Below are 71,241 nucleotides of genomic sequence, written 5' to 3' on the forward strand. Positions count from 1 at the left end.
GCTAGGTAGGTGTTATGCACTGATATCCCCAGTCCTATAAGATCTTAAACAAGGGGATGGAGAGATGGCTCAGCAGTTAAGAGCACTGACTGCTCTACCAGAGGACTCGGGTTCAATTCCCAGCACCCACATGGCAGCTCACAATTGTCTATAACTCCAGTTCCAGGGGACACAACACCCATGGTGAAAATCCAATGCACATAAAAAAGTAAGTTTGTTTGAACAGACTAGCTCAAGTGACCACTCATCAGTAAACACAGAAAGCAGTCTGCCCACAGGAGGCACAGTGGCCCATGCTCTGGCAGCCTCTGAATCAGATGGCTCCCTAAGCTGCAAAGGCTCGTGAGTAGTATCCTGTCACCCAGGGTCCCTGGATAGAATGATCACACAGAGAACAGTTTCTGTCACCAGCCATGAGAGACTTCATTACCGGAGGGTCCAGCATCTGCCACTTCCTACCTTGTGGCTCCACCACGACACAGAGGTGACCACGTAGCGGCCCGTTGGGTCCCACTCAACGTCGGAGGCCATGTAGTGTTCTGCAATGTTCATGACGGTGCAGTCTGAAGTGTCGACAAACGCCAAGGCACCATTCATGCTGTGGGGTAACAGGGCAGCTGCATCCCACAATCACCCTGCATCCCTACTCCGAGATGCCTCTAACTTCCATTGGGTCACAAGGGTGGGAAAGGATCAAGGTGCCTACTCTCTGCTGGGCTGTAGCTCCCTGGACTTCAGCCCTGTTGTCCTCAGTGACAAATTTCCTAAGGACTCCATGAGACTGGGATCAGGACATGGTGTGTGCACAAGAGCTCTGTGCCATCTAGAGAAGGTGGTACCTGAGGGAGCCTCCAGAACTAGAGTACCATACACACCACAGTGGGAGCAAGCTGCGGCATCCCTTCGCACCAGAGGTCGAGGCTGGATTTGCTCACTACTCCTGTGCTCAGTCGGAATGCAGGAGAGCAAAAGAAAGGCACCCCAACCAGAGGGCAAGGCTGGTCCAGCTAAGCATCTCATCTGTCCCACTGAAGACATGGGATTCCCAGGAGGGATTGTAAGGCTATGATCACTCAAGAGGTGTCATCTGCAAGTCACTACAGAGACCGGCCTGCTTTGGCTGGAGGCTCAGCTGTGACAATTATCAAGTGAGGTGATGTTCCTCCATCTCAACACAAACCCTCAGGAGGCAGGGCCCCAACTCACCTCCTCAGCCCAGCCAGCACCACGAACTGCCCCTGGGGACTCCAGAAGATGGTGTTTGCTTGTTGCTTGTCAAACATCTCTGCAAGAAAAGCAAGCACCTGTGAGGGGACTGCTGCCAGTGCCTCCAGCTAAGACAGCGCCACCCCTGAGGAGGGCTGTGCCACCCGTGAGAAAAGCTGGCAAAAACAAAGTCCACGGACAACTCGGACACAAATGCACTGGTCACCTTAGGAGAACTACCTGAAAACAAGTCCCCACTCAGTTAAACATGAAGTCATACTGCATGCTTAAGGGTGGTGGGTGCTGGCTGCTGCCAAGTATGGTGGGTACTACTTTCAACTTCACATGCAGCCCGACTAAGAGTGCACTTACAGTAACTACAGCAGTGACTCGTCTCTGAAGTCCTTGGTGTCCAGTAGACTGTCAGGGAAGGGACTGACTTCAACAACACCAAGGACCAACCTACTCAAGCCATCATTTTAGTGTGCTCACAGAACTTCAAGCATATCATCTTCCCAGTTACCCGACACTGGGGGAAGCTGGCAAAGCAAATGGGGTGACTCCTTGTCTAGACCTTCAGGCCTCTCTCAGCCAGCCATCTGCCTGCACAATAGGCCATTAACATCTGGGTGTCTCCTTGGTCACAGCAGTAGCGTGGAAGGGGGTGAAGTCCTGGCACTACAGCCATATTGCCCTGATGGGGTGAGAGTCTCACATTCAGAGTTATAGGACAATTGTCCCATCTGGCTCCAATGCACAGTGGAGCACTGACTGTGACCCTGGTACTGACAACCGAAAGAACACTTATTACACACAGTCAGGAGACAAATGACCCCTTTCCTGGTGTTGTTATAATGGGACAAAAGTCTTCTGATTGTCTGCAATTGTCCACATTTTATATATCCAAGAGAATCAACAATATAACCAACTTTGCAACACAGCCCACTGATCCTAAAATGGTTTGACTCAGGTAAAGGAAAGCACACTGTTCACAGGTCTCAGAAGCTACTAAGATACACAAAGTCCAACTCCAAGAAAGCCATGATATGACTGCTAGGGTACAGGGAACAGGGGGATGGCTTCCTATAAAAAACGTATGGAGTCTGGTCTACAGAGCGAGTTCCAGGATAGACTCCAAAGCTACACAGAAAAACCCTGCCTCTTTGGCTGGAGAGATGGCTCAGCGGTTAAGAGTACTGGCTGTTCTTCCAAAGGTCCTGAGTTTAATTCCCAGCAACCATATGGTGGCTCACAACCATCTATAATGAGATCTGATGCCCTCTTCTGGCCTGCAGGCAAAACATGCAGGCAGAATACTGTATACATAATAAATAAATAAATCTTAAATAAATTATTAAAAAAAAAGAAAGAAAAACCCTGTCTCAAATAAAGCAACCATATGGAACACAGCCTAGGGTAGCCCTGCAGACCCACCCCAGTGAGGGCAACATAACCTGCTGGCTTGTGCGGGGCTGTCAGGACACAAGGCCAAGAGTGAGTGGCAGGAGCCCCCGGGGAGCCCAAGCCAGGCTACATGCTGACTCCATGTCAACAGGGGGTGTGTCTTTTAGGTATGCACTGCCACCCGAATGGGACTCTTTCTGCTGAAGCAGATAGAGGACTTGAGGACTAAGCCGGGCTGAGGGGCAATAGTCCAAGAGAGGAAATGACAGCGGCCCCCAAAATAATGGCAGAGTTAAAACCGAGAAACCTTAGAGGAGGGTGTATGTGCTCCCTCTGTCCCGAGTCACCCAACCTCAGCATCCTGCCTATCATCTGACCCAGAGCTTCAATCCAGGCCCAAGAAGATCTCTAGAGGGAGCCTGAGGGCAGACTGCTTACTGATGAGTTCGATCTTCCCGTTGCTCTTTACGTGGTAGAAAGAGACAGATATCCGAGGGGCTTCACCATGCAGCACAGCAAACTTACTGCCGTTGGGTTCCCAGGCAAAGGCTATGATGGTTTCTACAATCAACAAGAAGTCGTCAGTGGCCGCCATCTTTCACAGCAACATCTTCATTTACAACAGGAGAAAAGCACCCCAAACCCCAGATTCACTATCAGGACCACAGACCGACTGACGGCAACAGCAAACAGAAGTCAGCAGAGTTCAAAGGCAGCTGGTTTAATCTGCTTGTGACACTGGGTTGGTAACAAGCCCAGACCAGGCTAGAACTTGTAATTTCCGGCCTGGCCTCCTGAGGGCTAAGATCATAGGCCTGTGCCACCACATTGTCATTCCTTACATGGGAGATATGATTTTTTTCTATAGCAAAACAAAATAAAAGCCAAATGAAAGGCACAGGCACTTTGTCAGACAAGGCAGAAACTATCTGGCTATTTCAGCAAAGGAGGGAAGTTAGAGGGAAAGGAAAAGTACATCAACCTTTTATTAAAGAAAATTGAGGGTGGGCATGGCAGGGCACGGCTTTAATGCCAACACTTGTGAAGTAGAGGCAGGTGGATCTCACCGAGTTCCAGGCAGTCAAGGATGCAGAGTGAGACCGACCCTGTCTCCCTCCACCAAACAGGGAAAAACAAAAACTGAAAGCCAAGCCTGGTGGTGCAGGGTGAAGCACGAGGCCTGGGAGTCAGACTATAGAATGAGACTCTCACAGAATCAAAAACAGCTGAAACTACAATCAGCAAGTCACTCACTCACAGCCATTCCTAGGCATGGTGTCACCTCAGTGCGGGACAGACGGGAGGATGCCTGTGGCTAGCCAACCTAACCCGTGTGCTCAGGGTCAGTGTGATCTGGGCTGGCTGCTCCTGCTGACACCCACCTCAGTACACTGCTTGAGCACCTTGCTCATGTAGAAGCTGTCCAAGACAAGGGCCCAGAAGGCCCTTCCTTGCTGTGGGATGTTCTGTATGGCAAATATGTTAATAAATAAAACACTGATTGGCCAGTGGCCAGGCAGGAAGTATAGGCGGGACAAGGAGAGAGGAGAATTCTGGGAAGTGGAAGGCTGAGGCGGGGGAGACACTGCCAGCCGCCGCCATGACAAGCAGCATGTGAAGATGCCGGTAAGCCACAAGCCACGTGGCAAGGTATAGATTTATAGAAATGAATTAATTTAAGCTATAAGAACAGTTAGCAAGAAGCCTGCCACAGCCATACAGTTTGTAAGCAATATAAGTCTCTGTGTTTACTTGGTTGGGTCTGAGCGGCTGTGGGACTGGCAGGTGAGAGAGATTTGTCCTGACTGTGGGCCAGGCAGGAAAACTCAAGCTACACTGCCTGCTACACAGAAGCTTACCTTTCATCTCAACAACGTCAACAGGGACCTGCTTCTCCCTCATTCGGAAGATCTCAAAATTTGTGACAACGCCCTGTTGATAAAAATCAAAAAGGGGTAATATTCTGGAAGGGAGTTCATGTGAACAAGCTAGCGCTCAGCCCCCCCGCACATCCACATCCCTAATGCTGGTGATACAGCTGCCACAATGACAGAACAGTCCAAGTAAACTCGGCAGCACATCTGCCAGAGGTCTCAAGGTCCTCCAGTCAGTCCATCCAGGGGACCACAGGACCTGCACACTGTGGAGTAACCTGCACCATGACCTTCAAGCAGCACCATACTACAGAGACCCACTACTACTCGCCCCACCAGCTAATGTGTGTCCATTAACATGTGGATGGATGTGTGTGTTGGAATACTAATCAGCCATGATAAGGAATGGGATGATATACTGACACATGCTGCAATATAGATAGGGTTGTTAAAAAAAAAAAAAACAAAAAAACCCAGATACTATGAGAACCCTCTCCATGACCAGACAGCTGACGGCGGCGTCACACCAGGCAACCCTGAAAGTACCCTATGAGTCTACGCAATACACCACCCATTAACACCTCTCAACAAAACAACTACAGGGGCTGGAGGGATGCTGCAGGAGAAGATCTGAATTAGGTTGCAAGTGCCCGGCCAAGTGGCTCACAACCACTTTAACTCCAACTCTAGGAATGTGAAGCTCTCTTCTGGCCTCCTCAGGCACCTGCACAACTGTACTCTGCACACACACAAACAAAACTAAGCAACAAATCTTCAGAAGCAGCAGCTCACTTAGAAGTGGCTCCCGTGGCAACTCCTCACCTGTGTGCCTTTTGGAGTCCTGTCCACTTTCACACACAGGTAATCTCCGTTTTTCTGCCAGTGCAGCTTGCAGTCGACCACATTGAACAAATTCCTTACTCGGATCTCCTGTCTGGTGGGGAGCTGCATCAGGGTCACCCTGGCTGGAATATCTTTGTCTTCTGGCACCCAAAAGGCAATGATGTTACCTCCCGGAGACCAAGAGAAGTCTCTGCAGGACAAAGGGATGAAAGATTATGCGAAGAACAGGTGGTCATAGAACTGAGAGCAGGAGAGAACACACTTACTCTTAAAAGCTCTATGCCGGTACCCTGAGCCTGCTGCACACCAGGCCTGTGCTAGACACTGCACAGTACAGCCTGCAGTTCTCCCAACCGTGGGGCATCAAGGGAATAGACGGAAGGAGGATGCTCATTGGACCCACAGCCCATGCAGACCAGCTCCGCATTCAGCCACCACATAGCACTGCTCTTTACAAATATACTTCAGGCTGATGACTCTAGCTGCACGATATCAACCAAGGTGCCAAAGGGAGGACTGCAAGTCGGAAGGTGGGACAGGTGAACAAACCCTTCTCCTCTATTAATTGTTCCTTAGGGCAGACACTGTGACTGGCTGCCTGTGAAGTTAGTCACGTGAAAACCTTCTATACATGCCATACTCTTGTACACTTTTTTTTTGTTAAGATGGTCTGTTACCTAGATTGGTCTCAAGCTTGTAGGCTCAAGCATCCCCTCCTCTCCTTATCCTCCTGACCAGCTGTACTGCAGAAGCCCACAATTTGTTGTAGATCAGTGTATGCCTGTTTTCCAAATGATACCCAGGAACATAAAAACAAAAGGAAGACACGCTAGTGTCCTCTGGGCTGCTAAGCATTCACCACCCCAGGACTAATCAGCTTCCAAGGACTTCAGATAAATAAGTCAGAACAAGCTGCAGGTCCTTGCGTACCCAACCAAGCCTTACCCCACAGTACACAGGAGCAGCAGGGAAGACCTTCCATCAGGGAGCTTTCCTAAGAGGATAAAGCCGCTGTGCTCAAGTCTCCACACAGTCCCTACTCCGGCTGGACAAGACTATTTGATCTTAGTATTTATTTCTGTGCCAGTGTGCAAGATCCACTACAGCATCCCAGTGTTTGCAGAAACAAACAAGAAAATGCTTTTCCTAAGTGTTTAATCACTGAGTGCTAGCTGGACACGGCAGCACACACCTGTAATACCACCATGCAGGAGAACAGAGAGTTCAAGATGTCCTCAGCTACAGTAGGAATTCCAGGCTAGTTTGAGTTACATGAGACTGCCTTAAAAACTAAAAACCCAGCTGCAATGGCCTGAAGGTCTGTGGAACTGTAAGGTAGTGGCCATAGGTGAGGGAAGGTAGGGGACCCAGTAAACGCCTTTTTAAGGTCCCTAGAGAGCTGTTCCTTTCAACTACTTGGGAGAGAGACATTATCCACTCAAGAGAAAGCCCCTAGACAGAAGCCAGCAGCTCATCTTGGACTTCCAGTTTCAAGAGGGAAAGACAGACATTTCTGCTGTTTGAAGGTGAGCATCCTGTGTTGCCACAGCAGCCAGAGCACATTGACACTGACTTTACAGAAACATTCACTTACTTTATTCCAGAGATCTTCAAGCTCTTCTTGTCCAAAAGGCCCATAGACTGCCCACAAAGGAAAAAAAAGAAAACCAATCACAGCTCAGAAAGGTCAGGGCAATGTCAACTCTGTATTCCTCTCTTTACACTTATTTTTGAAGACTGGAGCACATGTCACATTGCACGTATGCACGTCATAAGACAATGTCCAGGAGCCGAGTTCTTGCCTTCCACAGTGCAGTGTACTCAGGCTGTCAGGTTTGTTCCTCTACCCACTGAGTCATCTCACCACCCTTTCCCTTCTCTTAACAGTGCAAGATTCTGCTGTGTCTAGGGAGCATTACAAGCACGAAGGGTAGGTGAACAGCAACACACACACTTCCAATACAACTTCAGTAGGAGTCAGGACAGGAGAACCCAAACTTCCACCCAGCACAGGAAGGGTTGCAGGAGCACTGAAGTTGGCCTTTACTGATTTACTTGGCCAGTCTACCAAAGCCCTGCTTCTCTTACTATAGCACAGATTAAGCAAGCACTAATTATATCCATGCTACACAGTACAGCCACACATGCACCCAACCATGCATGTCTTGCTTTCTAGAACACAAAAATCACCATGAGAGCTAGGGCCATAGCTTAGTGCTAGAGCAGTTGCCTAGCATGCAGGAGTCTAGTTTAATGCCCAGAACTTCCACAAACATGAAAACAAACCAACTCACGGGTGTTTCATAGATGCTAAGAGTATCCAGAGTCATTCTCGCAAAGAATTTGCCATCATGGCTCCACCTGAGGAGAAAAGAAGTGCCAGGCTGCACCAATGAACAGGAAAAGGCCACAGGCGGAACACGGCTGCGTCTACTCACTTGAAGATGGGCCAGTGGGCTGAGCTCTCACAGTGGAAGCCTCTCTTCTTATGCCCTGTGAGGATGTCCCAGATAATGATGGCCTGAGGGTCATCCTGAGTGTCCATCAGTGGGCTGAAAGTGACCAGGTATCTGCAAGAGAGGGGGTCACTTAGTACAGCACCTCCTTTGGTGTGAGAGTCATAGTTCCAGCACACATTACCGTGGGTCACAGATACAAGTACAGAGAACATTGCCAAGATGTAAGAAACCAGCCTTTCCCCATATACCATGATCCCCAAGAATGGTGCCTGATCTTTCTAAGCTGGGGGTGGGGTGAGCATAACCAGGTACCACTACAAGTCACCCAGAATGGTGTTCCACTAGGAGTGGCACCAGGAAATCAAACACTCCCACAAAAGTCTGCTTGAGTAGGCTGGTCTAGAGGGAGGAGTGATGTGGGCTTCTCCTATCTTCAATCCTGTAATTAAGACTAATGAGATAAAGACACCAGGTGGTCACGTACAGTTCTAAAGTAAGTGTCCTTCTGGGAAATGGTAATTAGTGACCTGACAGCGAGCATCTCTATACTGTAGAACAAATCTTTATTTGTTCCCACAAAGCACACGTTTCCTGAGCACACACCACTCCTTGAAGCAAGGGGCAGTGGGAGAGGCCACAGCAAGCCAGACAACACCAGCAAAAAGCCCTATTACTGCAGTGCCAGGGCTGCCAAGACTGAAATCCTGATCAGTAGCATTACATTACACAAACTGCTCAAGCCTGTAACCAGTGAGTCCCAAAGCTGCAGAGAACCAACTACAGAGGACCTCACAAGGCCAGGACAGATGTGTGGACAGACAGACACATCATACCAGGTGTAGTGCACAGCCCCGATTCCAGCACTTGGGAAGCGAAGGCAGGAGGATCAGGAGTTTAATGCCAGCCTCAGCTACAGTGATTTGGGGCCAGGCCCTGTATCAAGAGAGAAAGCCACATCCTAACTTAATGTGCCAACTGTGCTCTCAGAACACAGGTGAGCTAACTGCTGAGGAAACTGAGCAGGCTTCCCAAGAGGTGAAGGGATGACACTCAAGTGTCTGTCACCCTGGCCCAGGCATCAGGCCAGTTGTCTCTCACACCCCCCCCTGCTTTGTTTCCGATTTCTTTCCTATGAGTGTTTTGCTTGCATGCATGCCTAGTGCCCTTGGAGGTCAGAAGAGGGAGTTGGATTCCTTGCAACTGGAGTTACAGATGGTTGTGAGCAACTATGGGGTGCTGGGAACTGAAGCGGGTCCTCGGCAAGAACAAGTGTTCTTAACCACCACCTCCAGCACCTCACATATCCACTTTTTTTGTTTGTTTGGTTTTTTGTTTTTCGAGACAGGGTTTCTCTGTGTAGCTTTGCGCCTTTCCTGGAACTCACTTGGTAGCCCAGGCTGGCCTCGAACTCACAGAGATCCACCTGGCTCTGCCTCCCAAGTGCTGGGATTAAAGGTGTGCGCCACCACCGCCCGGCTCATATCCACATAACACTGCTGCTGGAATGGACTCTCCTGTACCAGATATGCCAAGTGGTTAAGAATTACAGGGTACTCCATGAAAGCAGCACAGAGGGAGGGAAGGGTGTTCCCAGTGAAAGGAATGAGGGCTAAGGGACACAGGACTAGGGCCAAGCATGTATCAGTGGAAGTAACAACCTCTCTCTATGCAGTAAAGCACTTCTATGTTACAGCATTATATACCTTTTGTTTTGAAGTAAATTTGATAAAAAGAGGAATAATAAATTTTATCAGGTATAAATTTTTGTTGTTTTTTGGAAACAGGGTCTCTTACAGACCAAGTTGATCCTCTTGCCTCTACTTCCCAAGTGCTGGGGTTCTAGGTGTTTGTGGCATATGGGCTCCTCCAGCTTTCTGCCAGCTCCACTTTTCACAAGTGTCTCTGTGTTCCATGACCAATTCAGACATGGGAAAGAATCCCTTCTAGAAAATGTCTCGTCGCTGAACTAGAACAAGAACTCATCTGTGACATTATGGCACCAAGTATCAATGCTGGCATGGTGCCTTACCTAGAACCAACACATCATAAAACACGCACAGCGGTTCTGTGGCAAATGTGCCCTTGGAGATGAGCACATGTGGTTCACCTTGCAGGGCTCACTTTACCTGAGGGATACATTCACAACCTCAATGTGTATTCTTTTTATTTTTTTTAAATTTTATTTTATAATTTAATTTTACATATCAGCCAAAGATTCCCTTGTTCTCCCCCCACCCACCTCACCCACCCCCGCCTCCCCCCAATTTCCATCTCCTCCAGGGCAAAGACTCCCCTGGGGATTGAGTTCAACCTGGTAGATTCAGTCTAGGCAGGTCCAGTCCCCTCCTCCCAGGCTGAGCCAAGTGTTCCTGTGTAAGCCCCAGGCACTGAGGACAGGTCCTAGTCCCACAGCCTGGGGGCCTCCCAAAGAAATCAAGCTAATCAACTGTCTCACTTATCCAGAGGGCATGATCCAGTTGGGGGCTCCTGAGCTATTGGTTCATAGTTCATGCGTTTCCATTAGTTTGGCTATTTGTCCCTGTGCTTTTTCCAATCTTGGTCTCAACAATTCTCGCTCAGTATTCTTCCCTATATATCCATATACACATACCCATGAGAAACATATGTTAAGCAGAGTTAAGAGACCAAAGACAACACAATGCAACAATTATGAACACATGCTGTAGTGACTTCTGCCAGTGTGGGCTCGCTCTCTTAAGAGTCACAACGCACACAATCTTCCTGCTGTGGGACTCTGTCACTGAAGCCCAGGAAGGTGACATCACAGTAAGGAAGCTACTCCCCCCCCCCCCCCACAGCTGCTCAGATGTGGGGCTGGGGAGGACACAGCTCCATGGCAGAGACCTTGGGCCATATCTTGGCAAGACAAAAAATAATAATAATAAAAAAAAACCTTGAATGCTCACCATCCTACCTCATCCGCTGCAGGGCTTCAGCAGTTTACATACTATGTGAGGAGTGGGTAAAGGAGCAGGGCCAAGTGCTAGTGGGAGACATCCATGAGCTCTCTTGATTATTTCTTCCCTTTTCTCTCTCTCCTTTGTTTGTTTCGAGGCTTTTTGAGACAGGGTCTCATGTACTTAACCTGGCCTCAAACTCTCTATGAAGTCCGGGCTGACTCTGACATCTCTCTCTTGCTGCCAAGTGGCATTCTCTCCATTCTTCCTGGGATTTTTCTGGGAAGTCTGAGGCTATGATAAGTCAGCTGAGGAGTCCACCAAGAGGAGAGCTGAGTCACTCACCTTTCACACGGAGAGAAGTCGATGAGCTGCACGCCTTGGTGGCTGAACCTCTGAATCTGCTTGAACTTCTCCCCTCCCCAGAGGGCAATGCCCCGCTGATGAAAAGTTGCCAGGTAGGTGCCCTTCGGGGACCAGCGCACGTAAGTCTCCGTCCATCTCTGTAAGAAGATCAGGGTTAAAATGATAGAAACCAAGCACAGCAACCCTTCCTGCTACAGCGCATCTTCTCTTTGCTCAGAACCTGTTTCTAAGCTGGGAAAGGAGTGTCAGTTGTTCTCAGAGTGCCTCAGAAAACAAGAGCCTTCGGGCAGAAACCAGCCCTGCTGTAGGGAGACAGGAAGTCATGGCCATGGCCACAGCTGCTAGTACACACCGCTCTTTCTTCAATTGAGACTGGGTCCTTGACGTCATTCCAGAAGATGGATGTCCGGTCTCCGCTCTCAAAAATCACACTGTACTGATCTCTACACTCTGCCTCTTCCAGCCAGTAACGCAAATTTCCCTAAAAATGATCAAAATCGAGGGATTTAGTGCACTGCATTAATTTTCATCAAAGAAAGCTTGCTGACAACTACCACATTTTATGACAGATGACAAGTTCAATAGACCCTTTAACCTCAAGTTATACGATCTCTCCTGACTACAAAAGCAGAGGTTTCAGAGAACACATACCAGGTCTTTGAAAGGCTGTTTCTCTGGAATGTCCCACTCATCACTGATGGTCATGTACCTGGAACAGAATAGGCACTGCTGAGTGGCACAGGCTGGATGGCATGAGGGGGTGCGTGGCTAGGCAGCACTGTACTCTTCCCACTTACCCCATGCCTAAAGCAGAAACATGAACTGTTCTTGTCTGGCCAACAGAAGTCAATCACCTCAAAGGCCACCAGCACCCACTGAAGAACTCCCTATCACACAGAGGCATCAACCACACATCTCAGGCTCCAACTTACTTATCAAAATCAGTGAAGAGGTTGACCCGGAACGTGTGCTGCTTGTCCAGCTTGTATCCATCGGCGTTTTTCACAGCATCCACAGCATGGGCGGGAGAAGCATACTCCAGAAAGATGTACCTGAGCGAGAAGGTGAGCCGTTTGCACATGGGCACCTTTAAGACTACTGTACACTGCAACCTTTCTGTATGAACTGAGGTCCTAACTGCCTGCAGCCTCCCCAAGGTGGTCACCCTGAGGACCAGGGTACAACACGCAGGCCAAGCAGTTTCCTAAAGAATGAAATCCTAACAGAAAGATCTCAAGATTGATTTTATAAATGACAGAAAAGTTGAACAGAAATAACCATTATCCCGTGACAGCCCTGTGATGCATGTTGTCAAAACTTAGCTAAGTGTCCACTTTACATATGCATGGTGTCACAACTGCCTGTAATTCTGAGAGGACTAAGCACACATGTGGTGCACATATATACAAACAAGCAAAACATTCACACACATAAACCAGAATTAGAAAAAAAAAAGGGGGGGTCTAGAGGGATGGCTGAGTGGTTAAGAGCACTGGCTGCTCTTCCAGAGAACCCAGGTTCAAATCCCAGCACCCATATGACAGCTCACAACTATCTCTACCTCCAGTTCCAGGGGATTTGGAACCTTCACACAGACATACATGCAGGCAACACCAATGCACATAAAATAAAAATAAATATAATCTTTAAAAATAAATAAAATAAAAACATAAAACACAGTGGCACTGCCTAGAATCAATGATTCTTCCAAAAATTACTTTGTAGGGTTTTTTAAACCCTAAGACTTTAATTCTAAAAGGCTCAGACACAGCAGCATTTAGAGGAGGTCTGTCGACGGTGGTAAGAGGGAAATGACCCTACAAACTCGGCGGCAGCCTCCACTGTGGACCACTCTGCCCTGTCCAGTTCACCGAGGGCAGGCAGCCCACTGCTCAGGAACCTCAGGCCTCACAGCGGGAGCTAAGCAGACTGCCCAGTCAGAATGCTGTCGGGAAAGCACGTCTGACACCCGGCACCACACTCAGAGCTGAGCCCGGGGCTCCACACGCAGCACCACAGACACAACGAAGGACTAGAATCAACAGGAAAGATCTAATTTTGAGGAGAAAAGGCAAACTGCAGGTCACGAACGAAACCTCAGGCTACACCCATGACTTCAGGTACAGTATGAAGGAAGTCACCAACTAAGCAATGACACAGACTTTCCCCACAAACTACTTCCGAGGGAAATCCCACAGGCAGGCTTGCCCTTGGGCTGTGCCCGCTCTCAGGACAGTGTATCTTCATCCAGAACCTATACCAGGTCACCTGCTGCTCCTATGGGCATCAGCTCGGTGACCTCAGTCTGCAGTCACTCAGGACACCATGATTCCAGAGCCCCGCCGAGGACCTGAGCCCCAAAAGTCCACTATGAGAGCCTCCCTCTGCGGTGGCCCGAACACACAGCTCCCCAGGCCCACACCTGCTGCTTCAGCAACTAGCGCTCTTACCCTTTTGTCTTTCCATCCTCTTCAGGATAGTAGTCATTTATGATTTTCCCAAACTTGGAGAAGATCTTGTGGATGACATTTTTGAGCTTCTCAAGACGATCCGGTCCCACCTGAGGAACGTTGTCTACAACAATCACTGAGTCAATCCCATCCGCTTCCTGAGGCCGATCTTTGAGTACATCACCAAGTAGTTCTAAAGAAGTAAAAGAAATGTCAAGTGGTTTCTATTTAAGCCAAGAAGTGCTCATCCATTAGCTAGCAGGCTGATTATTTCTAAGAGGCAACTATTCTAAGTGCTTTCATCATGAACAAAAAAATCATGACCTAGCTTAAACGACAAAGAATCAGGAAGGCTAACCCTCACACTCCTTCTGATGGGAAGTACTGTCAAATGCATCCGTTTGTGACTGCCGGGTGGTGCATATATTTAATACCATCACTCTGGAGGTGGAGGCACAAGCAGATGAATCTCTGAGTTCAAGGCCAGCCTGATCTACATAGGGAGCCCCTGCCTTAATAAGGTGGCAAGAATCCATTCCTGAAAGTTAGCCTCTGACCTCCAGTCTTGTCCACACTCACACACAAGAACAATGATTACTTTAAAAAATAATAAAATACAAAAGCCCTGCAGATATAACACAATGATAGCATGCTGACCTAATGCAAAAGTGGCCCTAGGTTCAATCTCCAATACTGCTCCTAAAAAAAAAACAAACCCTTGAAGAATGGCTTATTGCAGCTTGGCGATGGTGGCGCACACCTTTAATCCCAGCACTCAGGAGGCAGAGCTAAGCAGATCTCTGTGAGTTAGAGGCCAGCCTGGTCTACAGCGTGAGATCCAGGACAGGCAGGACTACACAGAGAAACCTTGTCTTGAAAAATGAAGGAGAAGGAGGAAGGAGGAGGAGGAACAAGAACAAGAAGAAAACACAAGGACAGCCTCCTACTGGGCTACACGAGACCTTGTCTCAGGAAACTGAAAAAAGCTGGAGAAACGGCTCAGCATTAACAGCACGTACTGCTCTTGCAAAGAACCTGAGTTCTGTTCCCAGTACCCAATTTGGGCAGCTCATCCAACAGCCTGTAACTCCAGTTCAAGGAGATTGGACACCTCTGACCTCCAAAGGCATGTGTGCAAACATATACACTTAAAAAGAAAAACCCATCTTTTTAAAAAGAAAAGCAACTTCAACATGCTAAATATCCCAAATATCAACAACCATCCTTTGTCCCATTTCATTCTCTGAAGTGAAAGTAGGGGTGGGACGGAGGCTCAGTGGGGAAAGTGTTCACTGCCCACACGTATGAGGAACTGGTTTCAGATCTCCAGCACCCACAAAAAGCCAAGTGTAAGGTGGGAACGGTGGTGCATGCCTTCAGTTCCAGGACTCAGAGGTAGAGAGATCTCTGTGAATTCAAGGCCAGCCTGATCTACACAGTGAGAGTCTGTCTCAAAAGAGCCAGGTGTAGAAGCATGCTTCTATAACCCCAAGGCTGTGAGGCAGAGGTAAAAGGATCTCAGGGGCTTGTTGACCAACCAGTCTAGATGAAACGATGAGCTCCGGATTCAATTAGAGACCCTATCATTAAAAAAGGGTGGTGGTGGTGAAGAACTCACCTCCTGTAAACCTGGGGTCTCCACATGCACTTGCACACATACAGCACATGTACACAAAGAGAAAGGTGAGCTAGATCTAAGACTGCTCCCAGCATCTGAGAAACTGGGGCAGAAAGACAGTTGTTTTGAAGCCATCCAGGTCTATACCAGAAGATTCTGCTTAAAATATGTTTGACCTGGTATGGTAATTCAGGCCTTTAATCCAGAACTCAGGAGGCAGAGTTTGAGGCCAGCATGGTTACATAGTGAGTTCCAGGACAACCATAGTGAGATTTCATAGTCTTCACAGTGAGACCCTGTCTCAAAAAGACCAAAAAGAAAATATATATGTGGGGCTAGGGAGATGGCTCAGCAGTTAAGAGTACTTGTTACTTTTCCAGAGGACCAGAGTTCAGTTCCTAGCATCCACACAGTGGCTCACAATCATCTGCAACCCCAGTCAGGGAACCCACTGCCCTATGCATGTACAGACAAACATGCAGACAAGACACCTACACACAAAAAGAAAGAATAGGAAAAAAAAAAAAAAGAGCTGGAGAGATGGCCCTGCCATTTTAGAGCACTTGTTGCTCTTGCAGAGGCCATCCATAACTCCAGTTCCAGGGAATCTGATGCCCTATGGCCTCCACAAACACCAGTCACACATGTGGTGCATATACACGAATGCAGGCAAACACATACATACAGAAGAAGCTAAAAAAATTAAAAATAATATATATGATTAAAAATAAAAGGAAATTCTGGGCCAGCAGGAAGGCTCAGTGTGTAGAGCACTTGTATAAGCCTGACAACCCAAGTTCAAACCCTGGAACCCACTGTATAAGCAGAAACCAACTCCAGAACGCGCTTCTGACACAGATGCGCAGCACCAACTCATCAAATGATTCTTTTTTTGTTTGGTTTGCTTTGGTTTTTCGAGACAGGGTTTTTCCGTGTATTTCTGGCCATCCTGGAATGTGCTTGGTAGACCAGGTTGGCCTCAAACTCAGAGACCCGCCTACCTCTGTCTCCCAAGTGCTGGGATTAAAGGTGCACACCACTCCCACCACACAACCAAATGACTTTTGTTGGTGGGCCCTTACTTCCTGGACAATGGACTCAGGGTTGCTTTTGGCCACCATGTTCTGTCACATCAATAAAACCCAATTAAGACACATTTCAAAGATGGCAGAATCAAGAGCAGGCAAAGAGCAAAGAGGCAGATTTTCAACAGCAATGCCACACACCTTTACTACAGAAGCTACAGTGAACTCCGGGTTCCTTTAAAAGCCTACTCACCATACTATTAAATGGCCTGTTAAGCTGGATCTGAACTTAACAAGATGTAATAAAAAAGCTCAGCTTCTACACAAACTACAGACTCCTTCCCAGGAGCTCAAAGCGTCTACCTAGCCTGTAACAATCTGCTGCTACCTGGGCAGGGCAGAGCAAAGTATCCCCACAATGCAACACATATTTGTTTTAGTTTGTTTGGGTTCTTTAAAAATTTATCTATTTATTTACTTTTAAAATTGTATTTATTTTATGTGCACTGATGTTTTGCCTACATGTATGTCTGTGTGAGAGTGCAATTGGAGAGTTGTGAGCCATGTGGGTGCTGGGAATTGAACCCAGGTTCTCTGGAAGAGCAGCCAGTGCTCAGGAGCTAAACAATCTTTCCAGCCCTAAAAATTTTTTTTTGTGTACAAATGTTTTGCACCACATGCATGCCTGGTACCTGAGCATCAGGTCCTCGAACTGGAGTTACAGAGAGTTGTGAGCCACCATGTGGGAGCTGGGAATCAAACCCAGGTTCTCTGGAAGAATACTAAGTGCTCTTAACTGCTGAGCCATTTCTTCAGCCCTTTCCATTTGTTTTTTTAATACAAGGTCCCATGTACCTCAGGCTGGCTTTGCATTCCCTATGCAGCAGGGGCTAACTTCAGACTCTTCCCTTTACCTCCCAAGTACTGGAATGACAGGTATGCACACTACACTTGGGGAAACAACTTGTTCATTCTCAGAAACAGAATAGGAGATACATACTAACACACAACTGTGAGACAGAATAAGGAGGGAGACAAGACAGACTCCATGCTGCTCCTCTGGTTAAGAACCAAAAGGCTGCCTTCCCTTCCCAGGCTTGTGACATCTCTATGTGATCACCCAAAGCCAGATGGCCTTAAGAGTGCCAGTTCTTCAGAACCAAACCCTCCTCGTTACTCTGTACTTCCCTCATACAGTGGACCCACTGGGCTCCCAGCAGAACAGAGGGAGGCAGGCTGGCCTTGTAGTCACATCAGGATCCCCTCATTTCCACACCCCCCAATTCTGGAGGTAATTTGCACACTGGAATCTGGGAATTAAGTGGGCTCAAATAATTCTTTAAATACTCATATCGTGCAGCAGACAGGCCCATTTGCTTCCCAGTACCTACATAGGGTAGCTCACAACCACCTATACTCCTGCTCTAGGGAATTAAACACTCTCATCTGGTCCTAGTGGGCACCTGCACTCACATACATACAAACCTACACAGACAAATGGACATACCCAAAATTAAAAATGAAACAAACATGGGCTGGAAAGACTGCTCAGCAATTAGCACTGGCGGCTGCTCTTCTAAAGGACTCATGTTTGATTCCCAGCACCCATCTGGTGGCTTGCAACCAACTCTAATTCCAGTTAGAAGATTCAACCGCCGCCACAGGCACTAGGCATGAATACATACAGACAGACATACAGACAGACAAAATGCTCTTTTGCATAAAACAATTTTTTTTAATTTAAAAAATAAAAATAAACTTTTGAAAAAGAGAAAAGATGGTGGTGGGGGGCATATGGAGAAATGGTTAGTCCAAAAGTTACTTCTGGGCAAGCAGCAGGACTTGAGTTAGGACCCCCAGTACCCAGGTAAAAAGCTGGCACAGCAGCACACACCTATATTCCCAGGGCTAGAAAGGCACAAGCAAGGATCTCAGTGGCCAGCCAGTCTGGCCAACTGGTGAGCCCCGAATTCAGGGTGACACCCTCTCCCCTAAAAAAGCAGCTAATTTGGTGGTGGTTCACACCTGTCATCTCAGCACTTGAGTGGGCAAGATAGGAGGATGACTGAGTTCTGGGCCAGCATGGGATACAGTGTGAGGTCTGTCTGAAACCATGAAGCAACAGGGAGACACTCCAACCAAAAATAAATAACCAAGGGTTCAAAAGGAGCTTCAAAGCCAAAACTTAGGCTTTAGCATGGGGGAACAGGTACATCAGAGATCACTGGAGCTGGGCAAGAGGTGGGAACCCAGAAACCTGCTTCATCCACAGAGAAATTTCCTCAGGGCCTGTACAGCAAAGACTGGTAGAATCTTCACAGTAGTTTACCTGCTTCTCAGGCTAAAACATCTTTACCTTAAGAAATACAGTAAAACAAGCCAGGCATGGTGACTTACACCTTAAATGCTGGCCATCTTAAAGTGGAGGCCGGAAGATCAGTTCAAAGCCAGCTTCAGCTACATAAGAGTTCTAGGCCAGCCTGGGCTATGCCAGACTTACAACAAAAAACAAACCCCATAAACCTACAAAAGTTAAGTATGTCACCATTTAAATGGCAGCCCCTTTAATATTTTAAGTTCTAGGTTGACAACTATATTGAGGCTCTAGATTTTCCTGGCATATCACTGGCAGTTCAAAAATCAGTAATTTGGGGGATTCATGCCCGTAGTGCCAGCAATACAGAAACAAACGCAGGAGAATGAAGAGTTCAAGTTCAGCTTGAGCTACTGCCCCTCGGTAGTAAGCAAATCAACACATAAAGGAACTGACTCATGTGCTCTCAGCCTGAAGTTGAAATGGCAGAAAACACAGGCTATCAGCTGTCATAAAGGATTTTGGGAATCAGGCTCCTGGGCAAAACACAGAACCAGTCTCCGTAGAAGGGAATATGAGGTAAGCTGCAAAACGAACAGCGTGAAAAAGCAATGCCCAACACAAGAATGGTGAGGGGCACCGACCAAGGAAAAAAGAAGATGAGCAGGCGGGAATGTGGCTGGGTCAGACGGCAATGCCTTACTACGGAAACCGTGGGAAGACACACTTCTGCAAGGGGGAAGGCACCAGAATCTACACGGCCTGTCCCTCCCATTCGGCCCTGAGGGGGTCTAGCTGACCAACGCTGGAAACCGTGGCCAGGAAACTGGAATGCCCCGGATACTGCAACTTGTCCTGCCTTCTACCAACCCTAGATGCTCGGCCTTCCCGCAGAGGTGGCTCCCCAAGTGGTCCCCTACTTTAGAGAAAATAGGGGCGGATCGTTGTAGACGAAAGACCTCGCGCCCACTCGACGACATCCGAGGATACCCTCACCATAGACACACTCACGATCACAGCCCTTACCTTCCTCGCTCACGTCGTCCACGAAATCCTCGGGGTCGCTGAAGGAGGGCTCATCTGCCTCTCCGTTCTCCAGAGCCCGCGGCTCTGCCTCAGCCGCGCTGCCATCGGACCCACCCTCCTCCTCCTCCGCTCCTCCGGCAGAGTGCTCCCGGGCCTGCTCGCCCGCGGCCTCCGCCTTCCCGGGAGCAGAGGGCTCCTGCGCCGAGGACCGTTCCGCCGGCTGCGGCGACACGGCCGGACTCGTCGCCGTTTCCTCCTCGGGTTGGGCCGCCGGCTTGGCCCTCACCTCGGGCTCCGGTCCGGCCTCAGAGTCTTCTTCGGCGTCTTCCGTCCGCCCCACTTCGGACCCTCCCGACCCTCCCGCCTCATCCGCCGGCGGAGACTCGGAGGCTGGCTGCTGCCTCGCGGGCTCAGCCCGCTCCTCCGCCGCCTCGGGCGCCGCCACGTTCTCAGCGTCCTGCATGGGCCCCGCGCTGCTCCTCACCCGGCTCGGCCGCCCTGCTTCCGACTCCCAGGAATCACCGCGCGCCGCTAGAGCGGAGCCACGTGCGTGCAGCGAATAGATCGTACCAATATGCACCTCAGGGGGGAGACACCCACGCCCTCGTTCCTTACGACCACCCCAAGGAAACTCAGATACGCATAAAAAGCATCTAGAAACAACCATAGATTATATTTCAAGACAAAACAGATTATTTATAGCCAAAAGGGACTTTGGGTAGCAAGTAAACTCACTGGTTTTTGTGGCTCCCCCATTTTTGGTTAAGAAATAGTTGCGTCCAAGATGGCGGACGTTCCTATGCCTCTCCCGGCGGGCGCTAGCGGCAAGGACTGAACTATCTGGGGAGCCCCAAGTAGATTCTCCAATGCTCTGAACACGTGGAACTGTATGGAGACAAAATATGTGACTAGAGAACCATGCCAAGAAAACTGAAACTTCCACACAGGAGGCTTTTTAAGCTTTGCTTTTAATCAGACAGACTGCTTGACAGACAAGACTGGATCCTCTCCCCCTTTAAGGGCTGCGTTTTAGACCCGTCCACTGACGGGGCAAAAGAACGAAGGGTTCCAAAACTGCACGAGGAGTTCGCCGCCAACCAGAAGCAGCCGACACACAGGGAAATGACGGCCCCTCACAATGCACAATCGTGTCGCGAGTGGCTTTAGTTTCAATGGCCCTCTGCATCGCAGCTCGTCACCTAGTGCGGACCCCCGAGCAGACGCTCACTGTGGATCACTCCGCCGGAGACAGCCTCCTTCGCACGCGGGAGAACGCGATCACGTGGGTCAGCGTGGGGTGGACGGGGCGGAGCCGGCTCCGAGTGACCGGGGAGGCGATAGGGATGGATACCGGGAAAGATAGTCAGCTCCTGTCTGTCCTGCTTGACAGAAGTTTTGATAACTCCCACCGAGAGCTATTCCTTATGGGATGTTTCGACATTCTTTAAAAGGACCAGTGAGGGAACTAAGAGCTTAAGAGCACTTTTTCAGAGGACCAGGTTTGGCTCCCAGCACCCACATGGTGGCTTACAACCCATCTCTAACACGAAAATTTTTATGTGTATGAGTGTTCTGCCTGCATGTCTATCTGTGCATCACGTGTGTGCGTGATGCCCTCGGAGGTCAGAAGAGAACATATTATCACCCGGAACTGGAGTTACAGACAGCTGTGAGCTGCCATAGGGTGGGAATTGAATCCAGGTCCTCAGTAAGAGCAGGAAGTGCTCTTAACAGTTGAGCCATCGCTCCAGCCCCACCCAGGTCACTCCCCAGGGGAAAAAAAGTTAATACGAAAGCTTTTTTTTTTAAGGACCAGTTAGTTGACCATGAAATCACAGACTTGGAATCCGAGCACTGGAGTGGCTGAGCCAGGAAGATGACAGGAAGATGAGTTCATGCTAGCCTGTGCTATATAAAGTTTCCACGAATGAGACTGGTGACCAGGGGATGGTGGATGAGTTAGCGATCTGCTGGAGTATTTTTGATCTACTCGGAAATGAGGAGCTACAGCCCAGTCAGATGGCTCAACCGACTCTTGCTGTCAAACCTGAGAAGTTGAGTTCCATCCTGGAAACCCACATTGTGGAGGGAGAGAAGTGGCCCTGAGAGTTAGCCTCTGATCTGTACGAGCATGCACACAGCTAAGTGAATGTATTTAATTAAAACAAAACAAAACAAAACAAAAACAAAAAACCAGCACGTCTTCCAGCACTGGCAGGCCCAGAATTTTGAAAGCCCAAAGCTTTAGTGTCTGGACTCAGAAACCAAATCCTGAGAAGGGCTTATGGCTCCGGGTTCTAGAGGCCGGACACTTATGACTGTAGGTACTTGGGATACAGGCTTTCTTCGGGGGGGGGGGGTGTTAATTGCCAGGAGCCCCACACAAGCATCTACTATAACCTTCCACTGAGTACTTTTATAGTTCTCAGGCCTTGACTGTTGAGACCCATGGATCCTGAGAGGTAGTAGCACCTCCCAACCCCCTCCCTTCTTGTTTTTTTTTTTTTCCCAAGACATGGTTGTGTAGCCCTGTCTGTCCTGGAACTTGATCTGTAGATCAGGCTGGCCTCCAACTCACAGAGATTCACCGGCCTCTGCCTCCTGGTGCCGGGATTAAAGGCGTTCGCCACCACCTCCTAGTATCACTCCTCCCTCTCTAGCCTCAGGTAGGCCTCTGCTTGAGAGGGTCAGCTCTCGAGTGTCAGGACTCAGCCCTGCAAGCCTGCCCAGACCTCAGCCAAAGATAGAGTGTAGCCCAACACAAAATCATGACCTTATTCAAAAGATGTTTTTGCAATTTTTTTTTTTTTTTTTTTTTTTGTAACTCAATTGCACAGTTCTCAAGTGTGAACTCTGGGTGACAGTTTCATAGGACAATGTCAAAAGGTTGAACACACCTCTTCTCAGAGCTTGGCAGCTCCTTGGAACTCTTCCTGTAACCAAGCCATGGCCCTTTGTCTTCAGCTCTTCAAAATCTTGTCTATGACTTCTCCATGGCTTATCCTCTCCAGCTCTGCTTCCAGACCCTGCTGCTCTTCCCCTGACAATCTTATCAAAAAAAAAAAGTTCTTGAGACTGGTCCTAAAGAAGCAAGGTTGTGTGATTGGTGGAAATACAAGCGCTCATTTGCAGGAGACCTTTGCTATGATTGCTTCCAAATGACTCCTCTCTGGTTCTGTGAGCAGGCTGTTGGGTGCACTTGGGGAGTCAGCAGAGGGACTGTGTTGCCTGGTGTTGCAGCTTTAGGCCCAACAATAGTCTCTTGAGTGGTGTTATACGACTTCACGATGATGTAGGTTCTGCATGGTGGCTTCCTATGAACTGGCAACAGCCTTCATTGGGAAGATCTGTTTCCTTTCCTCCTTCAGAATGAGCTGGTAACAGGAGTGGCAGAATAAAGGGCTCAGTAAATAAGAGTGGGTTCTACTCTCACAGAGGACCCCCTCTTCTGACTCCCAGGCACCAGGCACACATGATGCACAGACATGCATGCAGGCTAAAACGTCACAGGTATAAAATAAACCTAAATAATTCTTAAATTGTATGTGTTTGTGTTTAGGGATGTGTTCATGAATGTAGGTGCCCTTGGAATCTAGAGGTGCCAGATCCCTGGAGCTGGAGTGACAGGTGATTGTGAGCCACCCCATGTGGGTGTTGGGAACCAAACATGAGTCTTCTGGAAAAGCAATACGTGCTCTTAACCACTGGCACACCTCTCCAGCCCTTATTCACTTCACTTTGTTTTGTTTTGTGGTGTTTGTGTCTGTATCTGTGTGTGTGTGTGTATGTCACGTGTGTGCAGATGCCCGTGGAGAGGGCAGAAGAAGGTGTTGGATCTCCTGGTGCTGGAGTTATAAGTGGTCGTGGGTCACCTGACATGAATGCTGGGAACTGAACTGGGTCCTCTGGAAGAGCAGCCAGTGCTCTGAACAGCAGAGCCATCTCTCCAGCCCCTTATTTATTTATTTGTTTGTTTGTTTGTTTGTTTGTTTCTTTATATTCAATTTAGTTGTATGTGTGGGTAAATGTAAGTACAGAAGCCCTCAGAGTCCATTTATTTACATCAATTTTAGTTGTATTTGTATCTGCATACTCAGAGTCCAAAGAGTTCATAAGAGTGCATTAGACCGAGATCCTCCACAAGAGAAGTGTGCACTCTCAACCACTGATTGTGCCCACCCTCTCCATATCACTACTGAAACAGTGGCCCCAAAAGAAAATTTCCCCAGAAAAAACCCACCAGCTCTGTGGCTGAGACCTGGTGCCAGCCAGAGGAGGAACTTGCATGTAATTCTAACAACTTGTTGGACCACCCTATAGGACAGATTGGAGCTGAGAGGATATCTGTTTTAGTGCCCCTGCATTGTCTCCCCAGGGAGACAGCATACCGTAATTAGAGAAAGACGTAACTAAGCAGATATATGGGATGCAAAGTATTTTATTTTGTTTTTGTTCTTTGAGACAATGTTTCTCTATATAGCCCTGGCTGTTCTAGAACTCACTATGTAGATTCCCTGGAGCTGGAGCTGGCTCACAAAATTTTTTAAAAATAATTTATTTACTTTTATTTTTATGAGCAGTGATTGGTGTTTTGCCTACATGTATGTCTGTGTGAGAGTGTCAGATCTCTTAAAACTGGAGTTACAGACAATTGTAAACTGCCACGTGAGTGCTGGGAATTGAACCTGGGTCCTTTGGAAGAGCAGTCACTGTTTTCAACCACTGAGCCGTCTCTCCAGTCCCTCACAAAATGTTTTAAATGCTGCTGACTTCTGACTTATCGGAGGGATATATGTCGAGCAGTCTGTCAGTCACATCATGTCCACCCTTGAGGGCCCGTGAAATTATACTTCATTCCAAAAATAGATAATCCAATGGCCTTTCCTGATGTTTATAACTGGGAATCAAAGGGACAGGAAAGAGTGAATATTTAGCCAGGTGTTGGTTGCGCACACTTTTAATCCCAGCATTTTGGAAGGCAGAGGCAGATCGATCTCTGTGAGTTTGAGGCCAGCCTGGTCTACACAGTGAGTTCCAGGACAGTCAGGACTGTTTTACAAAGAAATCCTGTCTCAAAAAACAAACAAACAAACAACAATAAAAAGAGTGAATGTTCACGATAAAACTGGAACGTATTGGGCTGGAGAGATGGTTCAGAGGATAAGAGCACTGGTCCTGAGCTCAATTCCCAAAAACCACATGGTGACTCACAACCATCTATAATGAGATCTGATGCCCTCCTCTGGCGTGCAGGCATACATGCAGGCAGAACACTATACATAATAAATAAATAAACGTTAAAACGAAACAAAACAAACAGCAACGTATCACCAGTCGTTGGGCCTGGTAGCCCATTTCCTTAATCCCAGCTCTAGGGAGTCAGAGACAGGAGGATCTCTGAATTCAAGGCCAGTTTGGTCTACAGAAAGAGTTCTAGGCCAGCCAGTGCTACACCTGGAGGCTTTGTCTCAAAACAAGCAAACAAATAAGCATAACTGGAAGGCATCTCATCCAGCAACGTGTTGTTTTCATGAATGGTGCTAAAAAGTGTTTCTACTGGGAGCTGGAGAGATGGCTCAGTGGTTAAGAGCACTGGCTGATCTTCAGAGGTCCTGAGTTCAATTCCCAGCAACTGCATGATGGCTCACAACCATCAACAGTGGGACCTGATGTCCTCTTCTGGAATGAAGTGTTTCTGACTCACAAAAAGATCAGAGGGTCCATGAAACTGTGATGTAAAGGAGACACAGGGGCTGGAGGTGTGGCTCATTTGGTAAATTAGTTATCTAGCATGCAGGGAGCCCTGGTCCCATTCCCAGCACATCACACACACACAAGGCATGGTGGTGGACGCCCGAAATCCTAGCACTCGGGAAGTAAATAAAGGCTATAGGATCAGAAATTCAAGGCCATCCTTGGCTACAGATCGAGGTTAAGGCCAGCCTAGGCTACATGAGACCCTATCTCAAAACAGCAACAACAAAAGCATTCAGTTCCTGTCTGTGCTCATTGTTTGAGGGGACAAATGGCACAAACACAGGCATTCTGAGGACACAGCACGAGAGGGCGCCACCGCGGCTGCTCCCACTTGCCTACCGATGCTTGGTGCTGTCAAACACTAGGGAAGGGCTAGGAAGGTGACTCAGTGGGTATAGTCCAAGCTGCTCAAACTTGAGAGCCTCAGTTTGGATCCCCAGAGCCCACATAAAAGCCAGGTGTCGGGCTGAGCACGGTGGCACACACTTTTAAATCCCAACTTTCATCTCAGCACTGGTGAGGCAGAGTTCGGGGCCAGCCTGGTTGACATAGTGAGTTCCAGGAGCCAGGGCTACATCAAGAGACCCCAGTCGCCGGGCGGTGGTGGCGCACGCCTTTAATCCCAGCACTCGGGAGGCAGAGCCAGGCGGATCTCTGTGAGTTCGAGGCCAGCCTGGGCTACCAAGTGAGTCCCAGGAAAGGCGCAAAGCTACACAGAGAAACCCTGTCTCGAAAAACCAAAAAAAAAAAAAAAAAAAAAAAAAAAGAGACCCCAGTCTCGCTGGGCGGTGGTGGTGCACGCCTTTAATCCCAGCATTTTGGAAGGCAGAGCCAGGCAAATCTTTGTGAGTTCAAGTCCAGCCTGGTCTACAAAGTGAGATCCAGGACAGGCTCCAAAGTTTCACAGAAAAACCCTGTCTCGAAAAAACAAAAACAAACAAACAAACAAAAAAGAGAGACCCCAGTCCCAAGAGGAAAAAAAAGGGCTGGTGTTGCTGTTCAGTGCACAGCTGTAGTCCCAATGAAGGAGGGGGACAAGTAGGTCCCTCATTGGTCAGCTAACATAGCTAAAAGAAGACGCTGTCTCAAAAAATAAGTTGAAGAGCAATAGAGAAAGACACCTGATACCAGCCTGTCAGCTTCTAGCCTTCACAGGCCAACACACACTCACACTCACATACACACACACTCACACACCCTCACTCACACACACACCACACCACACACACACACACACACACACACACACACACTCACACCCCCCCACTCACACACACACCACACCACACACACACACACACACACACTCACACACCACACCACACACACACTCACACACTCATACTCACACACACTCATACTCACACACACTCACACACACTCATACACACACACACACACCACACCACACACACACAGAGTAAATACACAAAAAGTAATGGAAAAACTTTTAAAGAATTGATAATTGAGGCTGGGCAGTGATGCATGCCTTTGATCCCTGCTCTCAAGAGACAGGCAGGCAGATCTCTGTGAATTCAAGAGAAACCGTATCTCAAAAAACCAGCTCCCGAGCCGGGCGTTGGTGGCGCACGCCTTTAATCCTAGCACTCGGGAGGCAGAGCCAGGCGGATCTCTGTGAGTTCGAGGCCAGCCTGGGCTACCGAGTGAGTTCCAGGAAAAGGCGCAAAGCTACACAGAGAAACCCTGTCTCGGAAAAAAAAAAAAAAAAAAAACCAGCTCCCTCACAAAAAAATGTAATCAAGTACAGAGACAAATCGTGCCCACTATCTTAGTGATTTTATTTTTAATTTGTGTGTGTGTGAATGTGTATTTTGACTACATGTATGTATGTATGTGAACCACATAAATGCTGTACCCTCAGGGACCAGAAGAGGGCAGCTCAGTTGCATGGTTGTGAACTACCTTGTTGGTATCAGGACTAGAACCTGGGTCCTCTGCAAGTGCTCTTAACCACTGAGCCAACTCTCTAGCACCCACCCCTGCATCTTTGTTATTTAAAGGCAAAAATAAACAATAAAAGAGGTGTTTATCATAAAGATATATTTCGAAGTGTTGTAACAGTATTGTGATGAGAATAAACTCTGGCCCAAGTGGCCCTGGGATTGGTGAATCTCTCTGATCTGCCTCTGGTGGAGTCAGTAACTACAGCGTGCAAAGTTGCTGCCTGGGAAATGCCGAATTCTGGAGGTAGGCCTCTGGCATACAGTGACTGTGACTTATGACACTTTTTGTTTAAAAGTGGTTAAAATGGGGGCTGGAGAGGTGCTTTAGGGGTTAATAGCACTGTCTTCGAGATGTCCTCAGTTCAATTCCCAGCAATGACATGGTGGCTCACAACCATCTATAGTGGGATCTGATGTCCTCTTCTGGTGTGCAGGTGCAGAGCACTCACACATAAAATATAAATAAATAAGATTAAAAAAAGTGATTAAAATGTCGTCATGGGCCGGGTGGTGGTGATGCATGCCTTTAATCCCAGCACTCGGGAGGTAGAGGCAGGTGGATCTCTGTGAGTTCAAGGCCAGCCTAGTCTACAGAGTGAGTTCCAGGACAGCCAGAACTGTCATAAAGAGAAATTTTGTCTCGAGGGAAAAAAAAAGGCCGTCATGGTTCGATGGTAGAGCACCTGCCTAGAATCCCCCAGTAAGGGGCTGGGGTGTGGCTCAGTGGTAGAGCACCTGCCTAGAATTCCCCAGTGAGGGGCTGGAGTGTGGCTCAGTGGTAGAGCACCTGCCTAGAATCCCCCAGTGAGGGGCTGGGGTGTGGCTCAGTGGTAGAGCACCTGCCTAGAATCCCCCAGTGAGGGGCTGGGGTGTGGCTCAGTGGTAGAGCCCCTGCCTAGAATCCCTCAGTGAGGGGCTGGGGTGTGACTCAGTGGTAGATCACCTGCCTAGAATCCCCCAGTGAGGGGCTGGGGTGTAGCTCAGTGGTAGAGCACCTGCCTAGAATCCCCCAGTGAAGGACTAGGGTGTGTCTTAGTGATAGAGCCCTGCCTGGAATCCCTCAGTGAGGGGCTGGGGTGTGACTCAGTGGTAGATCACCTGCCTAGAATACCCCAGTGAGGGGCTGGGGTGTGGCTCAGTGGTAGAACACCTGCCTAGAATCCCCCCAGTGAGGGGCTGGGGTGTGGCTCAGTGGTAGAGTACCTGCCTAGAATCCCCCCAGGGAGGGGCTGGGGTGTGGCTCAGTGGTAGAGCACCTGCCTAGAATCCCCCAGTAAGGGGCTGGGGTGTGGCTCAGTGGTAGAACACCTGCCTAGAATCCCCCCAGTGAGGGGCTGGGGTGTGGCTCAGTGGTAGAGTACCTGCCTAGAATCCCCCAGTGAGGGATTGGGGTGTGTCTCAGTAGTAGAACACTGCCTAGAATCCCCCAGTGAGGGGCTGGGGTGTGGCTCAGTGATAGAACACCTGCCTAGAATCCCCCAGTGATGGGCTGGGGTGTGGCTCAGTGATAGAACACCTGCCTAGAATCCCCCAGTGATGGGCTGGGGTGTGGCTCAGTGATAGAACACCTGCCTAGAATCCCCCAGTGAGGGGCTGGGGTGTGGCTCAGTGGTAGAGCTCTTGCCCTCCAGTGAGGGGCTGGGGTGTGGCTCAGTGGTAGAGCTCTTGCCCTCCAGTGAGGGGCTTGGGTGTGGCTCAGTGGTAGAGCTCTTGCCCTCCAGTGAGGGGCTGGGGTGTGTCTTAGTGATAGAGCCCTGCCTGGAATTCCCCCCGTGAGGGGTGTGTCTCAGTGAGGGATTGTCTATCTTTGGTTGGCCTATGATGTACTGCCTTAATTAAATTAATTGATATAGGAAGGCCTTGTCCACTGTAGGTAGCACCATTCCCTAGGTAGGGGGTCCCGAACTGTGGAGAAATCCAGTGGAGCACCAACAAGCAAAGGAGTGTGCATTCATTCTTTTAACTTCTCCTGACTGGGGGTGCAGTAAGAATAGCTGTTTAAAGTTTCTGTTGTTTTGACTTCCCTGCTGTCATGGGCTGGAATCTGGAGCTGGGATCTAACCCCAACACTTTCTTTCCTAAGTTGCTGTGATGGTTTGAATGAGGTGGTCCCCAGTAGGTTCAAATGTTTAAATACTCGGTCCCCAGTTGGTGGAACTATTTAGGAAGGTTTAAGAGGTGTGGCCTTGTTGGAGGAGATGTGCCACCACTGGGGCTGAGCTTTGAGGTTAGGTCTTTCTGCCTCATGCTTGTGGATCAAGATGTCAGCTCACTACCGCTCCAGTGCTGTGCCTCCTGTCTACTGCCATGTGCCCCAACCATGATGTCATAGACCCTAACCCTTTAAAACGGTAAGCCACGGACAAACTTTCTTCTAAAACTTGCCTTGGTCATGGTGTCTCATCACAGCAGTAGAACAATAAGACAGTTGCTTTTTGTCACGGCATTTTTTTTGAGGAACAAAATTTAAATGAAAACGTACCGATTGCTTTGTTTTTGTTTGTTTTGTTTTCTTTCTTTCTTTCTTTTTTCCTTTTTTGGATTTTTCAAGATAGGGTTTCTCTGTATAGCTTTGCACCTTTCCTGGAACTCACTCTGTAGCACAGGCTGGCCTTGAACTCACAGAGATTCGCCTGGCTCTGCCTCCCGAGTGCTGGGATTAAAGGCGTGCGCCACCACCGCCCGGCTACCAATTTTTAAAAATTAGCTTATTTGAATTTTCTCTTTACCTTTATGGGTGTTTCCCCTGCATCCTTATCTGTGCACCATGTGTGTGCAATGACCACAGAGGCCAGAAGAGGGTGTCGGATCCCCTGGAACTGAAGTTGCAGACAGTTATGAGTCATCATATAGGTCCTGGGAATCAAACTCTGACCCTCTTAGAAGGACATCAGCCAGTGCTCTCGCTTGCTGAACCATCTCCTCAGCCCCACACACCAAAATGTATTCATCCAGTTCAGTCAGTATTCACTGAGAGACAGATCTCTGAGTGTGGCTGCTGTGGAAGATGGAAAAAAAACCCTCTCTAGCCTCAGGGTTTATCGCTGAGTCTCTGAAACAAATTGACAACTGGCCGTTGGCTGGATAAAGAGTAGGTAGATTTACCATAGCTGTGTGCACGACCCAAGAGGGCAGAGGAAAAACTGAAACAACCAAGGAGCTCCAGGAGCCCTTTCAATGGAGAGGGGCCAATGCAGTCAGCCTGACTAAAGAGCCTTCAAGAATTGTGCCACAGGGCTGGAGAGATGGCTCAGAGGTTAAGAGCACTGACTGCTCTTCCAGAGGTCCTGAGTTCAATTCCCAGCAACCGCATGGTGGCTCACAACCATCTGTAATGAGATCTGGTGCCCTCTTCTGACCTGCAGACAGAACACTGTATACATAATAAATAAATCTTTAAAAAAAAAAAAAAAAAAAAAAAAAAAAGAATTGTGCCACAGAGGCGATGTCGCCCAGCTGTGTGGCCGGCTACTGGCTTCATTTCCAGAAAATTCCCTAATCTTCATGGAGGCCATGGGGAGGCCTGAAGATCCTTCTGTCCTTCGGCGGGCAATGAAAAGTCACACAAGACTTTCTTATGTTTCCTGTTTTTCAGGGGTGGGGAGCCTCACCTCCACCCAGGGACAGCCAACCTTGTTGCAGAAAGTTGGAGTGAGGAGAGAGAAGGAATGGTTCTCAATTAAGATTTTAGCTCAGGCTTGTACCTTTCAGTGTATTGGTGCTTCTTGACTCTCAGATGACAGATATCCCGAACTAGATTTCAGGGTGAGGGACTCCTTTCTCTTCTCATGTCTCCCTGATTTCTACTGTCTTTTACCTACCTCTCTTATTCCATATTAAAGGTGACTCTTGGTGGAGGAGAAAATGGAAGTAATAAACTGGTATCATAGAGGATTTGCCAATACACTTTCTTAGGAAACAGGAGAGAGCTGTGGCTTACGGTGGCCCACTAGATGCTCTGTCCCTCATCAAAAGGAACAAATTCTAGCCAGCGGTGGTGGAGCACGCCTTTAATCCCAGCACTGGGGAGGCAGAGACAGGTGGGTCTCTGAGAGTTTGAGGCCAGCCTGTTCTACAGCTTGAGTTCCAGGACAGCTAGGACTGTTACACAGAGAAACGCTGTCTCAAAGAACTTGATTCTGCCAGGCAGACAGGGTGACCCCAGGGGACAGCAGCGCCAGTTCACAGTAACTGGAACAACCTCACAATTTCTGTCTCTGTGAAACCTGTTTCACTGCTCAAAGTGTAGCTTGAGGGTAGGACGTAAAAGAGATTTACAGGTCACAGTTAATGTGGAATGTTCTAGCTCAAAATCTATATAAGCTGCAAAGAATTTCTGTACAGTGCTGCCTTCTCTTTGGGTGTTAACCAGAACAGGACGAGCGTTACTATTAAAGAGTTTCTCTCCTTTTTATGTCTGAAGTGCATGGAGTGAATTCTCACTGGGGAGGGTGGGGCTTAACCTGCCACCTCTGTCTTGAGAGTTGCCACTCAGGCAGAAGGGACAGTAAAGAGATGGAAGAAATACTCTCTAGCAATGAGATACTGAGTGCTATAATTTAAAAATGGCAGGTGGTGGCCTTGGTGGTTTGGAGCCAAGGGACCCCACAGTGAGTGAGAGAGAGACACACCGTACAAACAGCACTCACATAGAAGATTTTATTGGGAGAAGGGAAGAAGGGATAAGGGCTGAGAAGAGAGGAGAAATGAGAAAGGAAGAGAGAAGAGGAGACAGAAAGGGGGAAGAGGAGGGGGTTCAGATGCAGCCTCGTGGGCCAGGTAATACTTAACTGCTAACATTGAGCCTGGTAGAGGCAGTGGTCCGGCTGAGACAGAACTGCTCAGTGTGCTGGTTAGGTTTTTATCAACTTGCCACACTCGAGAAGAGGGGATCTCCACTGAGGAGTTGCCTCCATCAGATTGGCCTGTGAGGACATTTTCTTGATTGCTAATGGGTGTAGGAGGGCCCAGCCCACTGAAGACAGTGCCATGCCTAAGCAGAAGGGCCTGGGTTATATATGTAAGATAGATAAGCAAGCCAGGAGGAGCAAGCCAGTCCACCATCTCTGCTTCAGTTCCTGCTTCTTGGTTCCTGGTCTGGCTTCCCTCAGTGATTGACAGCAACCTGTAAGTGAAATCAACCCTTTCCCTCCTGAACTATTTTTGGTCCTGGTGTTTATAATAGAAACAGAACTAAGAGCTAAGTGTTTGGCTGGAACCCCAGCTCACTCCTGCTTGATCCCAAAAGCCCCATTCCTCTCTCTCCAAACCTCTCTGAGCATCTCTAACAAGAAAAGATGCCAAAAAGCTCAGTTCGAGATTCTTGGCGGCCACCGCAGGTCCTCCCCTGGAGTTGTCAGCAGCCCAAGTTCCCGGCCAAAGTGCTTGGCTTTTGACCGTACTTGGGCAGAACCCCAGCTTATGGCAGCCAGGTCATCGCCCTTAACCTACAGGCTATATGAGCTCCTTGCTTTAGTTTGGGCGTGTGACTTCACCTGCCTTGCTCTCTGGGGCTGGAGAACTTACCTGGGAGTTGCTTTGCTCAAATAAACCTCTTTTTTTTTTTTTTTACTTTTTCAATTTAGCTTGATCTGGTTTACTGTGTCAGTGGAGAAACCTATTATCGACTTACAGAAAACCTATTACTGAGGAATTGGACGTGGTGGCTTGGAGAGATGGCTCAGCTCTTGCAGAGGACACAAGTTCAGTTCCCAGCATCCACACAAAGGCAGCTCAAACTGCGTAGAGCTCCAGCTGAAGGGGGCTCAGATAACTATGACCTCTGTGGGCACTTGCACGCATATGCACAAACCCAAATCCAGGTGCACACACACACACACACACACACACACACACACACTCACACACACACATCAATATAAATAATGAATCTTTGATTTTTTTTGTTTTTGAGACAGCGTTTCTCTGTGTAGTCCTGGCTGTCCTGGAACTAGCTCTGTAGACCAGGCTGGCCTAGATCTCTGCACAGAGATCTGTCTGTCTCTGCCTCCCGAGTGCTGGGATTAAAGACCTGCACCACCACAGCTCAGCTGAATCTTTGCTTTTTAAAGGTTGCTTTGGACAAAGGTCAGGCCCTGGGAACACCTTTCTAGGAGAGGAATGGTAAGTGTAAAATTCCTGAGACAAGAGGGGAAGGGACGTGACAATTGTGAGGAGGACAGAAGACCCTATCGCCTCAGAGCTGCTGTTGCTGTGATGGAACACCGTGACTGAAAGCAGGTTGAGGAGGAAAGGGTTTATTTCACTTACACCTTCACGGCACCATTCATCATAGAAAGCAGGTAGGGCAGGAACTCAAGCAGGGCAGGAACCTGGGGACAGGAGCTGATGCAGAGGCCGTGGAAGGATGCTGCTTACTGGCTTGCTTCCCACGGCTCACTCAGCCTGTTGTCTTATAGAACCCAGGACCTGCAGCCCAAGGGTGGCCTCATCCCAATGGTCTGGGCCCTCCCACATCAATCACTAATTTAAAAAATGCCTTCCACGCTTATCTACAGCCCAATCTTAGGAAGGCACTGTCTCAATGGAAGGCTCCCTCCTCTCCAGTGACTCTAGCTTGTGTCAAATTGACATAAAACTAGCCAGCACAGCTCCTAACCGAGGCTCAGGGAAGGGAGCAATGGGAAGCTTCACCAACTGACCAGAACTTCAAGACCTAAGGCCTTGTGGACCTGGTAAGGTTGCCTATCAGTGGAAGAGCTAGGAGAAAGTCATGTTTTTATGCATTGTTGATGTGTGTGTGTGTGTGTGTGTGTGTGTGTGTGTGTGTATCACAGATTCTTTTCCTAATTAGCAAAGACAATTTAAAGAAACAAAACAAAATGCAAAACCCTCAAGTCAAAACCAATGTTTTTTTTTTTTGTTTGTTTTTGTTTTTGTTTTCCCCCGGAGCTGAGAACCGAACCCAGGGCCTTGCACTCTACCACTGAGCTAAATCCCCAACCCCAAAACCAATGTTTACAGTAGCTCTTCCCTTTACCACTTTCCTATATCTATCTGTCTATCTATCTATCTATCTATCTATCATCTATCTATCTATCTTCTATGTCTATCTATCTATCTGTCTATTATCTATCTACTATCTATTGGGGGTACTTGGGATGGAACCCTGAGCTTCACGGTAGGCAGGGGCTCTACCACTGAGCCACATCCCCACTGGGAGATTCTAGGCAGGTGCTCTATTTAAGTTACATCTCCAGTCCTCTTTAATTGTTATTTTCAGAAAGGATCTTACTGATATTGGTGGAAATTGTGGTCCAGTGGGTACCTCCAGAAAGTCCAGATTCTTATGTCCTACAACAAGAAATTGGACAGGCACACAGGTGGTCGCAAGCAGCATGAGAGAATGTATCAAGAAGGAACACACTTTCCACTGAGGAAGTAGGTCAGGGCAGGAAGAAAGGGTTTAGCAGCTCAGACAGAAAACAACGTACAAAGGTTGGAGTTTGTAATGTCACACAGTGTGACAGGCTTTGTGACAGAGACACTCACTAAACATGGAGCATGCCACTTCCCCTGGCTGGATAGACACCCTTCATTCTGTGAGTTCTCCACACCGGAGTTCTAGGGGCTCCCCATCCTACCCAACTTTTTAACATGGTGCTGGGATCCAAACAGGGTCATTTGAAGGATGAGCTTGCTCCATCTGCTACATGTGGCTCTACGTCCAACTTTGTGCGTCCCATGTGTCAACAGCAGCGATAATTATCCACCCGGTGTGTGTTAGTCCTGAAACCTATAAACTGGGTGTGGTTGCACACACTCAGCACTCAGGAGGTGGAGGAAGAAGAATCAGAAACTCAAGGTCACTCTTGGCTACACAAGGAGTTTGATGTTCTCTTGGGCTACATGAGATGCTGTTTTTTATTTATTTTTTATTTATTTGTTTGTTTGGTTGCTTTTCATGACAAGGTTTTTCTGTGTAGCCTCTGGCTGTCCTGGACTCACTCTGTAAACAAGGCCGGCCTTGAACTCAGATCCTCTTACCTCTGCCTCCTGAATTCTGGGATTTGGGCATATGCCACTGTGCCCAGCAATTTTTTTTACATCATTATTATTTTGAACTGGAGTTGTCATCTGAAGTTGGCTTGTCTCTGATGAAAAGTTCTACCTTTGACGACCCTTTGTTTTATTGAGGTAGGATCTTACTTTGTAGTCCAGGGTGTCCTAGAAATTTTGATCTTCCTGTCTCAGCCTTTCCAGTCCTGGGATCACAAAACCAACCAACCATCCAACCAATCAACCAACCAACCAATCAACCAACCAACCAATCCACCCACCCACCCACCCACCCACCAACCAACCAACCAACCAAATAAATAAATAAAAGACAAAGTCTCATGTAGTCCAAGAGAACATCAAACTCTATGTGTAGCCGAGAGGGACCTTGAGTTTCTGAACCTCCCTCCTGAGTGCTGAGTGTGTGCAGCCACACCCAGTTTACATGTTTCAGAATTAACACACCCCCGGGTGGATAGTTAATACTGCTATTGTACCACCAAGTAAGGTGCCCCCGTAGTGCTCACAGTAATTCCCCGCCCCCCAAGTATGGGGTATTGAACCCAGGACATGCTAGGGAAGTGCTCTACCTCCAGGCTACATCACCAGCCCCACAATACATTTTAAAGAAGTCTTTGAAAGCCATCATGTCTGCTGGCACTTCCCTTGCTAGCTTAGTAGGCAGCACTGAGCAAAGGCCTTGGTCTACTGCATGATCTATGGCCCCGAAGTTGATGTGCAAATGCTCAGAGCCCTCGGGTGCCAGGACTGTGGAAAGAATGTAGGCGAAGAAGCGGCCTGCCTGTAGGTGGCACTCTCGGCCCACTCTTCTTCACTCACATAGCAAGGATGCTCTGTAACCACGCCCCCCCCCCACCCTTCTCTCGTGTTTCATGTAGTTCAGGCTAACCTTGAACTCAGTATTGTAGCCAAAGATGACCCCGAACTCCTGACCTTCCTGCCTCCACCTCCCAAGTGCTGGGATTACAGCGTGAGCCATTATGCCTGGTTTATGGAACCCAGGGCTTTGTGCATGCTGGGCAAGCAGTCTGGGAACTGAGCCGCATCCCTTTCCCATCTTTACTTCCGATTGCTACCATCCCAGGAGGCAAGAGCACTTGGCACTCAGGAGAGATGCTCAATTGTGTATATGGAGGATTTACCAGCGTGGGGCTGTCTCTAAGCTCACAGAACATGTAGATGAGTGAAGATGGATAGATGATCCCAGAGGGTCTTACCCATCACTGCTAAACATTTACTCCCATTCCCTCTCTCTAACAAATCACCCTCTTCATTTCCCCTTCATGTCCACCTCTAGCCCCATGCTCTTAGAGTTCTTTCAATAGATGCACAAGTATTGAACACAGGAGCTTGGCAGGGTCAGGATTCACACGGGAACATTGAAATCCAGCTGCGGGCTGGTGTGATGGCTCAGTAGTAGAGGTGATTGCTACCAAGTCTGGTGACCTGTGTTCGTTCCCTGTTTTAGTTCAATCTCAAGGACCCACATGATAGAAGTAGAGACCCCCAACTCCCACAAACGGTCTTCTGATCTCTACACTCAGACCACAGGATGCACAGTCACAGGCACACACAAATACACATTAAAAATGTAACCAGAAACGTTTTTAAAATGAAGTCTTCACTGTTCCCATCCACAAAACAACAAACGTTCGAGTTGTTAGTCTTCTCCAAGCCTCAGCTTCCTCCCTAACAGGAGGAAGTGAATCAGGCATGGTAGCACAGAGGCAGGAGGATCTCTGTGAGTTTGTGGAGCAGTGGTAGAACATCTGCCTTGAATCCCCAAGTGAGGAATAGGCAATGTGGTTCGGTGGTAGAACACCAGCCTAGTATGCAAAAGCCTCTGGGTTTGAATCATGGCACTAAAAAAAGACACACAGGGTCTGGGCATGGTGGTGCATGCCTTTAATCGTAGCACTCAGGAGGCAGAAGCAGGTGGATCTCTGACTTCGAGGCCAGAATGGTCTACAGAGTGAGTTCCAGGACAGCCAGGGCTATTACACAGAGAAACCCTGTCTCAAAAAACCAAAGCAGAGAAAGAGAGAACTAAAATTTATCCATAGAAAAAAGGCTCAAGTTATTCATGGTGGCACACACTCATTCCCATAATCCCAGCTCTTCAGAGATTGAAGCCAGAGGATTGCCTTGAGTTTAAGTCTATCCTGGGACAATACACAGTGAGTTCCTAGCCAGCCTAGGCTACACTGTCAGTTGCCCCCAGATTGATAGATAATGCCATTCAGTATTTAATGAGCAGGTGCTTACTCGTTAACACTGGCCATTGTGTGTCACATAGTTAAGTATGTCATATATCTTATGGGCCATTGTTGTTCTTATTGAAATGATCATAATTTCCTCTGCTTTCAGAGCTTGTCCCCTGAGGTGGCTGTCCCAGCTTTCATACCACACTCCTAAAACTGAGTTTCTGGGTGGAGCCAAATTCCCTAAGTGAGCTGTGGAACTGCTTGTTTCACAGCAGGTGGTCAGACAGCCTGGGTTTCAGCGGTTCCATGAGATTGGAGGGAGGCAGGACCCAGCTCTCTGTAGGTGCAAAGGGAAAGGAGCCCAAGACAGAAAGTAGACGTTGCAGTGAGAACAGAGGCTAGGGTTAGAGGCAAAGTCTAGCAGGATGAGGCCGTTGGTGCATGCCATTGATCCCAGTGCTAGAGAGGATGAATCACTGTGAGTTCTAAGCCAGCCAGAGCTGCATAGTGAGACTCTGTCTCAAACAAACAAACAAGACCAAGGAAGTCTGGAGACACTGAAGAAGAGAAAGAAGGGTGTGGTGATATTTTGTTGTACCCTAATAAAATTTGCCTGAAGATCAGAGGACAGAACAAGGCACTAGATTAAACACAGAGTCCAGGCAGTGGTGGCACATACCTTTAATCCCAGTACTTGGGAGTCCCACGCCTTTAATCCCAGCACTTGAGATCTCATGCCTTTGCTACCAGTATTTGGGAAGCACACAGGCCATTAATCCCAGCACTAGGAAGAAAGTGAAATGGCTGGGCAGAGAGAAAGGCATATAAGGCATGAGGAGACAGGGATTTGGCATCTTTCAGATGAGGACTCAAGAAACAGGATCTCTTGCCTTCCATTCAGCCTGAGGATTCAGTAGTGGTGAGAAGTTTCGCTAGTGGCTTGTTCCTTTGTCTCTCTGATCTTTCAGCATTTACCCTAGTATCTGGCTCGTTTTTTGTTTTTTTTTTTTTTTTGTTTTTTTTTTGTGTTTTTATTATAAGACCATTTAGAATTTGTGTTCCAGAAGGGAGCTTGTATTTATGTATGTGATAACCAGGCTAAAAGATAAAGATGACCCACAGGGCTCAGGGCCACTGAAGACAGGCCAGCTGGTTCCCTGAGGCCCTTGAGGAGCATACACACCAGGCATTACTGGCTTTCTTTCTTTCTTTTTTCTTTCTTTCTTTCTTTTTTTTTTTTTCAAGACAGGAATCCTTGCTGTCCTGGAATTCACTTTGTAGACCAAGCTGGCCCAAAACTCAGATATCCACCTGCTTCTGCCTCCTGGGAGCTGGGATTAAAGGTGTGCACTACCACTGCTGAGTTAACACTGTGCTTCCTTTCATATGTCCTTGCTGCTGGTGCAGCTAATTGTGATATTCTGAGTTGGAAGTAAGGATGCTAACAGTAACAAACTAAATGAAGTTGGCTTCTAAGAAAACCCCCACATGTTTTAGGAAAGACAGCCCAGGACAGCCCACAGGCGAAGAGAGCAATAACCAAGACCACAGCTGTTAGAGAAGAAGGCAAGCTTATTTAATTTCCATGTTTGGACACCTACAAGGTCAAAGGCAGCAAAGCCAGGCAGCCTGTATCTAAAGTTATCTGTGCTGATTAGGGTTTTGTCAGCTTGACAACAAGGTGGGTTATCTGGGAAGAGAGATTCTCCATTGAGAAAACACTTCCATGAGATTGCCTGTAGACAAGTCTGTAGGGACATTTTCCTTTTTTCTTTTCTTTTGAGGTTAATTTTACCTTTCTCTCCCTCTCCCTCTCTCTCTCTCTCTTTTTCTTCCTTCCTTCCTTTCTTTCTTTTTTCGTTCTTTCCTTTCTTCCTCCTCCTTCCTTCCTTCCTTCCTTCCTTCCTTCCTTCCTTCCTTCTCTTTTCCTTCTTTCTGTTTTTCTCTCTTTCTTTCTTTTCTGAGACAAGGTCTCTCTCTGTAGCCCTGGATGTCTCATAGACAAGGCTAGTGTACAAGGGTAGCATTGTTGTCCCACCCTTACAGCCAAAGCTACAAACACATACATGACAACTTGTCAGGTCCCGCAGGGAATCCCCCACTTCTACAACATGCCACAGACTCTGAGGTAGGTGCCAAGTCCCAGCCCTCCCCTAAATCCATAGCTCCATTCATGGAGCTAGGGAAAAACTCCTTGGACTCACAGCCTGGAGAGGGTTCCAACAGGCCTGCATGCGTGATTGTTTGCATATGTGCATATGTGCATGCTTGTGTTTGTATGTTTGTATGTGTTAACCTGGTGTTTTGCTGTGGGGGAGAAGGTACCTAGCTGATCCTAAAACCTAACCATGTTTGTGTATGTGGAACTTTGGTTGTTAGGGTAGAGACAAATAACAGAATGTGACACTTGCCTTATATGAATATGGTAGCTGCGTCTGGGGTGTTTGCTGCATGTGAGTGGGTTCCTAGCAGAATATGAACCTAGCCCTGTGCATGGGACTATACTGTATGGCAGTGGATCTCAGGAGGTCATGATACCTAGCTGTGTAAGAGGAATATTGGCTGTAGGGAAGAATGGACCTAGCAGAAGCTGACACAGCCCTGTTTGGAAGGCCTTGGGTCTAATGCAGTCGGAAATCTAACAGATCCTGATGCATTACTGCATTAGTGTGTGTGTGTGTGTGTACTTGTGAATGAGGGGATGGCTTTACCATTGTAATGGAGGCAATACCTTGAAAGACTGGTCAAATAGCATGTATTTGGGAGTCTTTGGTTCTAGGCAAGTGTATACCTAAAAGGTCATGGGCTTAGATGTACATGTATACATGTACTTGTGTGTGTGTGTGTGTGTGTGTGTGTGTGTGTGTGTGTGTGTTTAAGACTCAAGAGGGAAAGAGAGAGGTAGATAGATAAATGAGAGAGAGAGAGACACACACAGAGAGAGACAGAGAAAGAGAGAGTACAGTTGTAGGTAATGGACACCTAGCAGGAGAAATGCCTAGTAGGCTTTGGGCTTTGGCTCTATGTGGGGCACCTCACAGGACCTAACACCTAGAGATGTATGTGTGCTTGTTTGTTGTATGGGTGATACCGCTACCTCACAGGACTAACACCTAAAAGAATATGGGGCTTTCCTTGTATGGTGTCTATCTTCTAGGACCTGACAGCTAGGTGAGTGTGCATTGAGTTTGTGAAGGCGTTTGTAGGAGCATGCGTGCCTGAGTGTGTTTCTGAGTGTGTGACTGTGTACTTAGCATTTGATTTTAGGGGAGAGGGTGCATACTGGTAAACTAACTGTGTAAGAGTATTACACTGTGAATATAGGAAAAGAGGTATGTATCAGGACCTGACACCTAGTCCTGAGTAGACACTTCTGTTAAGGAGTGGGAAGAGCAGGACCTGACCTCGGACTCTGTGTCTGTCTGTCTGTCTCTGTCTGTCTATCTGTCTGTCTTGGCGTATGTGTTTGGCTGTAGGGGATGGACACCTAGAAGGGCAGCACATAGATGGCTGTGTGTAAATAGGGCTTTAGCTGAATGGGGGAGACCTTGAAGGACATGACAGCTGGATAAGTGTTCATGAGAATATGCATGGGTTCATTCAAGTGTGTGTGCCCGAGTGTGTTTGCGAGTGTGTGGCTGTGACAATAAGGAAGGGGTACATTTTTCTAGAAAACTAGCTGTGAAACTGTATGGTCCTTTGGATGTAGGGGAAGAGGTACCCAGCAGGATGTGACACCTAGCTCTGAGTGTGTGGCACTGCTGTAGCTGAGGTGATTCCTATCAGGAATATGACATAACCATGTATGTCTATGTGGTGTAACGGAAGAGATAAATACTAGACCCTGACACTTGTGTTATATGTATATGGGGGGCTGTGTATGGCCTCTGTGGCTGCAGGTGAGGGGATCCTAAGAAAGACCAGATACCCAGCCCTGTGCATGGGGCTTTAGCCATTACGTTGTTGATCTCTTGGAGACATGCTACCCAACTGTAGAGGAGCATTTTCTTTAATGGAGAGTTGACCTAGCAGGACCTGACACCTAGGCATGTGTGTTTGGCTCTAGCTGTAGAAGACAGGATTCCTAGTAGCACCTGACACCTAGCAATTTGGGGGTGGTTTTCAATTTAAGTGTGTGGACACCTTACAGATGATGACACCTAGTATTATTGGCAAAGAGAAAACTTGGCTTCACCATACATTAAAAATAAAGTCAAATTTCTCCCCCAGGCCTATATTTGTCAAGTTCCACATTTCTTGTTTTCTACCCTTATTCTCCAAAATCCCTCAAATCCATATCTTGAAAATACTTTCTCTGATCAACTTCATTAATATATACTGACACTGGAGTTCTATTTACCTAGTCACTGACTCATTTTTTTCTAGGACAGCATTCTCCATGACAATGCAGCACACTTTCTGACCAATCACCACAAGTACAAGTGCATGTGTGTACACACACACTCATACACAAACACACACACTTTTCTGCTATGGGATGGTCTGTATGTCAAATGCTCTGATTGGTCAATAAATAAAACACTGATTGGCCAGTGGCCAGGTAGGAAGTATAGGCGGGACTAACAGAGAGGAGAACTGAGAGAACAGGAAGGTGGGAGGAGACACTGCCAGCCACCACCATGACAAGCAGCATGTGAAGATGCTGGTAAGCCACGAGCCACGTGGCAAGGTATAGATTTATAGAAATGGATTAATTTAAGTTATAAGAACAGTTAGCAAGAAGCCTGCCACGGCCATACAGTTTATAAGCAATATAAGTCTCTGTGTTTACTTGGTCAGGTCTGAGCAGCTGTGGGACTGGTGGGTGAGAGAGATTTGTCCTGACTGTGGGCTAGGCAGGAAAACTCTAGCTACACTTTTCCTTATAACATCATATACTAATGCTGTTCCACATATACTAATATTGAACAGGCATGGCTGGAAACTCCCCTGTTATACTATATAGACTGTTCGATGTCACATCCTAATGAATCTAGACAGCACCCAACTGCTGCCATACAACATATACTGCTGTGTTCATAAGACACACTGCAGAGCATCCCCCCACTTCTCCCACAGAGACTCATCCCACTATCAGGAACTGCCTTCATGACAGGCCTTACTAGCTACTGCCCAACTAGGCCTTCTTCCAAACCCACCCATATACCACTAGTTACCAGGCCCTGCTGGACACTCCTACCCCTGCCATATAGCCTGAAACACACTGCTTGGTTTCAGGCTTTGCTGGACACCTAACTGAGACCTGGATGCCCTACTATGTATCGCATCTTCAGGACTCCCCAGTCCTAACCAGATATTGTGCATGATAACAGGCCTCATCCAGGAAGTTTCTCTTCCTACACCCATATTGCTGCCTCAAAATCTCTGCTGATTTTCAGGCATGTTTACACCCAGCCACTGTCTGGTAGTTATGTTTTCAACAGAATGGTGCTATTTTGGGTAAGACTTGAAGCCAATTATTATATATGCATACAATAATACTTCAATACACGTGACTGAAATCTGCACAGAGATGTAGTAAGTGTATGATAGCAAGAAACTTACATATGTCAGTGACGGAGGTGTCTAGCAAAGCCTTTAAAATTGCAGTGTTCATTGGGTCAGTAGTGTATATTGGGGGTAAGTGTGGGTGTCAACATTGTCTGATACCTAGCATGTCATGTGTGATGGAGCCTGGTGTTCAAGTGAACCTGACACACAGCACTTTATATGCACTGTGGTTTGGAAGGGGTTAATGTCCAGCATGACCCAGTAATTAGCAGTAGAGCCTGAGACCCAGCACACGGTATAACATAGGGAGGACTCCAGTAGAAGCTGATGCCTAGTGGTGTGGGTGTCCAGCAATGGTAATTGCTAGAGTTTGTGCATGACCTACAGGAGGAGAAGTTCCCAGCATGGTCTGATATCTGTCAATTAATGTGGGGTATGAGGTCAAACTGGACCTGATACCTAGAAGTGGATGTGTGGTCACAGGGGTGTTGGTGTGTCCAGTGTGTTTGATGATAACTGTATGTCAGAGGGGAGCAGTGGAAGAACATGGTGACAAGATCTGCATAATCCCTATGGAGTATGTGTCAGCTTATTACTGAGCTGGTTTCTGTCAAGGTCTGATCATTCATTTTGAAGTAGGTTGGTAGTGTGCTATGTGATGTCCAAGTATGCTTGACACTTAAGAGTGTGTGTGAGGCCTTTAGGGTGTCAAAAGATCCTGACACCTAGCAGTGCATGTGGGGCAATGAGGGTGATGTGTGCATTCCAGGTCCTTCAGCTACCCTCTTAAGAGTTGTCATGGAGTGATGCAAAGCCCAGCAGGTCTGATATCCAACAGAAATATATGGGTTGATGGACTGTAGTGTCCAGGGGACCTGATATTAACATGGTAGATTGTGCCGGTGTGGTGTGATATTCAAGAGGGCCTGAACTCTAGCAGTGTATGTAGAATTTCAAGTAGCGTCCAATACTAAGAGAGTATTTGGGTACAGTGGCAAGAGAGTGGTGTCCTGTATAGCGTGATAAATAGCTGTTAATAAGCAATTATGTGGATGACATTGGGATCCAGACCTAGGAATACACGTAAGGTGTGTATGAGTGTTTGTTCAGGAAGGCCTGATACCTAGCAGTCAATGTGTGAATAGGTGGAAAGTCATGCATGGCCTATACTTAGAAGTAAGTGTATTAGAGGCTGTGTGTGTGTGTGTGTGTGTGTGTGTGTGTGTGTGTGTATGTTTGTGATGTAGAGGTTGTTTATCTGGTTTGACAGCTGGTAGTGCAAGTGAAGTGGCATGGCTGTAGTGTCCCACGCTGCATACCTAGTGTTGTATGTCAGTGCAGGAAGATTCCAGGAGTGTTTGAACCAAGCAGTAGCTGTGTGTCCTTGTCAGGAGGTCAAGTGTCCAACAGGGTCTGATACCTTTTCCCATGTCTTAGTACATTGTGGTTGGAGGCATGTCTAGCATGGTCTAGAATCTAGCCTTGTGTGTGGGACAGCAGAAGGGGAGTTGAATATCTAGGCCTAATACCTAGAGAACTCTGTGGTGAGTGTGGGTGAGGGGTGTCCTTCATGTCCTTACACTGACCCTGTATGTAAGTTGTTAACAAGGGGAGGGGCTTGGGTAGCACATGTGAGTATCTAGGTGTCAGACCTGCTGCTTTCCCCAGCTGACTGGACCATCCACACAGTGCTGTTATCAGATCAGCTGGACAGCTTATCTCCATCCCACACAATGTGATGGGTTTCAGCCCTCCTCACACCACACAGCACACACTACACCTCCACCTCCTCTTAGCCACACAATATTCACTGTCAGGGATTTGTTGTCTGCTGGGGTGTGTCAGGGGCCAGGCTCTCTCTAGATGTCTTGGGGGAGTGTCCTTCTCCAGCCATGCTCCAGCCTCTGTATTTTCATGGCTGGTGGCCGCAGGACTCTCGAGTCCACAGTTCTTCTCTGTGTTATTCTCCTTCCTCCTTCCTATACGGCAGGAACTTACATAGTCCTCTTCTATAACTTTATGTGAACATTATAGTGTTTGTATTTGGGGTTAATTGAAATGGTGACTGAGTTCATGCTTTAAAATGGGTTCTTTATTATTGTTTTTAAATCTTCTTCTGCAGTCATTTGTGGACAAACCCTTCTCTCTGCCTTGATTTCTCTGGGTGATTATGAGAAAATTAGCTGGCAGGATTTCACTGGGTCTGTTTCTGAGCTTTCTGTTCTGTTCCATGTGTTCAGTCTCCATTACTTCCCTGTAGCCCTTTGTGGATCTTTGAGGCTTGGTGGGAAGTCCTGGAAGAAGAAGATCGGGGTCTGGAGGAATCTCTTGTCCTCTGCCATGTCTTCTAGGTTGGTTGTTCCATCTTGTGTTTGAGCATCAGACTGGATTTTGCTGAGTGTAGAGATGAAGTGCAAACATCTGTCACCTTTAGAATAACAACTGGTAGAACCTGAGAACTCATATAGCTTCGGATTTCTCTTCTCCAGGGGTCAAATATTCTGAATGCCAATTTAGAGAAATTATGTTGGAATTCTAATTAAGTGCTTCAGTATTTGTTTGTAAATTGTCTCTGTCTAATACCAGTGAAAGATGGGCCAAGGGTATGACCTCAAGTTCTACTTCATGTTAGTGGAGGCCTGGGACTGGTGGTCCATGGATACTGCCCTTCTCAGGTATCCACTCTAGAGTTCAGGAAGGGAAGCACATTTAATTCCCAAAGCTCCTCTGAGATATTTCTTTACCTGGTCAGACAGGTTTTCTGGATTATCTGCGAAGACAGAGAGGTATGGGTGAATTTCTGAACTGTCAAAATGCAAAGGGGTCTAAGTTGAGCAGGATTCAACAGTAAGTACCCACTGGGAGGCTTTCACAAGAGGATGCTCCTGTAGATTCCACAGTTCTTGTTGTTAACTTGGAGTCGTCTGTAGTTGGATGGTGGCAGAGAAACCACATCATTGTCATCCACAGCATAACCTCCTGTTGCTGTGTGCAGCCTCTGAGTTCCTCTGGAGCTCAGACAATGGCATGCTAGTCTGCTAGGAAGGGGCCGTGAGAAGTGCTCTTTTCCCTCCATGTCACTAATGCTCAGTGTGCACACACGCAAGTCAGGAGTTCTCGAGGTCCAAGATTAGGGATATGACCAGGTACCTATAATAAAAAGCTTATGTTAGACCAAAGATGAGACTGGCAGAAAATTCCTTCCCCACCCTACACCTGTTTTATTCAGATAATAGCTGGTGGAGTTCAGGACATAATGAGGCAGGAATAACGTCCCTTGTCTTCCTATGTGACCTTCCTGAGGGAGAACTCAATGGGGTCTCCTTGGAAAACCCTGATTTCAGGGACTGGTTTGTTCTAGCTGCTCTGCTACTGTCCCATAAACAAGCTCTAGGATCAAGAAGGAAAAGCAGTTTCCACCAACATGTCTGTTCCTAGGCGCTGTGCTTCCTGCACCCAGTTCACTGAACACTTGCCTAGATGAGACAGGATGCACATCTGGTGAAGATGAGGTTTGTCTGAACATGTCCAAAAGAAGCTGCAGATCTGAGGAGAAAAGGATGGTCCATGGGAGTTCTGGAGTTAACTTCTGAGACAACAAGAGATCCAGGGTGTTACCATACTAGTTACCTTGTCTGTGTCAATGACCTGGGAGGAATGTAAACAGTCCCAACCAGTCAGGCTCTGTGCAAAAGAGCAAGTTACCCAGCATCACTGGGACTCACTTTTCTCCACTGGGAGGATAGTATTACTGAGGAACTTTGGGGCAGTGTGTGCAAAGATTTTGGTACAAATAGCATGTATTGTCTGCACCTGTTCCTGATGCCTGCAGGAGGCAGGCAGTGGGGCAAGGAGAGTGTTAAGTGTTTGAGCCTGATCATAAGCGGACTTCTCTCACATAATCATCTAGAAGCTACCATTTTCTCTCTGTAGTCGCCACTGATATAAAAAGTTCACATTAAACCCATCTTGCAAAGCTACACAGGGAAAACCTGTCTCGAAAAACCATTAAAAAAAAAGTAAAAAAAAAAAATGAACTCAACCTTGGCTCTTGGGCATCAACTCTGCTTCCTGAGAATCACATTCTTTGAGACCATCATTACCAGGGCTTGGAGTCTTGGTCCACATGGGCTGTCTCCTGACTCTATGCCTGGCCACGGTACCCAAGCGCATCAGGGTGAAGCCTGCCTTAGTGGTCACTCTCCAACAAACAGACCAGGCATGGGCTGAGGAGCAAGCAGGTCATTGTCTGTTGGCTAGTTTCCCAAGCTGGGTTGTGTGAATCCCCATGTTCCAGGCTCTGGAACCCAACACAAACTAAGTCACTGGCCAGTGACAGAATGGATGTCACAGCATACAGGTGTGAGAAGATGTTCACCATCTTTGATTCAAACCTCCTCATTTTGTTAGGATCAGTGAGGAGAGCTTGCCACCACACCAAGTTATCTCAGTATCCCTCTGTAGCCATGCCTCAGCTATTACTTCTCTTTCTCTTTGGTCCTCTGTAACACAAGCTCAATGACAACCTACCCTTGGGATTGAGGCAGGCCTGCCTGGGCAGCCTCATTCTTCCTGACCCCTAAGCCAGAGTCAAGTTTAGACCAGAAACCAAAAACTAAACATCTACTACAGACTGTTATATGGTGGTCTCAGTGATGCTTTCGGCTATGTGCTTTGTACAGAGGAGCCCAGGCATTCATCCACATCTCAGTGGCCATCCTTCACTGCATGGAGAGGCTGTCTGCCTGTCACGGGCACCCGACAACACTTTAGACAACTATCCCAGCAGACAAGCAAGCAGTCAGCCTAGCTGGAAGCCATAGTTGTATGATCAACAAGGCTGTCTAGGCCTGACCGCTGTACCCAGAGGACCTGGGTACAAAGTAGTTTTAGGAGTGCTGACCCCACCTCTGACCACTGTGCCCTAGGCTAGGAAAGGCCTACTCACTTCTGAAGTGGAGCAATGTCCCAGCATTCCATCCGGAGTGGTACCCATTTTCCTCCAGCTTGCTGTCACTTTCCTGTTAGGAGACAAATATGGTTCTGATGAAACTCCCTACAGTGAGGCCCCTTCACAAACATGTAAACTAGACCAGCATGCAGTGGGACTGTGTCTGTTCTGATGGGCAGGACACAGGGATAAATGAAGGCTGCAAATACAAGAGCAGGGAAGGGAGGAGAGGGAGGAGAGGGAGGAGAGGGAGGAGAGGGAGGAGAGGGAGGAGAGGGAGGAGAGGAAGGAAGGAGAGGGAGGAGAGGGAGGAGAGGGAGGAGAGGGAGGAGAGGGAGGAGAGGGAGGAGAGGAAGGAAGGAGAGGGAGGAGAGGGAGGAGAGGGAGGAGAGGGAGGAGAGGAAGGAGAGGAGGAGAGGGAGGAGAGGGAGGAGAGGGAGGAGAGGGAGGAGAGGAGGAGAGGGAGGAGAGGGAGGAGAGGGAGGAGAGGAAGGAGCTCCCTTTCCCTCCTGTGGGGAAACATTTCACTAGGACCAGACACCTGAAGGGTGGACAGATCAATGAGTACTGCAGGTTATTCCCCTGCAGACTGGTCCACAGGGTCTGCACAGTCATGGGTAACTTGTACCTGGTATTGGCTCATGGCCCCCTCAGAGAAGAATTCTGTGAAACATCAGCCCTGGATCCTTGATAACTAAGGTTTGCTGGAGAGAATCCTGTAGTAGCTGGCTTACCTCCTCCTGTGCAGGACAGAGACCCTTCATGCTGGGGAAGTGGGCACACTGCCATCTGGACTTCCTGCAGGGCTCCGACTTCTGCTGTCTCAGGCCACACCTCAAATTGCCACCGTGTGTCTCCTGATGTAGAGAGCTCATCCCTTTAAAGAGGAAGGACATGTGAAAGGGACTCTAGGAGAACTTGAAATATGCAGCACTTACGCTAGACTTACTCTGCATACCTCTCTCTCCTCCATCCTCTCCAAATTCCTCCCTTAGTCAGTTCTTTCCTGCTGCCTCTGCCATCTCTGGTTCTCATCTTCTGCTCTCCATCTCCAGATCAACGTTATCACTTTATTTAGATGTGGGTTTGTACTGTGGCACTGGTGATATTGATGTCAGAGTTTTAAATTTGCATGCCCATGCAGTGAAACAAGTTAATGTGCCCATGGCAAAGGACAGATGACAGTATCAAATACATAATTAGTGTAGTAGAAACCCGTGGCCTGGAACTGACCAGTGACTGTGCAATGAGCACTGACAAGTGAAGATATGTGGACAGAGGGTTCACAGTGTGACTCTCTCTGTCACACTCTGTCACTCCAGCATGCACGAGGAGATCTTTAAGTTTCCCCCTCTTTGATTTTCTCTTACTTTTCCTTTTTTGTCTCTTAAATTTTGTTTTATTGGTGCAGGTGTAGTGATGGAGGAAGGATGTGAAGTCATGGGGACGTGAATGTGATCAAGATACTTGATATAAAAGACATAGAATGAATACATAAATGAATAATGACTAAATCAATAGAGAAATAATAAATAAATAGATGAAGAGCATACAGGACAAGAGCACATACTAACCTTCAAGAATGAAATTTAGATATTTTTCAGAAAACAGATACAACTGAGGATGACTGTGTTATATGTGACAGGTGTGTCCCAAAAGACAAGGATCACTATCTTCTTTCATACGGAAAATCTGGAGGTTTGTAGGGGCCATAACATGAACAACAGAACACTAGGACAGTGGTCTTCCTGGGATGGTCCACAATGTTCTTGGGAGGGGGCTGATCACTTCTACCATCACAGAATGTCCAGAGTGGGTGCACAGAGTCCTAGTTGAATCTGAATTAAGAAACCTGCAGCTCTGGGCTCTCTATTATCCAGGGAGTATGAACAACGTTCAGTGGCATAAAACACAATTCAAAGTGGTTTTGACAAGTAACGAAAGCTCTCTGGACCCGTGGGTAAGACTAACCATGTAAGTCAGCAGCCAAGCAGACAGAATCTGGGTGTCAGATGAGTAGAACTGGAAGCTCCTACTAGAATATGTGGCTTTATGCACTCCCTCTGTCATTGATGACCTTAAAGTGAAAGCCCTGCCTTCAACATCCCAAGACAGGCACCAACTGTCTCAGTGACCCACCTTGAGTCCTCAGCTGCGATCTCATGGCTCAAATGGAAAGAACTCATCAATCAGACCAGGTAGCCAATCTGGACTCTCCTGATTGGTCAGGTTGAAGTCATGGGATTTATGCCTGGACTCTAGTGGGAATGTTGTGAAAACATGGTTAGAGAGTAGCCTTAGCATGCTCTGTGCCTTGTTTCCAAGGATGTATCAGCTAGGGCATACCTCCTCCAGCCTACTGAGTTGGTTCCCTAGGAGAATTCATGACAGCAGTTCTCACCTCCAGGTATCTGTTCAGTGGTGGACATAGACTTCTATCCTGAAGGTTAGATTTGGACTTTGCTGCTGTTTGTAGTCCATCCTAGATGACAGAACCTTCAGTTCAATCCCTGACCCTGTCAGGATGAAAGAAGCACAGAATTGTCTCCTTCTGCCTCAAATGTTTGAAGGAATTTACCATTGATGCCATTCAGTACTTGAAGTCAGGCATGGCATTCCACGTCTGTAAATGCTGCTCTCAGGAGGCAGAGAAGGGGGTCAATCCCTGTGAGTTTCAGAGCTGCATGTTCTACATCGAGTTTCTCAGGTTAGCCAGGGCTATAGAGTGAGACCCAATCTCAAAAATCTATCAAATGAGGATTCAGGAAATTTCCCTATCTCATTTCCAGAATTCAACAGACTCTTCAACCAAGTTTCAATCCCTGCCTTCACTGATATGCAGCAGAAACCCACCCTGACACCAGGTGATACCCACAAACTGAAATTTTTTCTCTCTCCCTGATCAAGCTGACTGGGTCTTGTTCTGTGTATATGGGACTCACCAGACAGTCAGGGTTCTAGAAGTAAGTGACAGCACAAGCTGGCTGTCATTCACTGGGAAGAAATCTGGCAAGAGCATTTAGTTTGCCTCAGTGTTTGCTAACAGGCCAGGGTCAGATGGTCAGAACGGAGCTGGAGGCCAACTGTAACATAGAAGATGGTTCCTCCCTTGTCACACCTCTGCAGTCTCTCAGTCTCCCACTGCTCTACAGTTGAGCAAGTCAATAATAACTTTCCCTCTGTGTCAGGGATGCTGGCACAGGGCACTTCATGGGATCATTTCACTACATCAAGACCAGGCTTCAGAGACTCATCTTCTACCACAAACAGATACTTACTGTACTCAATCTTACCTTCAGGTCCATGATTCACACAGATTAGAACCCTGGAGTCCCTGTTGAGTTCATTTCCTCTTGTCAAATCAGTGAGTTGCTTCCTACCTGGAAGGTATCCTGGAAACCAGTTCAGACACTACACTGACCAATGCTTCACACTGCACTAGTGGCTGTCATCAAGAGATCCATGATGATCAAGGTTTCCTTTTAAGCCTGACCCCAATGGTGGGCACTGGTCATAGCGAAGTCCCTTGGATGTTGACCTTGTAGAGGCAATACTCAGTATCAGGCCTGGCAATGTGTACTTACCTTCCCATATTAGAGCAGATCAATAGTAATGTAAGGTCAAATATCAGTTATAGATCCCTCCAAGAGATTAAAAAAATGATGCATGATTCTTGGATCAGGAGGTGGGAGGCAACATGGGAAGCCTGGATGAAGGAGGCTGTAGGGACAGTGACAATGATGTCATCAGATCTGCCAAAGGCCATGTCAGACAAGACCAGTAGAGGACCCCACTGAATGATGGAGCCACCCTTCTGTCTAACCACACCCTTCATCAGAAACCCCGAATGGGAATCCCTTTCCAAAGCAGCCTCATAGTTCTCTACCTTGACATATGCTAAGAGTGATCAGAACAGGGCCTTCCCTCCTCATGGCTGACAATAGAGTGCGAGAGATGAAACCAGAGTCTCACTCTGCTCCGCTTGAGACATTTGTTCCTGGTCTCACTTCCTCGAGACCCCTGACCTAGCAAAACATCCTTTCCTCCTGACTCATTTCAGGTCATCTCCTCTGGACACATTCTGCCCCTCTCCACAGGTCCTCTCACTTCCTCTTCATGCTCTCCTCCTCCTTTCCCCTGTTCCTCCCCTTATCTCCATCCCTCTGTCTCCCCCTGGATTTACAGTTCCTGCATCTTCTAAAAGACTGTCAGAGAGCAGTTTGGAGGTGATGAAGAGATCAAAGAGGAGGGAAGCCTGAGACTGTGTGCCAGTCTGTCCTGTTCACAGAGGCAGCCCTTTTAGATGCCGGGGAACCCTGGTCCTGCAGGAACCATGAGGGATGTAGACATTCATTGGGTCAATGCTACACGTGACTACTTAGGGATGTTCACCAACAGTGCAGGGGGAGCAGTGAGGTGAAGGACGGGGAAGATGGGAGCTGAGACCCTACACCTGGAGGATGGATACTGGAACCTGTAGCCCTAACATGTCATCACACAAGACACAGATTTCCAGCCTGGATCCTTCCTGTTGCACTAAACCACACCAAGACTGTTGTTCAAATAGGCCATTTCACTTTCCCAAATAAAACCTGAAAGATTAAAGAAAGCGTCTCTCTTAGTGACTTTAGCAGACTGGACTTACTCAGCACTGAGGACGACGGGACTCCACTGACCAATAGTGCTGCATCTTTCTCCTGCTGCACCCCAGATCTGTAGGAAAGAACAGGATGCTATTTCCAAGACAGCATCCTACTTGTGTGCCTTGCTAGGAACCATGGTAGCAGGCCCTCTCCTCCTCATTGCTGGCTATTCCTAGCTTTCTCCCACTCTGCACTTCAGGGGAGGTTTCTTCCTGCTCTAGCTTCTCCATGGCCCCTGTCATAGGGAAACACACACATCTCCTTCATGGTCCTTTGTTGACAAAATATTCCTCAGGACAGACTCTATTCCTTATTCTACACCACCTCTCATTTACCCTCTACCAGTCTCCAGCCTGTTTCCCAATTAGTCCCCTTTATCTCCTTCACCCATCTCCACTGTCCAGGACTTACACAGGACTTGTGTTCTTTCCGAAAGGCAGCCACAGAATAAGTTGGAGGGGTTAAAGTGATCAAGATGATGAGCAGCTGAGATTGGTATGAAGTCATTCCTGGTGGTAGAGGCTGCTGTTTTCCATGCAGTATGAGTGCTCCTACAAGCACAACCAAGGCTAAGAGGGTAGAGAGTCCCTGGGTACATGTGCCTTCCGACCACCTCTTCATCCAACAATAGAGCTGGAGCTAAAGTAAGCTGGAGGAGTTATAAAGTGGCAGCTCAGACCCAATAGCTGGAGGATCGATGCAGGAGCCTGTTGCAGTGGGTTGGAGGGAGCTGGCCCTCTGGCGATCTGTCTTGGGTCTCTTCTGTGGCTCCTCACCAGGGATGGAATTCTATTGGGCCATTTCATTTTCCACACTTCAAAGCAGAAAGAAATATGAAAGCACCTCTATTAGTGACTTTGGCAGATAAAATTTCTGAGCCATATTTCTCTTCCTGATTCCTCCATTCTGAACCCTTAACCCCTTTAGACAAACTCTCCTCCCTTCCTTCCAACCCTGTGGTCCCCACGCTAGGCTATCTACTTTTGCCTCAACCTTCCAGAACTTTACATGAACAGGATGCTGTGGAATTTGCCATCTAATGTACCACATATCTATTTGAGGTGCCCTCCCTCTGAGTAGGGAAAAACTTTTCATTTAAACAGGATATTGAAATAGCATATTGAAAATACAATGTAGGAGCTGGGCGGTGGTGGCGCACGCCTTTAATCCCAGCACTTGGAAGGCAGAGGCAGGCGGATCTCTGTGAGTTCAAGGCCAGCCTGGTCTCCAAAGCAAGTTCCAGAAAAGGCGCAAAGCTACACAGAGAAACCCTGTCTCGAAAAACAAAAAACAAAAAACAAAAAACAAACAAAAAAAAAAAACAATGTAGGATTTGATCTGTGTGGCCCAACCAACTTTTCTCCGTGTAGGTCTCCACTGACCCTCTTTTGATTGCCCATTCCCCCCCCCCCCGATGCAAGGGTTCAGGGCTCACCTTGGGGTGGGTAGGCAGCAGCAGCAGCAGCAGCAGCAGCAGCAGCAGCAGCAGCAGAACAGTGCTCTCAGGGCATGGGAGATTCGCTTCCTCACCAGTTTCCAGACCCTGAATGGCCTGGATCCAGATGTTGTGGGTGCCACCTGGGGCTGGTCACTGGGAATGTCTGACTCTTGGGATGAATCTTCTTCAGAGAAGTCCAGGTTCAGAAATCCTGTGGGTGTTGCATCCAAGACTGATTCAGGGGAGGAGAGATTGCCAGGCAGGGGGTCAACAGAATTCCTGTTGACTGCAGTGTCCCCTGTAGCAGTGTTGATGACATCGGCCATAAGAGCATCTCTTTCTGGGACTGTGTTGTCTGAACCGGGCAGATCGTCCGGGAGGGAGTATGTGTGGGGCATGGTGTAGCTTCTACATCTTTTGCCTCTTTCTTCCACACCCTCCTCCTTAAAGTGACCCTTCCCAGCTTGTGTACTGGTTGTAAATGCTGGTTCACTGGCTCTCCTGGTCAAGGGGAGAGGAAGGCGAACAGGACCTGCAGGGCTGCTGGTTAACCAGGGCACCTGATCTTGAAGATGGCTGTCCCCACAACTCAGTTGGTGTTTGAGAATGTTGCATGTAGCCGTTACATGATTATCTTCTCGCCTGTGAGTTAGGGATGACACAATCTCCTCACAGGTATAGCCGATGGTGCACATAATCTCCACGACCCTGGGCAGGATTTCTTTGGTGGCAGGCAGTACATGTTGAATGGGGCCCAGCCATGGTTGTTCCACAAGCTGAGAGATTGTGAATCGGTACCAGGTAGGGACCATGAGTAGTTGGGCAATGATGAAGTGACAGGGTTTGGACAGATGGTAGGGAATGGGATACATTGTGGTGGTGATGACCCTGTGCATACCTTCAAGGGTTTCTTCCATGTATGGAAAGTGCCCTGTGACAAGGACATATAGGACGATACCCAAGCTCCACATATCACCTGCCAGTCCATCATAGGGTTTTCTTGCCAAGATCTCTGGGGCCGAATAGAGCAAGGAGCCACAGATCTCCTCCAACATCTGCCCCTCTGTGATTTCAATTGCCATACCAAAGTCACAAAGCTTTGCATTTCCTGCTGCATCGACTAGGATGTTTTCTAATTTGATATCACGGTGTGCGATGTGTCTCTGGTGGAGGAAGTGAACCGCTGACACCACCTGCCGGAAAATCCCTCTAGCCTCCTCCTCCTTTAGACAGCGCAGTGCCCTGAGGCAGCTCCCCAGATCTTCTCCTGCCACATACTCCATAATCACATAAGTGGTTGTCAGTGTGTCGATCATGTGAAAAAATCGAACGATGTTCCTATGTTCTAAAGACTGAAGGATGTTCACTTCATTGATGATCTCAGCCACACTGTTGGTGTTTTTCTCAAGGACCTTGACAGCCACTTGTGTATGTGTGGGAAGGTGGCAGGCCAGCTTCACCTTCCCGAATGAACCACACCCTAAAGATATTAACATCCTGAAATCCTTTTCAAGAATGTCCTCTTCCATGTGGCTGCCCATGGTGTTTTGCTCAATTTCAACCACTTTATCTTGTGGGAAATTTCAGACCCACACAATGCTAAAAGAAAAAAAAAATGAATGCAGTTTAAGGAGGGAAGGCTATAGATTGGAATTCTCTGTCATGAAATCTGAGACATCCCAAGCAATGTAATGGTGCTCTTCAAGGGTATGAAAATACTAGAGGAACCCAAACCCAAAGCAGTGGATGAGGAATCCTAGGAAAGATTTGAGTTGGTTCAAGTAAAGTTGGCATGCAAAGGAAAATCCCAAGATCCATGAAAGAATGAGCTGCTTCTCTGCAAGGATGTGCCACAATGCAAACCCTCAACAAAGCAGATCGAGAGAGATCAGATACAAATTACACTATAGAAAAGATGATGTTGTAACTGATACAGCTACAGTGCAGAGGGTCTTTCAGGGATGTTACAGTTTTTATACCCCAGGAAATTAGAAAATATGAAAGGAATTCTTTTTTTTTTTTTTTTTTTGGTTTTTCGAGACAGGGTTTCTCTGTGTAGCTTTGCGCCTTTCCTGGAACTCACTTGGTAGCCCAGGCTGGCCTCGAACTCACAGAGATCCGCCTGGCTCTGCCTCCCGAGTGCTGGGATTAAAGGCGTGCGCCACCACCGCCCGGCCGAAAGGAATTCTTATACATGTGTAAATATTGAATTACGATAAAATAAAATCACTTAAACACTTAAGTCATAAGCAACAAGTTTGGATTTGCAACAGAAACAGCTCCAAACAAGGCAGAGCCCAGATCTCATGGATCCCTTGAATCATTCAAAGCTTTGCAGAAGAATGAAGGCCAGGGCTATAGAAAATACTTCCTGAAAGAGAAAGCGAAGGTGTGGTGGTATTTTACTTGTACTGAAATGTGATTTTAATTGTATGTTAATAAATGAAGTTGCCTGGGGGTCAGAGTTTTAGAGCCATAGCAAGTGTGTGGCGGTGGTGGCACATGCCTTTAAGGACCTGGAGGGCGGTACATACAGGCAGTGGCAAGGCAGTCACGTGTTTAGGTTTACAACCAATGAGAAGGCAGAACAGCTAGACTATAAAAAGGCATACACACAGGAAGTAGGCCCCTTTTTTCGGAGAGCTCTCTTGGCTGAAGCAGGATAGCTGAAGCAGGAAGGGTTATGCTCTTAGTTCTGACCTCTTGGCTTTCTTCTCTGAATCGGCTCTGTGTTTCTTATTTAATAAGACGGTTGGTTACATCTACACAAAGGAACTCCTCCAAACTCATCCCTGTGCCAGTGTTAGCCTGATTCCACCACCAAGTAAGCTCAAGGAATGGAGAAAGTGTGAGCTCCTTTCCTTGATGAACATAGATGTGAAGATCATGAACGAGAGTCTTGATACTTCACCTCCATCATCCAACACACTAAAGAGCCCTTTGTTCATGGTCAGAATGGCAGAAGTAACATTTGTAACAAATGGAACAACAGCAAAGCACATAAGGAGACTGTGGGAAGAATCCACACTCAGCACAGTGACTAGAGAACTGTTGTGTTATAAGGAAAGTAGCTAAAGTATATATTGTTTTACAGGAGACAAAGCAGGTCCACAAAAAGAAACAGGATCTACTTTATCTCTCCTGGTCATGAGGAAGGAGAGGGCTAGGCTTGTGTAAAAGTCACAGTATCAGTCACAAAGATATGGTGGGGTACTGACGTGGTACAGGGGATTATGTTCAAGTACAGTACAGGCATATATGGAAATGTATCGAGTTTATGGGAATGTGTATATAGTGTAATGTATTATACTTACTGTAGAGTTGTGATTATTAAAATTAGGCTTACATAGTATAGTATAATATATTCTAAGTCTAAACTAGTGGAATTATGCACTATACTATTATAATTAGCATATATTATAATATACACAGTTGTAAATATTATAATATGTTAGATATATACTACACATAATATATATTATATGTTTTAAATATGTATTTAGGACAGAGCCCACCAGCACCCGATTGGATTAAGAGAGCACAGGAGCGCCAATTGGACTAAGATCTGCTCCCTGAGATAAAGAGTCCATCAGCACTGACTAGTCCAAGAGCTCCCACTGGACCAAGAGTATTGATCAGACCAAGAGAGCCTCCCTCAGACACAGACACCACTTGCACCAAGTGGAGAAAGAGATGGGTAGACCTCAGTACAAAAATACAGTCAACAACCAAAGAACCAATATGGCTCCATCAGAACCTACACCAGCAAGACCTGAACATCCCAACACAGAAGAAGAAATTGACCTTAAAAATGACCTTAAGAAGATGATAGAGATCTGCAAAGAGGAAATGAAAATTTCCCTTAAAGAAATTGAGGAAAAGTCAAACTAAACAATGGAAGAAATCAGTAAATCCCTTAAAGAAAGCCAAGAGAGAGCAACTAAACAAGTGAGGGAAACAGTTTAGGATTTGAAAACTGAAATCGAGACAATAAAGAAGACACAACTGAGGGAATGCTGGAAGTGGAAAATCTGAGTAAACGAACAGGAACTACAGATGCAAGCATAACCAACAGATTGCAAGATATGGAAGAGCGGATCTCTGGCATTGAATATATGATAGAGGAAATAGATTCATCAGTCAAAGAAAACACGAAAGCCAAGAAAATCATGACTCAAAATGTCCAGGAAATTTGGAACACCATGAAAAGACCAAACTGAAAAATCATAGTGATAGAAGATTGAGAAGAATACCAACTCAAAGGCACAGAAAATATATTCAACAAAATCATAGAAGAAAACTTTCCCAACCTAAAGAAAGAAATGCCTATAAAGAAACAAGAAGGTTACAGAACACCAAATAGACTGGATCCAAAAGAAAGTCCCCTCACCACATAATAGTCAACCCACTAAACATACAGAATAATTAAAAAATATTAAGAGCTGTGAAGGAAAAAGGCCAAGTAACATATAAAGCAGACCCATAAGAATAACACCTGACTTCTCAATGGAGATTCTAAAAGCCAGAAGGTCCTGGACAGACATGCAGACACTAAGAGACCATGAATGCCAACCCAGACTATTATACCCAGCAAAACTCTCAATCAACATAGACGGAGTAAACAAAATATTCCATGATAAAACCAGATTTAAACAATATCTATCGACAAATCCAGCCCTACAGACAGCACTTGAAGAAAAACTCCAACCTAAGGAAGTTAATACACCTATGAAAACACAGGTAATAGGTAGTCACAGAACAACAAATACCAAAGAAAAGAAACATACAACACTACCACCAAAAAATAACAGGAATTAACAATAACTGGTCATTAATATCTATTAATATCAATGGTCTCAATTCACCTATAAAAAGACACAGGCAAACAGAATGCATATGAAAACAAGATCCATCCATTTGCTGCATACATGAAACACACCTCAACTTCAAAGACAGACACTACTGCAGAATAAAAGGCTGGGAAAAGACTTTCCAATCAAATGGATTTAAGAAGCAAGCTGGTGTAGCTATCCTAATATCTAATAAAATAGACTTCAAACTAAAATCAATTGAAAGAGATCAGGAAGGACATCATATATTTATCACAGGCAAAATCCAACAAGATGAAGTCTCAATTCTGAATATTTATGCCCCAAATACAAGGGCACCTACATCCGTAAAAGAAACATTACTGAAGCTTAAATCACACATCAAAGCCCATACACTAGTAGTGGGAGACTTGGACACCCTACTCTCACCAATGGACAGGACTGCCAGACAGAAACTTAACAGAGAAATAAGGGAACTAACAGACATTTTGAAACAAATGGACTTAAGAGATAGATACAGAATATTCTACCCTAACACAAAAGAATATACCTTCTTTTCAACACCTCATGGAACCTTCTCCAGAATCGACCACATGCTTGGTCACAAAGAAAATCTCAACAGATACAAAAAAAAAAAATTGAAATAACCTCTTGTATCTTATTGTACCACCATGGCTTAAGGTTAGATTTCAACAACAACAAAAATTACAGAAAGCCTACAATCTCATGGAAACTGAATAATGCAGAAATGAATCACCAATGGGTCAAGGAAGAAATAAAGAAAGAAAATAAAGATTTCCTAGAATTCAATGAAAACAAATGTATAACATTCCCAAACTTATGAGACACTATGAAAGCAGTGCTAAGAGGAAAATTCATAGGAATAAAGAATATAGCCCACATAAAGAAGTTAGAGAAATCTCACACTAGTGACTTAACAGCACACCTGAAAGCTCTAGAACAAGAAGCAAACTCACCTAGGAGAAACAGACACCAGGAAATAATCAGATTAAGGGCTGAATCAATAACATAGAAACAAACAGAACAATACAAAGAATCAATGAAATGAAGAGTTGGTTCTTTGAGAAAATTAACAAGATAGACAAGCCCTTATCCAAATTAACCAAAAAGCAGGGAGAGAGAGCATCCAAATTAACAAAATCAGATATAAAAAGGGGGACATAACAAAAGACAAGGAGGAAATTCAGAGAATCATCAGCTCATACTTCAAAAACCTGTACTCCACAAAATTGGAAAATCTGAAAGAAATGATTTTCTGGATAGGTACCCCATACCAAAGTTAAATCAAGACCAAATAAACTATTTAAAGAGACCAATAACCCCTAAGGAAATAGAAACGGTCATTAAAAGTCTCCCAAGCAAAAAAAAAAGCACAGGACCAGATGGTTTCAGCGCAGAATTCCACCAGATTTCAAAAGAAGAGCTAATACCAATACTCTTCAAATTGTTCCACACAACAGAAACAGAAGGAACATTACCAAATTCTTTTTATTAGGCTACAGTTACCCTGATACTCAAACCACACAAAGATGCGACAAAGAAAGGGAATTACAGACCAATCTCCCTCATGAACATTGATGCAAAAATACTCAATAAAATACTGGCTAACTGAATCCAGGAACACATCAAAACAATTATCCACCATGACCAAGTAGGCTTTATCCTAGGGATGCAAGGATAGTTCAACATATGAAAATCTGTCAGTGTAATATACCATAAAAACAAATTGAAAGAAAAAAACCACATGATCATCTCATTGGATGCTGAAAAAGCCTTTGACAAAATCCAACACCCCTTCATGATAAAGGTTCTAGAGAGATCAGGAATACAAGGAACATACCTAAACATAATAAAGCCAACAGCCAACATCAAATTAAATGGAGAGAAACTCAAAACGATTCCACTAAAATCAGGAACAAGACAAGGCTACCCACTCTCTCCATACTTACTCAACATAGTACTGGAAGTTCTAGCTAGAGCAATAAGACAACAAAGGAGATCAAGAGGATACAAATTAGAAAAGAAGAAGTCAGACTTTTACTACTTGAAGACTATATGATAGTATACATAAGTGACTCCAAAAACTCTACCAGGGAACTCCTACAGCTGATAAACTTCTTCAGTAAGATGGCAGGATACAAGATTAACTAAAAAAAAAAACCCTCCTTCAATAAGGTGGTAGGATACAAGATTAACTCAGTAGCCCTCCTATATACAAATGATAAATGGACTGAGAAAGAAATCAGAGGAACATCACCCTTTACAATAGCCACAAATGATATAAAATACCTTGGGATAACTCTAAGTAAGTGAAAGACCTGTATGATAAAAAATTTAATCTCTGAGAAAGAAATTGAAGAAGATATCAGAAAATGGAAAGATCTCCCATGCTCATGGACAGGTAGAATTAACATAGTAAAAATGACAGTCTTACCAAAAGCAATCTACAGATTCCATGCAATCCCCATCCAAATCCCAACACAATTGTTCACAGACGTGGAAAGAACCATACTTAACTTTACATGCAAAAACAAAAAAACCTAGGATATTCAGCGGACAAAAACAATGACATCATGAGGTCTGCAGGCAAATGGGTAGAAATAGAAAATATCATCCTGAGTTAAGTACCCAGACTTAGAAGGATAAACATAGTATGTATTCACTTATAAGTAGATACTAGATGTGAGGGAAGGGATGGCCAGACTACAACCCACAGCTCCAGAGAGGCTAGCTAACAAGAAAAGACCCTTTCTGGGATACATGGATGACCCAGGGAAGGAGAATTAGATGAGATCTACATGAGAGGACTGGGTGTCGGGGGGTGGTGGCCGAGGGCAAAGAGTCAGGGATGAGAACATAGAGAAATGGGAGGGTCGAGCTGGAACAGAAACAGAGTGGGAGGGCAGGGAGGGAGATACCATGATAGATGAGGACATCATGAGAATAGGAAGAGGCAAGGTGCTGGGGAGGCTCTCAGGAATCCACAAAGATGACCCCACCTTGGACTGCTGGTAGTGGTCCAGAGGGTGCCTAGTCTGGTCTACTCTGGTGACCGGACTAGTAAATACCCTAACTGTCATCATAGAGCCTTTGTCCAGTGACTGATGGAGGCAGATGCAGAGATCCTCCGCCAGGCACCAGGCTGAGCTCCAGGAATCGAATCAATGAGAGAGAGAAGAGGGATTCTGCAGGCAGGGGACATCCACATCATGATGGGAAGACGTGCAGAGATGACCAGTCACACTAGAGGAAGCCCATGATCTGTAGACTAGTGGCTGTGGAGCCCCCATTGGACTGGACTAGGCCCTCTGGATACGGAAGACAGTTGTTTGGCTCGAACTGTTTGGGGGGCACCAGGCAGGGGGATCAGGATCCATCTCTGGTGAATGGGCAGGCTTTTAGGAATCTGTTGCCTGTGGACGACATGGGCAGCCTTGGTGCAGTTGGAAGGGGCTTGGACCTGCCTAGGCTCAGTGTGCTGGGCTCTGCTGATTCCTCATGGGAGACCTTGATATGGGGGATGTGGGGATGTGGGGTGGCTTGTGAGAGAGGGCTGGGGGGTGGGAGGAGGTGGAGATGGGATCTGTGGATGGTATGTAGAGTGAGTAGAAAATTTCTTAATAAAGAAAAATGAAAAACAATTATTCAAATTTAGTCCAGTAAATTTGACAATGTTTTCTATACAGGAGAGAAGAAACATATGGAAATAAAAGATTGAATTTTCAAAAATGAAAATTGAGTAGCATTTAATGAGGGAGCTGATAATTTAAGCACAAATTGTCACTAGAATAAAAACAAATATTTTAATATAATCTTGTCATTCCATGTTCAGTTGCTGTCCCTGGGAGCCTGCCTTTTCTAAAGGGACACAGAGCGCAGTGGATCTGGTGGAGAGAGGAGGTGAGGGGCAACTGGGAGGAGTGGAGGGAGGTGAGGATGCAGTCAGGATGTATTGTATGAAAGAAGAATATATAAAGAAAAATAAAAACATAAATATAAATATGAAAGAGCAAGTCTGAATCCCAGGAGCCAAAACCAGCAAACTGGAAATCAACTTGTCCAATCTCAACAACTAGCAGCAATGATCAGCAAGTATTTCAGTAGACCATACAACTGAGGGAAGGCACACTTTTTTCAAGCACATTTCATAAACGAATTATTACCCTAATTTCCAAACCATGTAAGACATTTAAAAAAGATTCTAGTATCAGGCAATATCCTTGACTGACAGATTGGAAAAACCTGAATGAGAGTAATTGATAGCTCCAATCAAATTCAATACCACATTAGTAAGAGCAGACTTTATGATCAAGACGTCTTTAAGCAGAAACACTCAAAGTTCGTCAACAACCAAAGAACACAGCATACACACCACACTGAGGTAAGTCCTAATCAGACATCAGTGGAATGGAATGCCTAATTCAGGAGGAAACCTGGAATTAGTGAAAGTGTTACTACAGACAGCAAGTTCCACAAACACAAGTGTCACATTTTGTTCACTACAGGTCATGAGCAGGCTGGGGGATAGCCTGTGTATATGGTCCCAATTCAATGGGTCTGGAAGTGAAATATAGCAGATAAATATGATCAAAGTAGTGTACACACAAATGTCAAAATCATGATTAAATTCCTCATCCTATGCATTTAATATATAACACTAAGTTTGTAAAATACACAAGAACACAGCCAAAAATGACAAAGACATTGATAAAAGGAAAATAGGTTGAAATGAAGAAAGAGGAATTACAGGGAAAAATTAGTACCCAAACCAATAATGTACATGAAGAAGTAAATAAATGCCAATTGCCAAAAGCCCAAACTGAGAACTTGGGAATTAAACTCACTATGTCCAGATTTAACAGGTCAGGGTAAAGGTCAAGTGTATGAGAAACAACTGAGTCCAACTGCTCTCCCACCAACCAACCGCTTCTCTGAAGTACAGACAAACCCAGCCTCAGGCAGTGCCTTTGATTGGCTAGTATCTAGCATACCTCACAAGGAATCCATGTGATGTCACATGCAATGGACCAATCAAGATTCGGCAAAAATCCAAAGTGATTTTTTAAATTATTTTTCCGTTAAATTATTACATTAATTATTAAATCAATTTTTTTTCTGTTCACGTTCTTGCCCCCAAGGATAGAAGCCACAAAGATTCATTGCTGTCACAAAGTCATACATTGACCATATCTCTCCCACCCATCCCATAAATACAATCAATGAGTTCCCCAAGTAGCCTAAAGTAGGCCCTCTGGATACGGAAGACAGTTGTTTGGCTCGAACTGTTTGGGGGGCACCAGGCAGGGGGATCAGGATCCATCTCTGGTGAATGGGCAGGCTTTTAGGAATCTGTTGCCTGTGGTGTGACCCATGCTCTGTCATGAAGCATAGTTCTTATGTTAACCAAGCCTGCTTCTTGCTATTGAAGCAACTCCTTTCCTCTCAGAAACCATGAAGTTCATGGAGACATACTTTGTCTGGTAGGAATAAAACCCCTTCACATACCCAATGAGTGTCCAGTCCATCGTTACTAATGAATTTTTCTTTGAAAGGAAGATCCGTCCTAGCATCACTGTCCTTCTGTAAGCTCTGGCCATTCTGTCCCTCCCCTCATGAAATGTAGAAAATACAGCTAGGTGGCAGTAGCACATGCCTTTAATCCCAGCACTCAGGAGGCAGAGCCAGGGGGATTCATCCACACATACAAACTGACACAAAGCAGAGCACACACACACAACATTGAGGTAAGTCCTATAATCGGACATCAAAGGAATGAAATGCTTTTTCAGGAACACGTTTGGAACTAGAAAAAATGTTACTTCAAATATTCCAGTTCCACAAACACAAATGTCACATTTTGTTTCTAGGGTTCCAAAACATGCAGAGGGAAGAACCTTCGATCATTAGGAAGTACTTGTCACAGTTGATGAGTGGGTAAGTGAATTAGAGAATGTAAATAGGATTAAAATGCAACATACTCAGATATGGGAATGCAGGATCAAATTCCTCATGCCATAGAGATAATCTATACCAGTATGTGTGTAAATTACACAAGAACAAAGGCAAAAATGACAAAGAAAAGAAGTTGATAAAAGGAAAATGAGGCGAAATGAAGAAAAGGAACTTACAGGCAAAAATCAAAACCCAAACCAATGATGTCAATAAAGCAATGAATAGATACCAAGAGACAAAAGGCCAATCTGAAAACCTGGGAAATGTACTCACTAAGTTGAGAATCCTACAGGTTTTGAAAAGTCCAAATCTAGCAGATACAACTGAATCCAACTGCTCTTCAGAGAGCCAACTGCTTCTCTGAAGTACAAAGACGAAACCCAGCTCTAGGTGGCGCCCTTTTATTGGCTGATATCCAGCTTACATCACTTGGACTTTATGTGATGTCACATGCAATGGTCCAATCAAGGCTTGGCAAAATCAATAGTGATTTTTAATTTTTTCTCTCACGTTCTTGTGTCCAGCCACTCTACTACTAATTTTTCTCATGTGTGGTCTAATAGTTGGCAAATATCTACTTACAGGAGCCAGGGTTTATTTAACTTCAGATTTATAGAAACACAAGTCAACACAAGGGGAGGAAATAATGGCATGGACATCAGCAGAGTTGTCCAGTCGGTCATATGGCATTTGTAATCTTGATATTCTTCTCTCATGCCCTTGTCCTCTCCAAGTACCATTAGTGCAATCTTAAGTGTGTGTCTCTAGTCAGGCAGTATCAAGTTACATTTTAGGTGCCATCACTGACACGGTCAATCAGTGGTTCTTTCTCTCCTCTAGTCCTCTCTCATTTAACACTAAAAGGCATGAGATACATGACCTTGAACTGACCATGTTTAAAAGTGTTGTATAATCCTTCAATGAGCATCTTCCAGAATTGACTCACATCTCAAAATATGTAGATGCCCCTGCATAAAATCCCTCTACTTTCTCCACTCCAGGAAGACACTGTCTTCCAATCAACGCCCAGGCTCTCCTTACCTGCTGCAGTTAGTAAAACTTCTCCTGCCTTTGTGTCTCATTTCTGCTTACTTTGGCTCTATAGTCACCACCATGAGAGCCCTTGGTATTCCAAAATGGTGCCTCCTAACCTCTCAGTGTAGCCACCCAGCAGGCATCAGGCATTCTCTTCCCTACTTTGTCAAGGACCTGTTATGTTAGACTGTAATGTATTTGTGTCTCTATCGGGCAAAGAAAGTAAGACTTCCATGGAGAATGAAGAATAGATAGTCCACCTGAATGAACATGGTTCAGCAAGCATCTGTTTAGTGGGATGTGGCAATTATTGGGTATATTCCCAAGCGTAGTATAGCTGGATCTTGAGGTAATTCGATTCCCATCTTCCTGAGAACCTTCCACACTGGTGTCCATAGTGGCTGGACAAATTTGCACTCCTACCAGTAATGGGTGAGTGTTCCCCTTACTCGACATTCTTGCCAGCAGGATGGGTCACTCGTTTTAATGACCTAAGCCGTTGTGATGATGTAACATGAAATCTGTAAATTGTTTAAATTGTCATGTTCTTGATGGTGAAAGATGTTGAATATTTCTTTTAAGTGTTTCTCAGCCACTTGAGTTTCTCTATTGAAACTACTGTTTAGATCTCTAACCAATTTTTCAAGTGGATTATTTGTTTAGCTGATATCTAGTTTTTAGTTTTCGTTATTTGTCTTGGATATTATCCCCCTAACAGGTGTGTAGTTGATAAAAAAAAAAACTTGTCTCATTCTATAGGCTGCTCCTTTGTCTTAATGATGGTGTCCTTTGCTGTGCAGAAGCATTACAGTTTCATGAGGTCCAATTTATCTATCTATCTATCTATCTATCTATCTATCTATCTATCTATCTATTTATTATTTATTTATTTATAGATTTTGTTCTAATGGTGGTCTGTTCAGAGAGTTTTTGTGTGCCAGTGAGTTCAAGGTTCTATTTTCTCATCTATCAGGCTATTTGTATCTGTTTTTGTATTGATCTCTTTGATCCATTTGGAGTTGACTTTTGTGCAGTGTGTTAAGTGTGGTTCAATTTGGATTCTTCTACATGAAGGAAACAAGTTTGACCAGCACTGTGTGTTGAGATAGTGTCATTTTTACACTGTATTTTGGGCTGCTTTTAGGAATTCATAGGTGTGTGGATTCATGTTTTTAATTCCATGCCATTCATCCCAGTGTCTCTTTTTCTGCCATTTCTGCTGTTTTTGTAACTATAGCTCTGTAGTACAACTTAAAATAAGGATTAATTGAAACATCTCACAGTTCTTATATTATGAACAAATCATATTTTTAAAGACACATGTATTATGGTGGCAGTTGCCTGGAACCTTGGAACTGGAGATGCTTGTAGAATTGGAGTTCTCACCCAGGAAGGAGTCCATATCCAGTCCCTGCTTCAAACAACAACAAACAAGAGAACACACCTACCTCCAGATACATAAATTTGCTGCTCTGCTGCTCTGAGAAAACAATGACCAAAAGCAAGGAAGGGAGCAAAGTGTTTATTTCATCACAGTTTAAAGTCCATCATGAAGCCCAGGCAGGAACTCTAGACACTATCGTAAATCTTTATTCTCACTTCTCCATGAATTACTTAATATGAATCAACACAGCAGAAACAAATTTGGAGTCCTTCAGTTGATTCCCAAGCCTTGGTGACCTGTATGCTCAGGAAAAGGGCCACACACCTGGTGATGGCTGAGATATTGGGATCTGGAGAAATGGATCCTCCAGGTGTCAGCTTTAATTGAGGATGACGCCCCACCCCTTCCATGAATTCCAGTAGGATCCCAGGTGGGCCAAGCCTCATTGACAATTTTGGGCATGGTCTGTTCACTTCAGGTGGAGTTGTTTCAGGGTCCTGCTGTGTGCCAGGGGCATGGCTGGCATAGATGGCAGGTCAGGATGCTGCAGCAGGTGTGGTCCTGTGAAGGGATGAGGCTTCAGGTCTGAATGTGGTCTACCTGCTGAGCTGGAGCAGTGGGTGAAATGGAGCTCAGTTTCTAGACTCTGACCTCTCCTGACTAGATGGAAGTCCTGTGGTGGCCAGTGTGGGTGAGCCAGGGGCCCTTATTCCAATCTGCCTGCACCTGCAGGAGAATCTATGCAGGCAAAGATTCTGCTTCCACTAATCCAGCAATCCCCAGACCTGGTGTGCATCTCTGGGAGCTTGAACCTGAGGGCTAGTTGACAGGAACAGAGGGACAGAGATTCCTGAGGGAGGTTTTGTGGGGCCAAACTGATTCTGTCCTTTTTAAAATGGCTTATATTTATTTTGTGCATTGGTGTTTTGCCTGCACCTATGTCTGTGTGAAGGTGCCAGATTCCTTGCAACTGCAGTGCCAGCAGTTTCGAGCTGCCACGTGCTGCTGGGAATTGAACCCGGGGACTGTGGAAGAGCACCAGTGCTCTTAAGGCCGAGCCATCTATGCAGTGCAGTGAGTCTTTCTCTGTCCTGCCAGTCAGCTCCCAAATAATGACAGAGACTTATAATTAATCATGAAAGCTCAGCCTTAGCTTAGGTTTGTTCTTATACCTTAATCCATTTCTATTCATCTACGTTCTGTCCAGTACAGCCCATTCTGCTTCTTCCATGTCTCCTGATATCTCTAACGCCTACATTCATCTCCTCTTCCTTTCTCTCCTGGAAATCCTGCCCATAATGGCTGCCTAGCTCTTGGCCATTCAGCTTTTTATTATACCAATCACAGCAATTACAGCTCACACAGTGTACAACTGTCCCACACCACTGAAGCCCTATGCTTTGGTGTCTTAGTGGACAGCCGTTAGATCTTTTCCTGACTTCTGACTACCTTGAGATGAGGACTATTAGCCAGGCTGGAAGGATTGCTTTCATGGCAGCCTGGCTGCCTGGGTACTCCACAGACACCTTGAGAAGAGACACAAACCATGGCTACGAATAGGGTCTGTGGCTGGGGGATAGAGTCCCTACCTGCCTAGTGTTCACAAAGCCCTGGGTTCTGTTCCCAGCATCACGTGAGCCGGATTTGGTGGTTCATGCTTATATACCAGTCCCCATGTAGGTATAGGCAGGAGGATCATAAGTTCCAGGTCATCCCTGGCTACATAGTCAGTTTGAGGTCCACCAGGGATACATGGGACCTTGTCTCAAAAGACCAAAAAACAAACATCTTAAAATCTCCAATAGACAAAGAAATGTGCTAAAAGTCAGGAAATGTGTGTGTGTGTGTGTGTGTGTGTGTGTGTGTGTGTGTGTGTTTATAGTGTGTATGTACTCAGGGAAAGTGCTGACTGTATCATCTGATGGCAGCAGCAGCTGAAAGGAAGCCCAGTTTGGCGGAAGGAAGTCAACATCAGATGGGAACACTTTGGGTCACAGGATCTCGTGATCTCCCTTGTGGCTGGAGAAAGCTGCCTTGTGTTCATCTGCAGAACTCTTGTTGATTGTATCTGCTTGCATGGGTGACAGGTGTCCTGGTATGCTGGGACAATGAGGTGTTCTAAGTTTGGAGAGAGAACATTTAAGACCATCAGCTCAAATTTGAAAATTATTTTACATTGTTATGAAATCAGAATGAGATATATTCACTTATTGACAATGGATGTTTCACCTGCACGTCTGTCTGTCTATCTGTGCACTATACTCTTGCAGTGTCCTCTGAGGCCAGGAAGAGGGTGTTAGATTCCCATGACCTGCAGTTACACATGTGGCTGCTAGGACTCAAACCCGGGTCCTTTGGAAGAGCATTCAATGCTTTTATTTATTTATTTATTTATTTATTTAGTTTTTTTTTTATAACATATTTTTTTTAAAGATTTATTAATTTATTATGTATACAGTGTTCTGCCTGCATGTATGTCTGAAGGCCAGAAGAGGGCACCAGATCTCATTATAGATGGTTGTGAGCCACCATGTGGTTGCTGGGAATTGAACTCAGGACCTCTGGAAGAGCAGTCAGTGCTCTTAACCTCTGAGCCATTTCTCCAGCCCCTTATTTAGTTTTTTGAGACACAGTTTCTCCATGTAGCCCTGGCTGTCCTGGAACTACTATGTAGACCATGCTGGCCTCGAACCTGGAGGTTCTACCTGCCTCTGCCTCCCGGAGTGCTGGGATTAAATGCGGACACCATCACTGCCCTTCACATCCAGTCCTCCCAACTGCTGAGTCATCCTCAGACTCTAGGGATATTATACTAAAACAAGCAAACGAACAAACAACAACAAACAACTTACAATGGCTGCAGATGTGACTCAGATGCAGATGTTGGTGGAGTGTTTTCCTAGCTGTACAAATCCCTAAGTTCCATCCAGCTCTCTATGAAACTGTGAGGGGACGGCTCGTGCCTGTCCTGTCAGCCTGAAGCAGGAGGAACAGACTGCTCAAGGAGCTGGATAGAGAGTCCAGCCAAAAAACGGTGTTTGAAATGCAAGCATGAGAATTTGGCTTCAGTCCTAGGGGGAATAGCTGTGTATGGTGGTGTGTGCTTGCAATTGCAGGGCAGACAGGCGCATCCCTGAAGCATGCTGTCGAAACATCCTACATGTCTGGATGGCTCCTGAGGAGAGATAAGGTTGGAATTTGTCCTCCAACCTCTACACACACACACACACACAAGTTTAAGGTTATCCTCGACTACATGGAATCTGCAATTAGCCTGGACCATTATCAGAGTCCTTGTTTCCAAAAACATTCAAAAATCTTCATGCATAAAAAATTATTTCTACAGGCAGTGGTGGCATATGCCTTTAATTCCAGCACTCAGGGCAGAGAGAGGCAGGCGGATCTCTGTGAATTCGAGGCCAGCCTGGTCTACAAATTGAGTTCCAGGACAGTCAGAGCTGTTACCCAGAGAAACTCTGTCTCAAAAAAAAAAAAAAAAAGTGCTCAGCCAGAAGGTTTTCTATTAAAACTTTTGCACCTCTTCTGCTGTGGGGCATTTGCCAGAGAAGACTACTCGGACATAGGTTTAAGCCAATAAGAAGTCTTTATTAGCCACCCAGCGACTACGCTGGGTATTCAGTATCCCCATGTACTACTCAAGGTGAGCTCTGAAGCACAAAAACCATGTCCTGGGTTGACATTCTTCCTTAAAGAGCAGTTAGCCAGAAGTGGAACTACAGAAGCCAAAAAGCAAGGTTAGTACATTTAGAGACACCCCCAGAACTGTGGACTTTGATGGATTTTGAATTTTACAGCCTGAATGGCATTTCCATCATGGAGTCAGCTGTGCTAAGGTCTGTGGCCTTGTTATCCTTCTACACAGCACATATTGTAGTCCTGGAATATGAAGAGAACGTAGTGTCTAGCAGCCACAGCCCAGTCCAGGCTTTAAAGGCACTACCAAGGAAACTGAACCCAATCTCAGGCTCTGGGCCTGGGAGCTCTGAGT

The 71,241-nt window shown here is 46.3% G+C and overlaps 2 protein-coding genes and 2 long non-coding RNA genes across 6 annotated transcripts in view; all 4 read right to left on the bottom strand.

Annotated features, from left to right (window-relative positions):
• Window positions 1-20,012, bottom strand: part of Eif3b (eukaryotic translation initiation factor 3 subunit B) — a 23,112-nt gene extending 3,100 nt beyond the window's left edge. Inside the window, exons 1-14 of the mRNA XM_059249197.1 lie at window positions 19,504-20,012; window positions 13,521-13,713; window positions 12,003-12,122; window positions 11,722-11,779; window positions 11,423-11,551; window positions 11,050-11,207; window positions 7,766-7,897; window positions 7,622-7,688; window positions 6,922-6,968; window positions 5,307-5,517; window positions 4,470-4,542; window positions 3,049-3,171; window positions 1,207-1,285; window positions 460-598 (exon numbers count right to left, since the gene is read on the bottom strand). Of these exons, the coding sequence (XP_059105180.1) occupies window positions 460-598; window positions 1,207-1,285; window positions 3,049-3,171; window positions 4,470-4,542; window positions 5,307-5,517; window positions 6,922-6,968; window positions 7,622-7,688; window positions 7,766-7,897; window positions 11,050-11,207; window positions 11,423-11,551; window positions 11,722-11,779; window positions 12,003-12,122; window positions 13,521-13,713; window positions 19,504-19,966 (1,992 nt within the window). The 5' untranslated portion in view covers window positions 19,967-20,012. The remainder of the gene's footprint in view (window positions 1-459; window positions 599-1,206; window positions 1,286-3,048; window positions 3,172-4,469; window positions 4,543-5,306; window positions 5,518-6,921; window positions 6,969-7,621; window positions 7,689-7,765; window positions 7,898-11,049; window positions 11,208-11,422; window positions 11,552-11,721; window positions 11,780-12,002; window positions 12,123-13,520; window positions 13,714-19,503) is intronic.
• Window positions 20,013-45,049: 25,037 nt separating this feature from the next.
• LOC131898193 (uncharacterized) lies at window positions 45,050-46,128 on the bottom strand. Its single transcript, XR_009375870.1, has 2 exons — window positions 45,839-46,128; window positions 45,050-45,749 (listed from the first exon to the last, which is right to left on the bottom strand). It is a non-coding gene; the product is annotated as an uncharacterized LOC131898193 (long non-coding RNA).
• Window positions 46,129-46,452: 324 nt separating this feature from the next.
• LOC131898192 (uncharacterized) lies at window positions 46,453-53,384 on the bottom strand. Of its 3 annotated transcripts, XR_009375868.1 has the most exons (8): window positions 52,985-53,384; window positions 52,576-52,643; window positions 51,224-51,468; window positions 50,332-50,446; window positions 50,070-50,188; window positions 48,665-48,807; window positions 47,928-48,000; window positions 46,453-46,525 (listed from the first exon to the last, which is right to left on the bottom strand). It is a non-coding gene; the product is annotated as an uncharacterized LOC131898192 (long non-coding RNA). The 3 variants fall into 3 exon arrangements; XR_009375869.1 differs by lacking the exon at window positions 51,224-51,468; XR_009375867.1 differs by having other exon boundaries at window positions 50,332-51,468.
• A 620-nt stretch (window positions 53,385-54,004) lies between these two features.
• Window positions 54,005-63,805, bottom strand: LOC131898623 (putative sperm motility kinase W). The gene is made up of 2 exons (XM_059249812.1): window positions 63,706-63,805; window positions 54,005-55,610 (listed from the first exon to the last, which is right to left on the bottom strand). The coding sequence occupies exon 2, from the start codon at window positions 55,550-55,552 to the stop codon at window positions 54,005-54,007; it is 1,548 nt and encodes a 515-aa protein (XP_059105795.1). The 5' UTR covers window positions 55,553-55,610; window positions 63,706-63,805.
• Between the last annotated feature and the right edge of the window lie 7,436 nt (window positions 63,806-71,241).

Source organism: Peromyscus eremicus, chromosome 23 (genome assembly GCF_949786415.1).
Source record: "Peromyscus eremicus chromosome 23, PerEre_H2_v1, whole genome shotgun sequence".
In the NCBI taxonomy this organism is placed as follows: Eukaryota; Metazoa; Chordata; class Mammalia; order Rodentia; family Cricetidae; genus Peromyscus; species Peromyscus eremicus.

Bases quoted from the DNA above. Each gene is read 5' to 3' on its own strand.
- LOC131898623 (XM_059249812.1), bottom strand. From the start codon at position 55,552: ATGGGCAGCCACATGGAAGAGGACATTCTTGAAAAGGATTTCAGGATG.